The following is a 72,089-nucleotide window of genomic DNA, read 5'->3' as shown; positions in this document are numbered from 1 at the left end:
ATAGGTGTTATGCTTTTTATACTTAATATTTTTTAGTAACATTATCAGTTGTTTGGATTTGGCCTCAGGAAAAATACAGTTATAAAATGGCTATAGGTGTTCTGGGTGTCCTATGCAAAATGTCAGTGATATAAGAAACAGAGGCAATTCTTAGTCTCATAATTCCTTTTCAGGAGCGAGAAAATCTTTCTCAGATTTAACTCATTGACCAGAATTTGGTTACATAACCTTCTCTATACCAATCAATAACAAAGATAATATTACCATGATATATTTGGCAGTTATGATCTGTCACATGAGCTAAGAAAAAAACTAATTTCCTTTTGATCCATATAAAGAGAGTGCATCCTTTCATTGAACCAGTTTTCTGATTGGAATAAAGACACGTAAATGGATGCCGCGTAGGCAGACAACCATGTCCACATGAGGGCTGCAGGCAGAATTACTGAAGCAGTGGAGACTGGTGGTGAGCAAACCTTAGTTTTAATTCATACTCCCAAATCACCTCCTAATCTGCATCTGATTTCCTCACTTGAGAGTTTAGAATGATGACCTCATTCACTAGTTCTAATGAATCAAAATCACCTAGGAGGCCTATAATAATATTATAATGCAGATTGCTAGGTATGACCCTCAGATTTTCTGATTCAGTAAATCTAGGTGTTGCTTAAAAATTTGCATTTTTGACCCTTTCAAAAGTGATTCTGAAGCTGCTGGTCTGAGAATTGTCTCCTGAGAACCACTGACCTTAGGTGATGATCTTCCTGGAGGCTCATATTGGTATCCCTTGACACACTGCCTGACAGAAGTGACTGAAGATAGTTAAGTGTAAAATGTTTTAAGTTTTAAATACATTTCCTCTAACATTTAATAAGTCTTAGCTTTTCTCTAGGTCTAGATCCCAAAGAAAGGCCATGCCAAAGAATGCTCAAACTACCACACAATTGCACTCATCTCATAGGCTAGTAAAGTAATGCTCAAAATTCTCCAAGCCAGGCTTCAGCAATATGTGAACCACGAACTTCCAGATGTTCAAGCTGGTTTTAGAAAAGGCAGAGGAACCAGAGATCAAATTGCAGACATCCTCTGGATCATTGAAACAGCAAGAGAGTTCCAGAAAAACATCCGTTTCTGCTTTATTGGCTATGCCAAAGCCTTTGACTGTGTGGATCACAATAGACTGTGGAAAATTCTGAAAGAAATGGGAATACCAGACCACCTGACCTGCCTCTTAAGAAACCTTATATGCAGGTCAGGAAGCAACAGTTAGAACTGGACATGGAACAACAGACTGGTTCCAAATAGGAAAAGGAGTACGTCAAGGCTGCATATTGTCACCTTGCTTATTTAACTTCTATTCAGAGTACATCACGAGAAACGCTGGGCTGGAAGAAGCACAAGCTGGAATCAAGATTGCTGGGAGAAAGATCAATAACCTCAGATATGCAGATGACACCACCCTTATGGCAGAAAGTGAAGAGGAACTAAAAAGCCTCTTGATGAAGGTGAAAGAGGAGAGTGAAAAAGTTGGCTTAAAACTCAACATTCAGAAAATGAAGATCATGGCACCTGGTCCCATCACTTCATGAGAAATAGATGGGGAAACAGTGGAAACAGTGTCGGACTTTATTTTTTTGAGCTCCAAAAATCACTGCAGATGGTGATTGCAGCCATGAAATTAAAAGACACTAACTCCTTGGAAGGAAAGTTATGACCAACCTAGAGAGCATATTTAACTAAGTGAGCATATTTGTCATTGCCAACAAAGGTCCATCTAGTCAAGACTATGGTTTTTCCAGTAGTCATTTATGGATGTGAAATTTGGACTGTGAAGAAAGCTGAGTGCCGAAAAATTGATGCTTTTGAACTGTGATGTTGGAGAAGACTCTTGAGAGTCCCTTGGACTGCAAGGAGATCCAACCAGTCCATCCTAAAGGAGATCAGTCCTGGGTGTTCTTTGGAAGGAGTGATGCTAAAGCTGAAACTCCAGTACTTTGGCCACCTCATGTGAAGTGTTGACTCACTGGAAAAGACTCTGATTCTGGGAGGGATTGGGGGCAGGAGGAGAAGGGGACGACAGAGGATGAGATGGCTGGATGGCATCACCAACTCGATGGCTGTGAGTTTGAGTGAACTCTGGGAGTTGGTGATGGACAGGGAGGCCTGGCGTACTGCAATTCATGGGGTTGCAAAGAGTCAGACACGACTGAGCAACTGGAATGAACTGAACTGAACTGAGGTCTAGATTTATCACAATTGCAAAATCTATTCTTCATTCCAATTAAGAATATACTGTTGCCAATACTCCCTGAATGCACATATATTAGAAAAATAATGTTAATTAATTCTTTGGTTTGATATCTCTGTTCATCTACCTGTATGCATTATGCAAGTGTCTTGCAACAATATGTTTGAAATGTTTTTTAATGTTTTGGAAATCACTTAATACTAACAAAATTCTCTACCTGAGTTATTCCAGTGCTCCTGTGTGGTGATCAACATGTAGCCAAAATCCCATAATGATGCCCCAGGCTTCATACTGTGGGGAATCATTTTCTAAGCCTATTTGACTACAGAACACATTTAAACACTGGCAGACTATCAAGCAAAGCTCATGAGATGTAATGTCCATTTGGATTAAAATGGACAGCAAAAGTGATCTCACAGATGAATTATTTGCTATAAGAAATAACTGAACCCTGATTTATATGCTTTTTAAGAAACATTATAAACAACAAATTAGAACAATTAAGTCATTGTCATTATGAATAAAAAGGATAAAATAAAGTGAAATAATTTACTGTGTATATTAATATGAAACATAACACAGAAAACATTTTAATGAGGTCTTTGTTTTTGAGTCACTGTTTCCTTTTATACTGAATGTTATGAATAATTTTATTGCATTAAGTTTTTATTCTGAATGGAATTTTGGTATGATTTCTTTCAATTTTAATGTTGTTTGACAATTTTGTTTGCACAATAACTACGTATGTTTAATACTGGCAGCATTGGACAGAAGTACAAATATCAAACATTTCCATCGTCACAAAATCGTCAATTGAAGAGCACTTATAGTCTATGATGTGTAATTCAGTATCTGTCTTCTAGCTTGTTACAGTTCTTATGATAGTCTATGATGTGTAATTTAGTATCTCTCTTCTACTTTATTACAGTTCTTAGTATTTTTTTCTTTTACATACTTAGGAATTCATAACAGTGTTCATCCCCTCATAGGTGCTCCATATTTGGAATCTCATTATATTTTCTCAACTGCAATTGAATATGATCTATCCTTCAGATTATAATTACTCAGTAAATACTCAGATTTTTTTGTTTGTTTCTTCCTCTTGAAGAAAAAGTTAGAGAAGCTCTAATTTCCATATGTCAAGAAATATTTCCATTTCATATAGAAGAAAAATATGCTCAATTAATTAAATTGCAATCTTATTCTTATCTAATTAATGCAATATTGTATAAAGTTGATCTTCTTTTGCTCCAACAAGATTAGGTATATCCTTTTGAAAAGTTATTGCCTCCTTAAATGCTCCTGGTCAATGTTATCATGGTGGATTGTCTTACGCACTTAGGGAGACAGTGGTAATATGCTGCTGCTGCTGCTGCTGCTAAGTTATTTCAGTACTGTTCGACTCTGTGCGACCCCATAGACAGCAGCCCACCAGGCTCCTCTGTCCCTGGGATTCTCCAAGCAAGAACACTGGAGTGGGTTGCCATTTCGTTCTCCACTGCATGCAAGTGAAAAGTGAAAGGGAAGTCACTCAGTCATGTCCGACTCTTAGCAACCCCATGGACTGCAGCCTACCAGGCCCCTCTGTCCATGGGATTTTCCAGGCAAGAGTACTGGAGTGGGGTGCCATTGTCTTCTCCAGTAATTTGCTAAATTTCATAAAATGCCAGGTAAAACAGTGAAGCTTGCTTTTGTATGTATGCTACTCTGCTATGAAAATATAAGGTGGACCTCAAGGGAAATAATAAATCCCATGTGATACTGATAGTCTGAAAGCTACTTTCATTCTACTGCTTCTTCTATCTTATGCTCAACTTCCAAGACATTGTAAAAGATAGAAAAAAAATTGGTTTGGGTGGCATGTTAAGAGAAAAATGGAGATTTCATATTACAGTGAGACACAATGAGTATCTAATGAGTATAATAGCGTGATTTTTTGGTAAATATCCATTCTAGAAAAGTAATTCATTTTAATTTGGGCAATACTATTAAAGCAGAATTTTCTAAGTATGAGTATTATAAGGAAAACTTGCTGATGAAAAATACTCAAAATGACAAACTGAGGTGAGAAAGTGATATGTTCACCTCTAGCATGATTTAATGTTTGGCTTAGAGGTTTTCAACATAATGGAAAAATATTTACAATTCAAGCAGGTAACTATGCAAAGTGATGTGAAGTTTTGAAAAGATCAAGTACTTACTCTATTCTCACTTATACTACAAGGTTTACCTATATAAATAATTTTTCCCTTTCCTTGTTAATCTTCCCACTAGCTTGCATTCTAGAAATAGCCGCCTTAAATAGCCCTCCTTTAATGGTAATAGCTGAACTTTAGTCAATTTTAAAGAGAATTTTCAACCAAATTCAGAAAACTGACTATATACCACCACACCGCATAAAAAAGTGCCTTAGATAAAGGTCCTGAGATTTTATATTAACTGTTATGTGGAAGGTACAGGGAAACTGTACCTTCCCTGTACAAAAGGTACGGGGTAACTTTGCTATCACTGGTGATTTTTTCCTGTGAATGACAGAGAAGTATCCACATACTTATTGCTTATATCTGTTCATTAAGACACTGCTAGTTTAACCACATATGGTATTCTCCATAATTTATCATAATATGTAGCAATGTTACCTTCAGGCAACTGATATCATGAGAAACAATTAAATAAAATACTATGGTGCTATCTGTGTCTGTAGGAAACAACTCAGGAATTAAAATATCTGTCCTACCCAGAGGGGCAGCCAGAATCTGCCTCTCCATCCTTATGTCTGAATTTATAGGATTTTTTTTCTTTAAATTGTAAATTTCACTTGCAATGGGATAGATGTGAATGCAATGACCTAGCCCTCTACTCATCAATAAAGATTTTTCTGCATCTTTCTCTTTCTGAAACATTATTCCTGTGGTTTGTATTTCCATACGAATCAATCCTGTAAGGTTCTGGAACCAAGACAGACACAGCAGGAACTTTTCTATCCTTCTGTGCTTCCATTTTTGAAACTGACATTAAGTAACACTACCTGGAATAATGAGGGAAAGCGGCATTGGCTTTTGAAGCCCAGAAAAGTGGCAATGATAGAGGAAAAGTCAAAATATAATGATCACAAGTGAATTAAAAGAATTAAAATAAATAACATTAATTATGAATAGTGACCAGTGACTTGAAGATTCTGTGTAATGTTTGTTGGAGGCTGCTGTTTTAATCAAAAAAGAGGAAGATTTTTACCAGTCACTTTGGATTTCAACTTCATAGTATTTACTGGATGAAATTTGCCAGCCATCATTCTCATGCGAATGTTCTAATATTATTATTTTTTTCTGGGACTTTTCTCCTGAAACAACCTGTGCAGAATCCTCTGACTTGTGCATATCTGCAGAATTTAAGTTAAATTCCTCCTGCACCTCAAATCATTTTCTATTTTAATGGTCATTTGGGAGCTATTACTACCTCCCTTAAGTCCACCAGTGTTGAAGTTTCTCTTAGCCTGTTATCCTGCATAGCAATAAGCATCACAGGAATATTGAAGCATGAGAACTATGATTTGAGAAATTCAGCTCAGGCCTGAAATCTGGGCCAGTGCATTTAATTGAGACCACATTTAAATTTCTTTGATATTTCTTTATAGAAAAGTATAATGCCTCAAAGGGGAAACAAATTTTCATCTTAGTTACATTAGCTTTGTTAAATAAGCAAATAACCACTTACCTGTAAGCAAAAGAAACGGACATAAAATTTAAGTCACTGCCTTCCAGAATAAGCAATTGCTATTCTATAGAATTATTTTCAATCAGCAATTAGTCATGCTGAGTAAATATTTCATAAAGAAGTTATAAGAAACAATTCAGCTTTCTTTAAAAAGTAATTGACTATTGTCTGTTTGTAGCTCTTGAAACATTTTCCTTGGCTTCCTTTAATTGGTCAGGATAGGTCAAGACAAGATCAGCACAAATCCCACCATTTTCCTGTTTTCTGAATTGTGAATGTGCATGGCCTATAATGGGCTTCCTTGGTGGCTCAGATGGTAAAGATTCTGCCTGTAATGCAGGAGACCCAGGTTCAGTCCCTGAGTCAGGAAGATCCCCTGGAGAAGGGAATGGCTACCCACTCCAGTATTCTTGCCTGGAGAATTCCATGGACAGAGGAGCCTGGGAGGCTATAGTCCATGGGGTCACAAAAGCATTGGACATGGTTGAGCAACTAACACACACATGACCTATAATAGAATTATAATAGTCATAAAGTTCAATGTGAATTCTGTATCTGAATTTGCTGAGCCTAGTGTTTTCAACATGTAGGGAATTAAAGTGTCTTTTTCTTCTCTCTTTGAAAATGCAGTTTTCATAGTAATATGTGCAGACACACATGTAAACTACACCATAGGAGAAACAGATTCACAGTCTTAGTCTGACAGAAGCATCTTTGTTTCAACAGTCTGAAATATACCGAAGGAGGGGAAAGGTGGGTCATGATACAACGTGACTACAATGAGACAGATGAATATAAAGTAGGTGCATGGTACTCATCTGGGTTGTTCTAAAAAAAATACTGATTTTTATACTTTCTTACAGATTTTATGACAGGCTTGTTCAGTTTCCATAGTATGCATTGGAGAGTTAAGAATAACACATCCATTCATTTGACAAATCATTTATTTCTTTAATGTCCAACTTGTTCAAAAAGTACTTGTGATAATAAAACTAAATTCAATGAAAAAGTTTTTGAAAGATTAAAAAATGGAAAGGTAAGGATCAATGAGTTAACATAAAAATAGACTGAAATTAGTTGCCTTATTTGCAATCCTTTTCTCCCATTCTGAAAGTTGTCTTTTCATCTTTTTTATAGTTTCCTTTGCTGTGCAAAAGCTTTTAAGTTTAATTATATCCTGTTTGTTTATTTTTGTTTTTATTTCCATTACTCTGGGAAGTGAGTCAAAGAGGATCTTACTGTGACTCATGTCAAAGAGTGTTCTGCCTATGTCTTCCTCTAAGAGTTCATAGTGTCTGACCTTACAGTTAGATATTTAATCCATTTTGAGTTTATTTTTGTGTATAGTGTTAGGAAGTGTCCTAATTTCTTTCTTTTACATGTATCTGTCCAGTTTTCCCAGCACCACTTAATGAAGAATTTGCTTTTTATTCACTGTATATATTTTGCCTCCTTTGTCAAAGGTAAGATCCCATGTAGGTGTGTTGGTTTATCTCTGAGCTTTCTGTTTTGTTCCATTGATTTATTTGTTCCATTGATTTCTGTTTTTGTGCCACTACCATACTGTCTCAATGACTATAGCTTTGTGGTATAGTCTGAAGTCAGGAAGGTTGATTCTAGCAACTCATGCAGTTCAATGTCAGCAAAACAATCAACTCAATTAAAAAAAAAATGGGTGGAAGACCTAAACAGACATTTCTCCAAAGAAGACATAAGATGTCCAATAAACACATGAATAAAAATGTTCAACATCATCATTACTAGAGAAATGCAAATCAAAACTACAATGGGGTATCAGCTTGACACTGGTCAGAATTGCCATCATCAAAAAAATCTACAAACAATTAATGCTGGAGAGGATGTGGAGAAAAGGGAACCCTCTTGAATTGGTGTGAATATAAATTGATACAGCCACAATGGAGAGCAATGTGGAGATTCCTTAAAATACTAGGACTAAAACAACTATATGGCACAACAGTATTACTATTGGGCATGTACTCTGAGAAAACTATAATTCAAAAAGACATATATACCCCAGTGTTCATTGCAGCACTATTTATAATAGCCAGGACATGGAGGCAACCTAGATGTCCATCAACAGATGAGCAGATAAAGATATGGTATATATATACATTGGAATATTACTCAGCCATAAAAAGGAATGAATGAGACTTAGTTGCACTGAGATGGATGAACCTAGAGCCTGTCATACAGAGTGAAGTCAGAAAAAGAAAAACAAATATTGTATATTAGGGCATATATATGAAATCTAGAAAAATGGTACTCATGAGCCTATTTGGAGTGCAAGAATAGAGACACAGCTGTAGAGAATGGACTTGTGGACACTAAGGAGGAAAGAGAGGGTGAGATGAATTGAGAGAGTTGCACTGACACATATAAACTTCCATGTGTAAAACAGGTAGCTACTGGGAAGCTGCTATTTAACACAGGGAACCCAGCCTGACACTCTGTGATGACCTAGAGGGGTGGGATGACGGGGTGTTGGGGGAAGGCTCAAGAGGGAATGGATATGTATGTACACTTATTGCTGATTCACGTTGTTGTATGGCAGAAGCAAACACAACATTGTAAAGCAACTATCCTCCAATAAAAATAAATAATAATTAATTTTAAAAAAGAGAGATCCAGTATTAAATGTTAGAGCTTCCCAGATGGCTCAGTGGTAGAGAATCTGCCTGCCAATGCTGGAGATGCAAGAGACACTGGTTGGACCCCTGGGTTGGGAAGATCCCCAAGAATAGAAAATGGCAAACTTCTCCAGTATTCTTGCCTGGAAAATTCCAGGGATGGAGGAGCCTGGTGGGTTGCAAAAAGTAGGACACAACTGAACAACTGACCACACAAACACACATTAAATGTTTTCAAATTCTATCTTCAAAGTACAAACTGACTGACCCTGGAGTGTGCAAAAATATTTTCTACTCACTGTCACACAACAGGATTTACTGCAACAGTTGTTGTATAATATCATACTGGGGTAGGATTCTGGCCAGTAAATCAAAGTTAATTTTGAAACAAAGAGAAAAATAGAGGAAGATACAATAAAGGCTCTAAGAATTAAAAAAAAAAAAGATAGACTAAGGTAATATCTAAAATGGTCATTATGACTAATGGGTCACTAATTTGTCTCTGAGATTTTTGGTAGTAAATGAAAAAGGAGAAATATAAATCAAACATTCTTATCAACTATACATTAAAAAAATATCAGAGAATTACCAAAGATAAAGTATAACCATGTTGTAAAGACTGAGATCTGAGAAAAATTTATCACATGGATCATAATAAAAACAGTCCCTATGAAATAATAAGTGATGCCTTTGTTGGGCGTACTTCCTTACAACAAATATAATGAATTACATCAGGCTATAACCCACTAGGGTCCTAGGCTGAGGGTGTCATGCCTAAAACACAACTTATTGAAATAAGTTCTTTTTCAGCAAAAAAGAAAAGGAGGAGAAGAAATTGTTCACAAATTGCCATCTGCATATCTTCTTCTATACACTTTGAAAGGATTCAAGCATGCACATGCATGCTCCACACATATAATTCATTGTGAAATTAAAATGCATAATCATACAGGAAATCTGCTTAGGAAAAAAATATATGTAAAGATCCCTATCTATAGTAACAGTATTCTGCCCATTTTTATCTTACAACATAATACAGCATGACCAAGAATAACACATAATAATTATAGGAGATGCAATTATCCAGATGTTATTGTCAGAAGAGCAGAGAAATTTAACACCCAATGGAGCCTATGAAAGGCTACCCTCCATTGTTTTCTACTACTCTATCTAGTTTTAACCTATACAATGAGGATTTTAGAATTTTTGTGGTTAGTTGATGGGTGCTTTGGGAAATTTACCACATCTTCCAAGTCAATATAGGCGTGCTTTCTACAGTTTTCAAAAATGTCTTCTTGAGCACATTCCCTTCATTGTTTGTGGATTTTTTTTTTTTTTTTTTTCAGTGCCACAATTCACTGTATTTTTCCTGGGAACAACGAGGGGGAGGGAAAAGGAGCAACACATGTGTTACAAAATGATGGCAAATGGTAAAGGAAGTCCCCATCACAGCACAATCAACCATCACACAAATTCCCCAGTGATAGGCTCACCAAAGCACATGGGGACTCAGTCTCCTGCAGTCAGGAAAGAGGGGAGGGGATAAGACAAAGAACAGATAGGTACACATTTTTCCTACCCTTCTTCCTCATAAATTCAAGATTTTGAACACAGTTTTGATTTCTAGCAGTAAATATGGAGCTGTATTCATCTGTCTTCTGTTAAACTATCTTGTGATATTTTGACATAAGTTTATTAACCTGAATAAAAGTTCCTGAGTGACGTGTCTATATACTTCTTTTCCTTCTTTGAGCTTCTGACCCCAGTTTCTGTATGAAAGGCCTGCTCATTGCTTCTCTCTACCCTAGGGTTTGAAATTTAAGTAGGTGTGGTCTACCCAGTGTATTTGGCTTGAATCATCCAGAAATACACATGATCCAGAAGGTTGAGAACAAGGGGTGGAGTGTTTCTAGATTTTTCAGAGTTGTTACTCAAATTGCTTAAATGTTGCGGAGACATCCCACAGGTTAAATGTGTAGTGCGTAGGTGTGTGGGCTTTTGGGGAGGTATGAAAGAAGGAGTGTGATATAAGTCAGTTTTTTAGAATCTAGATTTGGTCCAAAATAGAAAATAGAAGAAGGGAAAGGCAAAAGATAGGATGGCTTAAGGTCCTCACTTTGAGACGAAGGATATCCAAACTTATATTTCAATTTCTTTTTCCTGGTACAGAACTTTTTGTCAAAGATGTTTTGGCTATTTTTCTCTTGGTTACAGAAAGAAGTTTGTAAACAATACATCCACAAAAGAACATGGAGAAAAACCAACACATTATATTTATACAAGCTAGGTCACTTGGCAATCAACAAATCAGTGACTTGTGGAGTCCTTACACACCCCAGGAAGTACAACAACTAGATGGGTATAGCAATTAGGGGAGGCAAGAACCCTGGATCAGACACCCAGCACCCAATGTGTCCTTTTACACTCACCTCATCTTGACACACTGAAGTAGGCCTGTGATGATCTCATAGCACATAAACAAAACCCTTTTTCTCCTTTAGCTACCATACCACTATTAATCACTGATTCTGGGTAAGGCACTAGCTTCAGGCACCACAAAAAAGCTCTCATGTACGAGTTGGTCTGGAAACCAAGGAAGTAAAGCTTAGAATTTTTAAAGGCTAATTTTTAGTCATTGCTTTATATATACATCCCTGGACAGCACAAGATGGGTACCAAGATATTGTTCTTAAAACCCATCCATACAGATTCACATTTTTTACCAAAATACATTCAGCCTGTTGTACATGGTATGTCCAGCAGCTCAATCCAGTGAAGGGTGGATCTGGTATGTAGAGTGAGTCCGATGCTTTGGAATTAGACTTCTGGAACAGTGTTCAGATTATTTTAATCAGCCTAAGCCCTCAGATACCTGTGTAAAGTGAAGTGGAAGCAGGTATTCATATATTCAAAACAAAAATATTCAGAATAATTTTTGACTCACTGTTTAAATGGTCCATCCAAACTTACTTTGACATCAAGCATTTTGGTAATTACTTGGTTCCCCATCTTAGTTTATATGTGTAGAAATAGCTTTGACAAATATTATTTTTTGAAATTTTATAACATTCTTGTAGCAAAATTAGACTCTATACAAGGTTTTTGGGATTAGAATGGAACTCTGTAACTGATTTTCTGAGAAAGGATCTTCTTAAAGGGTCTTGCATGTTAACAGAACATCCCAACAGAACCTTGGACTAAATTGTGAGAGGACAGAAAATGATGGCAATTGCATTGAGAAGAGTTGGAGTAACAACCCCCATGCAACCTCCTTATACTTTAGTGGAAGTGAAGTATCATTAAACTTTAATACTTAAGAGAGAAAAATGCAAAGTTGGGTGGGGGGAGGATAGCAAGTGGATTGATGAAAGGAGTAAAAAATTTGGCATTTACCAGGAAACTGAGGTGAGACAATGTTTTGATTTCTGATCTTAAGTAAAAAGCATACCTGGTGCTTTTTCTCTACAAGGCCAGTATATTTTAAAATGTTACTTTCAGAAGTTATTCTCTTACTCAGTGCCTTGAATTGACAGAATTTTTATTTACTACTTTTGAAATATACAATTGTAAAATGAAATTTCCTCTTTACTCCTCAAAGTAAATATCTGCAAGCTTGACATCACTTTTAGGAAAGAAATATTGGGTTAAGCGAATTAAGATGCTCACTGAACTGATGCAAAACAAGGGGAAGAGTTAGGAAAGGTAAAGCAGCAGGAAGGAAAAACTAGGCAATAAGATCCCTTTGATTTTGATGTGAATGAATTGATCCCTCGTTCTAATAGTTTAAAATTAAAGCATTAAGAGCTGAAAGACTCTTCTTGTTCTATTCTTTAGGCAGCTATGCCTTCAAAAAATGTTAGAATTAAATAATAAGTTTTCCAAGCAGCATATGTAAACTATCTTCGCAAATATGTCTGTACTTAGAGATTTTGATCATGCAACCTGGAAGAACAGATTACTTCCAACAACACAAGAGAAGACTCTACACGTGGACATCACCAGATGGTCAATATTGAAATTAGATTGATTACATTCTTTGCAGCCAAAGATGGAGAAGCTCTATACAGTCAGCAAACACACGACAGGGAGCTGACTGTGGCTCTGATCATGAACTCCTTATTGACAAATTCAGACTGAAATTGAAGAAAATAGGGAAAACCACTAGATCATTCAGGTATGACCTAAATCAAATCCCTTATGATTATACAGTGGAAGTGACAAATATATTCAAAGGATTAGAACTGACAGACAGAGTGCCTGAAGAACTATGGACAGAGGTTCATGACATTGTACAGGAGGCAGTGATCAAGACCATCCACAAGAAAAAGAAATGCAAAAAGAGAAAATGGTTGTCTGAGGAGGCCTTACAAATAGCTGAGAAAAGAAGATAAGCTAAAGGCAAAGAAGAAAAGGAAAATATACCCATTTGAATGTAGAGTTCCAAATAATTGCAAGGAGAGATAAGAAAGCCTTCCTCAGTGATCAGGGCAAATAAATAGAGGAAAACAATAGAATGGGAAAGACTGGAGATCTCTTCAAGGAAATTAGAGATACCAAGGGGAAATTTCATGCAGAGATGGGCACAATAAAGGACAGAAATGATATGGATCTAACAGCAGCAGAAGATATTAAGAAGAGGTGGCAAGAATACACAGAAGAACTATTCAAAAAAGGTCTACATGACCCAGGTAACCACGATCACTCACCTAGAGCCAGACATCCTGGAATGCGAAATCAAGTGGGCCTTAGGAAGCTTCACTACAAACAAAGCTAGTGTAGGTGATGGAATTCCAGTTGAGCTATTTCAAATACTAAAAGATGATGCTGTGAAAGTGCTGCACTCAATATGCCAGCAAATTTGGAAAACTCAGCAGTGGCCACAGGACTGGAAAAGGTCAGTTTCCATTCCAATCCCAAAGAAAGGCAATGCCAAAGAATGCTCAAACTACCGCACAATTGCACTTATCTCATACACTGGCAAAGTAATGCTCAAAATTCTCCAGACAGAATTCAAAAGTACATGAACTGTGAAATTCCAGATGTTCAAGATGGATTTAGAAAAGGCAGAGGAACCAGAGATAAAATTGCCAACATCTGTTGGATCATCAAAGAAACATGAGAGTTCCAGAAGAACATCTACTTCTGCTTTATTGACTACTCCAAAGCCTTTGACTGTGTACATCACAACAAACTGTGGAATATTCTTAAAGAGATGGGAATACCAGACCACCTGGCCTGCCTTCTAAGAAATCTGTATGCAGGTCAGGAAGCAACAGTGAGAACTGGACATGGAATGACAGCCTGGTTCCAAATCGGGAAAGGAGTACGTCAAGGCTGTTATATTGTCACCGTGCTTAATTAACTTATATGAAGAGTGCATCATGTGAAATACCAGGCTGGATGAACCACAAGCTGGAATCAAGATTTCTGGGAAAAATATCAATAACCTCAGATATGCCGATTACACCACCCTTCTGACAGAAAACGAAGAAGAACTAAAGAGCCTCTTGATGAAAGTAAAAGAGGAGAGTGAAAATTTGGCTTAAAACTCAACGTTCAGAAAACTAAGGTCATGGCTTCTGGTCCCATCACTTCACGGTAAATAGATGGGGAAACAATGGAAAGAGTAAGAGTATTTCTGGGGGCTCCAAAATCACTGCTGATGGTGACTGCAGCCATGAAATTAAAAGACACTTGCTCCTTGGAAGAAAAGTTATGACCAACCTAGACAGCATATTAAAAAGCACCGACATTACCTTGCCAACATAGGTCTCTGTAGTCAAAGTTATGGTTTTTCCAGTAGTCATGTATGGATGTGAGAGTTGGACTATAAAGACAGCTGAGCAACAAAGAACTGATGCTTTTGAACTGTGGTGTGGAGAGGACTCTTGAGAGCCCCTTGGACAGCACCGAGATCCAACCAGTCCATCCTAGAGGAAATCAGTCCTGAATATTCATTGAAAGGACTGATACTGAAGCTGAAACTCCAATACTTTGGCCACCTGATGTGAAGAACTGACTCCTTGGAAAAGACCCTGATGTTGTTAAAGACTGAAGGCAGGAAGAGAAGGGGATGACAGGGGATGAGATGGTTGTATGACATCACCGACTCGATGGACATGAGTTTGAGCAAGCTCCAGGTGTTGGTGATGGACAGGGAAACCTGGCGTACTGCAGTCCATGGGGTTGCAAAGAGTCAGACATGACTGAGTGACTGAACTGAACTGAACTGAACCTGAAAGAGTCAAAGCAACTTCTTCACATGTTTAACCTACTTCGAGAAAATTGCTTGGTTGGTAGGACACTTCATCTTAGAATATTTTAGCTGAAAACTCATTTTGACCCTGCCCAGGTAAGACCAAGTAGAAATATTTCACAAGATACATTATTTAACTAAGATTGCAATTGCCAAAAGATAAAACCTTAAATTTATTAAATTGTGCAATATGATGTTGTTTGAATAAAGTTCTGACATTGTAGGAAATTCTCTGAAAGCTCGGAGTTGCATAGTGAAAGGTTTGTAAAGGAAGAACTAAAAGCATTTTTCACTAATTCATACAGAGTCTCAAACAATGGTTTTGTTAATAACTTGATGCATCTTAAAAGCAACCGTTTGGAGACCAAACAGAGAAATGTAAAATAATAATCATTGCCTAGATTTCAAAATTTTTGAATTTTATTCACTCGAGAGGATATTGTCTGCCTGAAAGTTCTGTTGAAGTAAATGGAAAAAAGAAAGATACCTACACAGCCATTTGGAGCTTATACATCACGGTTGGCAGCATGGATGATACTGATTTCAGAAGAAGAAATTGATAAAATGCACATTTTTTAAAATAAGATTTTAATTCAAATTCCATCATAAGTGGATTTCATAGAACTGGCAGGTTAAAAAAAAAATAACATGTATTCCTTGGTTTGCACCCTCATGGTAAGGTCTTTGCTCATTTTTTTAATTTATATTTAATATGTGTTAATTTTTATGCTTTTAATTATTGCTTAAAGAGAAACCATTTTAATAGTTATACCTCTGAGCAGTCAAGATCTTAGTTTTACAACCAGTCTTTGTATTACAAAAAGATGAGTGACGTGCAGGTAAATACACATTTAGATTGCATTAAACCCAAGTTTTATTTTTAAGGAATAAAACAGTTCTTGAACAGCTGCACATCTCTCAGTTGGCATTGAATTTTGTTATTGATTTTTCCAAGGCACATGGTCTCCCTCAGCCTTCCTCTTTCACCAGCTTGTGCTCTGGAAACATGGCTACTCAAGCTCCAGGGTGAGTGCATGGGAGTCTGAGGACCCAGGTGGCATCTAGGCACCACAGACAACACACACACAAGCGGCACCTGGGTCCTTCAGTTGCCGAGCTCTCCTTTTCCTTTCCCCTATTTGAGTGACCAGAGGACTTGGCAGCCCTTGCCCTCTGTAGCCCTTTTGGATTGTTCTTTGGCAGGAAACATCTGTGGCTGGGTCTGGCTCCTGCTGGCTCTGATACTGGCTATTCTATAACCAGAGCTGTTCTAAAGTTATCAGATTGGGCTAATGCTAAGTCATCAAAGGAAAAGAAATATAAGTTGATGCTTAAATTTTACTTTAAATCAGTCCCACTTGTTTTAGATATGACTTCACTAAAAGGCATGGAAGTCGTCCTTCTTCAACTGTCATCTTTCCTGTTGCTATTTATTATGTATCTTCCAAACCATTCTACTATAGTCCACGCACAGTGCTAGGCACTTAGGGATATTATTCCTGATCCTCGTAGAAAACATTCAAGTTAGGCAAATGTCTTCCCATTTTGCATAAATGGCAGTAGTTGAGTTCTTATTCAAGGAGACAATGAACAGAGTTGGGTCTAAAACACAGGACTCTTTAACTTCATTAGCCCATGCTACTTCTGACTATTCATGAAGAGCCATATTGCTACGACAGCATGGCTCTGTCTACCAACTCTCAGCCAAAGAAGTACTTGGTGTTCCCAGTAGCAAAAACACTGAAAACCACTGTTAACTGGGTCCTAGAATTTTAGTACAGAGAAGGCAATGACACCCCACTCCAGTACTCTTGCCTGGAGAATCCCATGGACAGAGGAGCCTGGCGGGCTGCAGTCCATCGGGTCACTAAGAATCGGACATGACTGAGTGAATTCACTTTCACTTTTCACTTTCATGCATTGCAGAAGGAAATGGCAACCCATTCCAGTGTTCTTGCCTTGAGCATCCCAGGGACGGGGGAGCCTGGTGTCTATGGGGTTGCACAGAGTCGGACACGACTGAAGCAACTTAGCAGCAGCAGCAGCAGCATTTTAATAAGTGTTATTCTCTCATTTCTTTACAATAGATTGGTTCTGCTGCCATACCCAGGAAAGCATACATTTTTCATTTTCCCATTTCTGTGTTATATATTCCATTTACCTCCTTCCTGTTCTTTTTTGCCACTGTTACCATACATTTTACATCTCCATATTTTGGAAGCACCACAAAATATTATCCTCTTTCAGCAAATAGCTTTTTTAAAAAATCAAAAAGAATGGTCACATACTGTAAATTAATACAAAATATGAATACCAGTTTAATATATTTATGTAATATAATTAGCATATTTGATAGTTTTATTTATATATATATATATATATATATATATATATAAAACGCTCAGGACTTTTGAGTCTTCCTAAACGGTCTAGAGTCTACTGTTTTTATCACTTTCCTTTAGTCTAGAGAAATTTTTGTTAGTATTTGTTTTTGTGAAGTCACTCAGTCGTATCCAACTCTTTGCAACCCCATGGTATGTAGCCTGCCAGGCTTCTCCATCCATGGGATTTTCCAGGCAATAATACTGGAATGGGTTGCCATTTCCTTCTCCAGGAGATCTTCCTGATCAAGGTGTTGAACCCAGGTCTCCTGTATTGCAGGTATTCTTTACCATTTGAGCCACCATGGAATCCCTTTGTTTTTGTGTGGGTTATGCCAATTAAAAACCAAATCTCTTAAATTTTACTCAGCTGAATATCATCATTTTGCCTTTATCTCTGATAAAAGAAATTTCTGGTTGTGGAATTTCAGGTAGATATATTTGTCTTTTAGCACTTTCAGTTCAATTCGGTTCAGTCACTCAGTCGTGTCTGACTCTTTGCGACCCCATGAATCGCAGCACGCCAGGCCTCCCTGTCCGTCACCAACTCCCGCAGTTTACCCAAACTCATGTCCATCAAGTCGGTAATGCCATCCAGCCATCTCATCCTCTGTCGTCCCCTTCTCCTCCTGCCCCCAATCCCTCCTAGCATCAGGGTCTTTTCCAATGAGTCAACTCTTCTCATGAGGTGGCCAAAGTATTGGAGTTTCAGCTTCAGTATCAGTCCTTCCAAAGAACACTCAGGACTGATCTCCTTTAGGATGGACTGGTTGGATCTCCTTGATTGCTAAACTTTCGCTTTCTGGCATCCATTGTGTCTGATGAAAAATCATCCATTGTTCACATATTGTCCTGCGTATAGTGTATTACTTTTCTTAAGATTTCATGATGTCCTATCTTCGTTTCTCAAAAGTATGACTATGGCATGATTAGGTGTAGTTATTTCATGTTATTTTTATTGTTACTTTTTACTTATATTTTGAAAAAAAAATTACCAAGTGGCTCATTGACTTTTTAAATCTCTACCTGCTATGTTTCCCAACATCATTCATTCTGTCTTTCTTGTTCTGTCTGCCTCATGCCACATTTCTTGGCATCATTTACCTTTACACGGTTTCCTCTCACTCACCATATATCCTGGCCTTGCATTCCTTGCCTTTTATACCTCTCAGTCATGCTCCCTGTTTGGCAGATTACACCCCCATACCATTATGTTATCTGAGCACCCTTTGATTATAAATATTAGACAGATATGCTAAGTCACTTCAGTTGTGACTTAGCAACTCACTTCAGTTGTGTCCGACTCTGTGCGACCCCATAGACGGCAGCCCACCAGGCTCCTCCATCCACGGGATTTTCCAGGCAAGAGTACTGGAGTGGGGTGTAGACAGAGTAGTTGTCCTAATTGTGAACATTAGTGATAGATGTGGCCACATGTGTTTCTGAGAGCAAGTGGTTTTCCTCTCAGACACTTTGAAGACCCACAGATAATTGCTTTATTAACTTGGCTTTTGTTGAACATTTTTTTTTCTTTGTTTACTTAATGTCTTTTTTTTTTTTTTATCAGATAGAAGTACCCTGGAACACAGGGATGAGTAGCTCAGTCTCTTGAGAACCTTACATCCTATTTGGAAAGAAAGACCAGGAGACAAACATTACAATCTAATGTTATAAACTTCCCAGGAGAGTTTAAACAAAGCATTATGATAAGGAACAACTTGCTTGTGACTGAGAATTCCATGTGGGAGTATATCATTTTACAAAGAGATGCCATTTGTGCTGTCTTGAAAAACTGAGTTGGAGTTCAACAGATGGAGAAGTGGGGGAGGATTTCAGAGGCAAAAGAAACAGAATGTTAAAAGATATAAAGACCTGAAAAATAATGTTATTTGACAAAGTTCATTTGCTGAAAGGATCCTGGCATGACTTCATGGGGCTTGAAAAGAGGCAGGAGATAGGCTAGGAAACAGGAAATAGTACAGTGGTTTGTATGGCATGCTAAAGCAATTGTAGTTACTTCTTGTAGTAGAAAGATAATGTACACTTCCAATTATGTCCATGTCTTAATTGCCTAAACCTATGAATATATCACCTAACGTGGCAAACAAGACTATTTAGATGTGGTTAATTTAAGAACCTTGAGATGGAAATATCCTGGATTAACCAGGTGACAAGGAACGCATTCTGAAGAAGGAGATGGCAACCCACTCCAGTGTTCTTGCCTGGAGAATCCCAGGGACGGGGGAGCCTGGTGGGCTGCTGTCTATGGGGTCGCACAGAGTTGGACATGACTGAAGCGACTTAGCAGCAGTAGCAGCAGCAAGGAACACATTCTCCCTTAAAACCCAATATATAACAATAAATGTGTGTTTTTTTTTAAAGTAACTAAACTTGTGATAATTTACCAATGCACTCCTCTATGTAGTATGCAGCAGTTTAATGGAGGCTTTAAGTGACATCGCATTGGTCAGTGGAAATATGAGTGATAGCTTGACTTGGAATTAGAGGTAAAGAACAGCAGTGGAGAGACTCATTAGAAGGTAATTTTCATAGCCCTGTTGAGAAATGAAATGGGATAAACACAATATTGGAGGTATTGGAAGGGGGTCATGGTTCGCATCTTTCCAGAGGGAGATGTTTATGTCAGCGATGATACAATTGTCAAATAAGCACAATATTCTATGACAGTATAAAAATTACACTTTTTCAAGAATACCTTGAATGCTTTAGTTTAGATCAATTAAGATGTTATAAGCATAAAAGAAAAAAATGATAGAAAAAAGAAAAACTATGTATATGTACACACATATGTATTTGATACACAACTGTAGTTAACTCTTGATGTCAGTACGTTCTTAGTCCCATATCTCCTGATTCATAGACTTCATCTTTTCAGTATTCTTCTTGACTTAATCATAGTGTCCTGTTGGAAAAATACATTTCTCTTGTATCCTCTAATCCCCTTTTTTATTTAAAATTCTGGGCCAATGATCATTAGTTGGTGGTAAAATCAATTTTTATAATGAAATAGAACATAATAAAAATATAAAAATATTTCACATGTAGAAAATACATGTTGTTTCATGAAACTTACCATTTGATACCTATATATAAGTATGTATATATATATGTGTATTAGTGCTTGATCACATGGAAAATGGTTTCTATACAATTATACACATAAAATCGCTGGAACATACTAGTGACATGTCTGTATTTCATCAGAATTTAAACATACTACACCTATAATTTAGGGTCCACCTAAGGCCCTAGTCCTAGAGCCAGGAAAGAAGTAAGTATTTGAGAAAATTTTGTCAGCAGAGTGAAAATGAGTCTAGTTAACAATACGTTGATGGAAGTAAAAGAATAAACGCTAAGAAATTATAATATCATGCAGAAGAGCATTTGGTACCATTAATTTGTTGCATGCATTTTAAGAGCTGCAGATATTTTTGTTTGTTTTATTGGTGTTTTCAAAGTGAGACCTTTAATATCTGGGACCCACATAATACAAATTGAGTACAGAAGTATTTGTGCCAGGAAACAAGGAAGTGCTCCAAAGCAAATGCAACTATGTTGAATGGAATTGATGTGAAGGGGTTTCACAAGCTGATTTGCAACAATTTTAGCATCAGAAATGCAATAATTAATTATAATATACTACATATTTAAATATTTACAATCCATAATGGCATTTAAAGAGAGAGAGAGGACATATGGGGTCTGGATGAAGAGAAAAACTTCTTTAAGATGAATTACAGCTAATAAATGTAGAAGGAAATATAAAGAGCACGTCATTTTTCAATACCCAATGTAAAAAGTTGGATCAGATACGGCCCATTAACCAGTGATTAGACTGTTGGCTGAGATATTGTTGAGGAATAATATTTTTTAATTGATGTGTAATTGACAAGATATTATTTTAGTTTCAGATGTATAGCACAGTGATTTGATATTGGTATAGATTGTATACTATCTACAGTAACTGAAAAATAATGGCTATAATCCCCTGTGCTGTACAATATATTATATTCTTGTTGTTTATTTGTCTTATACATAGTAGTTTATATCTCCTAATCCCAAACTACTATCCTACCCTTTCCTTCTTCCCTCTCTAGATACTATTTGTTTTCTTTTTTTTTTAATTAAATTTTTTGGAGTATAGTTGCTTTAAAATGTTGTGTTTGTTTCTGCTGTACAGCAAAGTGAATCAGCTATATGTGAATATATATATATCCTCTCTGTTTTGGATTTCCTTCCCATTTAACTCACCACAGAGCATTGAATAGAGTTCCCTGTGCTATATGATAGGTTTTTATTAGTTATCCATTTTATGCCATGGTAGTGTATAATTTGTTTTCTATGTCTGTGAGTCTGTTTTTGTTTTATTATATACATTCATTTGTATTGTTTCTATATTCCACGTATAAGTGATAACATAGGGTGTTTGTCTTTCTTTGTCTAACATTTCACTAAGCAAAGTACCTTTTAGGTCCATACACATTGTTTCAAATGGCAGATTTTCATTCTTTTTTGGCTGAGATATTCCATTTTATACACCACATTTCCTTTATTCATTCATCTGTCAATGCGTACTTTGGTTGCTCTCATATCATGGTATTGTAAATAATGCTGCTATGGACACTGGTTTGCATACATCTTTTCCAGTTAGTATTTTTGCTTTTTTTGGATATATATCCAGGACTGGAATTGCTGGATCATATGATAGCTTTCTTTATTTTTTTTGAAGGACCTATATATTGTTTTCCATCGTGGCTGTACTGATCTACATTCACACCCGCAGTGTACAAGGATTTCCTTTTATCCACATCTTCTCCAACATTTGCTATTTTTAAACTTCTTTTTTTGACCATGCAGTGCAGCATGTGGGGTCTTAGTTCCCTGACCATCAACCCACCCCTCTTACAATGGAAGCATGGAGTCAACCTCTGAACCACCAGGGGAGTCCCTATTTGTAGACTTTTTGATGTTCATCATTCTGGCAGATGTGAGGTGATATCTCATGGTTGTTTTGATTTTCATTTCTCTAATATTAGTGATAGGTATTTTTCCATGTTTCCCTTAGCCATCTGTATGTCTTCTTTGGAAAAATGTCTATTCAGGTCTTTGACTCATTTTTTAAAATCAGTTTTTTTTTTTTTTAATATATTGAGTAGTATGAGATATTTATATATTTTGGGTATTAACCACTTATTCAGTAGCCTGTATTTTCATTTTGTCAATGATTTTCTTTTCTGTGCAAAATATTTCAAGTCTAATTAGGACCTATTTATTTATTTATACTTTGATTTATTTTGTTTTAGGAGAAAAACCCCAAAATTTTTGCTATGATTTATATCAAAGTGTGTTATGTCTATGTTCTCTTCTAGAAGTTATGGTTTCAGGCCTTCCATTTAGATATTTAATCCACTTTGAGATTGTTTTTGTATTTATTGTGTATTAATATCCTAATCTTATTCTTTAAATGCAGCTGTCCAGCTTTCCCAACACCTCTTACTGAGAGACTTGTTTTTTTTGCGGTATATTCTTGCCCTCTTTGTTGTAGACTAAATGACAATAGGTGCATGAGTTTATTTATGAGTGAACTCCCTATTATTCTACTCTGTTGATCTATTTTTGTGTCTGTCTTTGTGTTAGTACCAAGCTGTTTTGGTTACTGTAACTTTGTAATATAGTGTGAAGTCAGGGATACCTCCAGCTTTGTTCTTTTTTTATCAAGAATGCTTTAGCAATTTGAGGTGTTTAGTGATTCCATATAAATATTTGAATTATGTTTCCCAGTTCTGTGAAAAATGTCATGGGTATTTGGTAAGGATTGCATTAAATTTGTAGATTTTGAGTAGTAAGGACATTTTACCAATATTATTTCTTCCAATGCCAGAATGTCTTTCCATTTCTTTGTATATATCATTTTCAATTGAGAAATGATATATTTACCCTATGCCAAAGTATCACCCCACATCTAACAGATTAAAAATGCTTACCTGACTCTTGCAACAGAGATCTGGTGCTTAACAGCTTAACCAAATAAAAAGTCTTGTCATCACTTGTATGTAGCACTTATGAAATACATGATATGACTAGAAATTATTCTAGCCAAAAATGTTTAGTGTGAACCAAATATTTTTAGATCTAATTTTCAGTTTACAGAAAATTCAGGAGAGAGGAATGTATTGAGAGGAAACAATAAGCCAAATTCAAAGTGCAGAACATTCCACAAGAAAACTAGCTTGGATTCTTTAAAGTCAATATCACTAAAAATATTCTAGATTTAAAGAAACTGCTAAGTCACTTCAGTTGTGTCCAACTCTGTGTGACCCCATAGATGGCAGCCCACCAGGCTCCCCTGTCCCTGGGATTCTCCAGGCAAGAACACTGGAGTGGGTTGCCATTTCCTTCATGAACATAATGATTGAAGGCATTCATTATGTGAATCTTGATTTGGATTATAGATTTAAAAACCAAAATATTTAGCACTCCTTGCCCTTTGCCATGAGGGGATACAACGAGAAGTTGGTATTTGCAACCCAGAAGAAACTTCTCACCAGAACTCAACCACGTTGCCACCCTGATCTCAGAATTCTAGCCTGTAGAAGTATGAGAAATAAAGTTCCCTTGTTTATGGGTCAAAAAAGAACAAAGTCCCAAACAAAACACTTATAAAAGGCATTTTGGAGACTATTTAGGAAGATAGAATATGGAATTGATGGTAGATAGTATGGAGTTATTGCTGATTTTCTAGGTATGAAAATAATACATGTATGTAAGAGAATACACTCAAAAGCTGATACGTTAATCTTTGGCAGTGATATTTTGTCTCTGGATCTCACTTCCAAATAGTTCAGCCTAAATAAAATAGATTAATTCTTGAATTATAGAGAAGGGTATCGGAGAAGGCAATGGCACCCCACTCCAGTACTCTTGCCTGGAAAATCCCATGGATGGAGGAGCCTGGTAGGCTGCAGTCCATAGGGTCGCAAAGAGTCGGACACCACTGAGTGACTTCACTTTCACTTTTCACTTTCATGCATTGGAGAAGGAAATGACAACCCACTCCAGTGTTCTTGCCTGGAGAATCCCAGAGACGGGGGAGTCGGGTGGGCTGCCGTCTATGGGGTTGCACAGAGTTGGACACGACTGGAGTGACTTAGCAGTAGCAGCAGTGAAGAATATGAGGTTTTCCTTTTTAAAGTATTTTTAAAAAAATTTTTATAGATTTGACTATTTTGTAGTTAAAAGGTATTAAGCCTAAGTTTTCACCTTAAATATATATCTTTCAACTCTGAAGTGCTTACTAAAGCTTTTTAAAAAAAATACCTTTCATGATTTATTCTGTCGATGATATTCAGCTGCCATTTTTTTTTCAATTTTTATTGATATATGCTTCACATATCACAATGCCATCTTTTAAAAGTGAACAATTAGTGGTTCTTGGTGTATTTCCAAGTTTGTGTGACAATCACAACTATAGTAAGTCTCCTGCATGCAAGTCTTCAAGTTGTGAACTTTCAAAGATGCAAACGTGATTTCACGTGTCCAGTTACTTAAGTTCGTTCATGTGTCTCAGTGCATTGTCACGTGTGCACATCCTGTATAAGTGGCTATGCCTTAGTGTACTTTGCTGTACAATACTGTGTGCTGTACAGTAGTACAGTATCTTCAAGTCAGGATGTCCAGAAGCTATCAGCAGCGGTGGTACACCTGGACCTGCTAAGAAGAGATTCATACATCAGTGGATCATTTTTTCAAGAGGGTGGATAGAGTTGAATCCATCAAAGAATCAGAATCTGTGCCATCAATGACAGACATGAGCAAAATTGCAGGTCACCTGTCATTTCCTTTGCTGACGAGCCTTCATCCCTACCATCTCCCACCTCCTTGCCCTCCTACAGTCAGTAACTCTTCTTGCCTGTATACTCGATGCCAGCCCCTGTGTGCCAGCTATTGTACTGGACTACAGTACTTTTCAAGGTACTGAAAGTTTTAAAATGTTTTCTTGATTTTTTTCATGTTTTTTTAATGCATCATTTGTGTGAGAAGTATTTTAAGCTTATTACAGTATAGTACTAGATACCTGATTGTGTTAATTGGGTATCTAGACTAACCTTGTGGGACTTATGAACAAATTGGACTTAAGAATATACTCTCAGAACAGAACTCATTTGTATGTGGGAAGTTTACCATATCTAATTCTAGAATACTAAAGAAACTCCATGTTCTTTAGCATTTACTATTTGTACCTCCACATAGAAACCTGTAATCTACTTTATGGTTCTACAGATTTTCTACTCTGGAAATTTCAAATCATTGGAATAATACATGTAGGTGGCCTCTTTTGTCTGACTTTATAAATTTGGTGTTATGCTTTCAAGGGTAATTGCATTATAATATTTCAGTACTTCATTCTTTTTTATGGCTGAATAACATGTCATTGTAGGACTTATCACATTTTATTTATCTACTCATCAGTTATTGGACATTTGAGTTGTTTACACATTTTGGCTGTTACGAATAATGAAGCTAGAGTCATTTTGTATAAGGTTTAATGTTTTCTGTTTTCTTGGGTATATATCTAAGAGTGGAATTGTTGGGTTATATGGTAATTATTTAACATTTTTAGATTTAAATGCCTGAAATGTGTTAGGCAAATTTTAAATAATTGTTTAACTGCTCAAACTTTTTTCCAAAAGAAATATATCATTTTACATTCCCACCAGCAATATATGAGGATTCCAATTTCTTTACTTCTTCACCAAAACTTGTTATGGTTCATCAGATGGTGACTGCAGCCATGAAATTAAAAGACGCTTACTCCTTGGAAGGAAAGTTATGACCAACCTAGATAGCATATTCAAAAGCAGAGACATTCGTCTAGTCAGGGCTATGGTTTTTCCTGTGGTCATGTATGGATGTGAGAGTTGGACTGTGAAGAAGGCTGAGCGCCGAAGAATTGATGCTTTTGAACTGTGGTATTGGAGAAGACTCTTGAGAGTCCCTTGGACTGCAAGGAGATCCAAGCAGTCCATTCTGAAGGAGATCAGCCCTGGAATTTCTTTGGAAGGAATGATGCTAAAGCTGAAACTCCAATACTTTGGCCACCTCATGTGAAGAGTTGACTCATTGGAAAAGACTCTGATGCTGGGAGGGGTTGGGGGCAAGAGGAGAAGGGGACAACAGAGGATGAGATGGCTGGATGGCATCACCTATCACTGACTCGATGGACGTGAGTCTGGGTGAACTCCGGGAGTTGGTGATGGACAGGGAGGCCTGGTGTGCTGATTCATGGGGTCTCAAAGAGTCAGACACAACTGAGCGACTGATCTGATCTGATCTGATCTGATTATGTGATTTTGTTTTCTGAAAATAGTGCTAGTGCATGGGTGATGATACTTCAAGGCTTGTCAGAAAGTATTTTACTTTTTCTCAACACAGGTGGATCTTTTGTTTGTTTTGTTTTTTAAATTTTAAATTAATTTATTTATTTTAATTGGAGGCTAATTATTTTACAATAGTGTAGTAATTTTTGCCATACTTTGACATGAATCAGCCATGGGTGTACATGTGTTCCCCATCCTGAACCTGCCTCCTATCTCCCTCAGGGTCATCCTGAACCCCCCTCCCTCCCAATGCACCAGCCTTGAGCACCCTGTCTCATGCATCAAACCTGGACTGGCAGTCTATTTCACATGTGATAATATACATGTTTCAATGCTATTCTCTCAAATCATCCCACCCTTGCTTTCTCCCACAGAGTCCAAAAGTCTGTTCTTTACATTTGTGTCTCTTTTGCTGTCTCACATATAGGGTCATCATTACCATCTTTCTAAATTCCATATATATGCGTTAATATACTGTATTGGTGTTTTCCTGTCTGACTTACTTCACTCTGTATAATAGGCTCCAGTTTCACCCACCTCATTAGAACTGATTCAAATGCATTCTTTTTAATAGCTGAGTAATATTCCACTGTGTATATGTACCACAGCTTTCCTATCCATTCATCTGCTGATGGACATCTATGTTGCCAAGTGGATCTATATATAAGATTGTTCAAAATAATTTTTGATCAGAATTTTTAAAGCACCATCTTCTAATCTTCAACAAGGATATAAAAGTAGGATGAGTCTGATCACCTTTCTGATAGTGTTGAGTATATGTGAGTTTGTATGTGTATGCACATGCATGTGTGTGTGTACACATGCATATTTGTTTCTCTTTAGAAGCTTTCAGAATATTCTCTTTATATTTGCAATTTTAGAATTATACAAGGTTGTGTCTTACTATGAGTCACCCTATATTTATCTTTCTTAGCCCTCAATAGGCTTTGTCCATTTTAAAACCTTCCATTTAAAAATTAAAGCTCAGGAGAATATTGTTCTATCAATTTTGTTTGTTTCTTCCATCCCATTGTGACTCTTCTATGAACTCCTATTAGATAAAACCTGAAGTTCAAAATCTCATGTATGTGTGTCTATTTTTTCCTGATCGTTTCTTTATGTTTGTTTTTTAAATACAATTTAGGAGTAAGTTTTTCAGTTTTTCTTTCTGATTATAGGTTAATCTTTAGACTAACAATTTCTTTTTCTAACTTTCAGATGACTCTATTACTCAACATGTGTATTTTTAAGATCAAATATTATTTCTTCTTGTTTTCATAACAAATTTTATGTACTTGATGAAGATAAAAGTGTCTTATTAGAAATATGTTCTAATTTCTACTTAATGAATTATAGATTTTTCCTCTAGGCTAAATTTTTTTTGTTTGTTCATCTTTTGCATCCTTGCTATGAGATTCCTGAACTATTTGGTCCTCTGAAGTTCTTGTTTCATAGGTTGATAATTATGCTCAGCTGAAATGGAATTCCTGTGTAGTAGTGTGATTCTATGTGCAGGGCGTTCACAGACAGGTCTCTTTTTAAATTTCATGAACATGGAGCTGACAGGCAAAGGAATCAAAGTAAAGAGAAATATAAACTGACTCCTGGGCATAACTTCCTTTTTTCTCAAGTTTTTAAACAAAGTTCTAAACTAAGCTGGGAGTTGGATGGTCTAGCATGGCCTCAGTGAGGATGACTCCTCTCTTCTCTATGGGATCTCACATCCTTCAGAAGGATTTTCTGAGATTATTCTCATGGAGGACGCAGTATTTTTAGAGTGAAAGCAGAGGCACATATGACTCTTTGAGACCTAGCACTCTGCCTTTTCTAGCATATTCTTTTCGTCAAAGTAAATCTCAAGACCAGACACTATTAAAGAGTAAAGATTTAAACTTGATAAGAGCAGTGAAACATATGAAAATGTTAATTGCTCAGTCGCATCTGACTATTTGTGACCCTGTGGACTGGAGCCCACCAGGCTACCCATTCATGGGATTCTCTATGCAAGAATACTACAGTGGGTAGCCGTTCCCTTCTTGAGGGCATCTTCCCAACCCAGGGATTGAACCCAGGTCTCCTGCATTACAGGCAGATTCTTTACTGTCTGAGCCACCAGGGAATGAGGTTGTATTACAAGGGATATAAATAAAAGGAAGAATGAAAACTTGGGCCATTTTAATCAATCTACCACAGCATCTTCCCGAAGTTCCTCAAATTTCTCTTCCTACTCTTGTCGCTGTGCTAATTCTTTACCTATTTCCCCTCACCTGCAAGCCCTCTCTTTAATTTTTTTTTCTTATGTTGGAGATGAGATTCTGCAACTAAATATTTTATGCATGTTATAGTCAGCTGGCTTCCAGAGGTTGTGCAAATGGGAAGCAAAGGAAGGAGAGAGTGGAAGGCAGAGGAAAGGAAGAAAAGCTTGCCTTTTGTTTTCAGCTCTGGGCATTTTCCCTCCACCAGGGACAATGGACAGCTATAGGCTCTTTGTTATTTCTTTGCCACTCCCAACATTCCCTGTTCCCTCAGAAGTGTCAGTAGTGAGCAGCAAGTCATATACCTCTTAGTGAAATGGAGTTTTAGCAGAATGGTACTCATCTCCATGTAACAATCATGGAGGGACTAGGGGATATATCTTCTCCAATCTCCTAGGTTTTATTAACTTTATCATTTCTTCTCCTTTATATTTCTGCCCTAGGAATTTTAACTGCTTCCTGGAGTTACTGATATCTATTTTAGCTCAGAAATGGTTTAGCTCTTTCTGCTTTCCAACACCTGTATAACAAATGTTATTTTTTCTGTTAAAATATCTCATATGGTTCCCATATCTTGACACACTCTAAAATATAAAGTCTCTCTCTTCTTTTCCAGAATTTTGGTTTCATTTTTAATATTTTTTTCAGTAATTTTTATAAGATTTTCAAAGGGGAAATAGCTGAAAATGCTCAGAGCCCTGTATTAGTATTATTTCAGCAACAGTATTTAACTTGAGAACTACTTTCTTAATAAATGCTTAAGTGTACAATCCAGCAATCCCACTTCTGGGTATATATACAAAATTATTAAAATCAGGCTCTTGAAAAGATAGATCTTTGTACTCTCATGTTGATCACAGGATTCTCCACAAAAACTAAAACATGGAAGCAACCTAAGTAAGTGTCCACTGGGAGATGGATGCATGTTGGAAGCAATATTGGTATACACAACCAATGGAATATTATTCAGCCTTAAAAAGGAAGGGAATTATGACCTATGCTGCAAAATGGACGATACTCGAGGACATTATGCTAAGTGAAATGAGCCAGTCACACAAAGACAAATACTGTTTGATTCTGCTTATAAGAGATAATTAGAATAGCCAAAACTTATAGAGACAAACATTTGAATGGTGGTTGTTAAGATCTGAGGAGGCTTTTGTGGCAGCCCCCGCCACAGACCTCAAGAGAACCTAACACACACTGGAACTCAAAGAATACATTTTTATAAATGCTGATTCAAATGAAAAATAGAATATTTGGCAGTTTGCAATATTTTGTAATTTCTTGCATAATCCTTAAGTAAGGCCAAGAAAAGAAGAGGGACTTTGAGGTATTGGATGAAAATGAGAGGTTGACATTGACCTCAGAAAGTATAAAATTATAAAAGTCTGTGAAAATCCAAAAAGTAGGTGATTATAAACACAGCATGGTGAATACTAAAATTGTGGTAAATACATCTCTCTGACTATTTTAGAATAAAGAAGACCAGAGAGACTGTGTGTTTGTTTGTTTGTTTTGTATACCAAGGTCATTTAGCACTGGCAGTAGTGAGTGTGTACCTGCAATGACCCAGACTCTCACATTCACTTGCCTCCTCTCTATAAGTCAACTCAAATTAGAAAAATTTCCACCTAAATGTAAAAATGCCCAGAAGGAAACCATTGATTAACCAATGGATAAATGTAGTCGAACCATTCGCTACCTTAAACTTATAAAAGCCCCAAGGTCATACTGGACTCAGTCTGTTAGAACGGTAAATTTGTATTGCTAATCTCATTCTGACATCTGCACAATTCTAGTCTCACCATCTTAATGGCAAATGATACATGCTGCTAATAACCTAAAGACTGATGTCATGCATGAATGCCCTGGAGAGCAATGCATCGTCTCATTTTCAACGGTTATAGAACAGAAAGCAGTTTTCAAAGCTATTTTTTCCTTGCAATAATATACATTTTTTTTTATTATTATCGTGTTACTGTTTCCTACCATGAGTAGTCATCCCTATGGAGTTAGTGATTTACTATATGGAAAGGGGAAAGGAAACAATAATTATTCATTTTTTTAAGTCCTAGATTAAGACCTCCAATGCAAGTGCCTATTGAGTTATAACTTAATACTGTGATAATTCTCCAATGGCTAAAGTAAGTCATATGCAGAAATTAAAGATGCCATTTGAAAACATGCCTATTATTGCTCCCAACCTGCTTTGATACATCCCTTATTAACACTGCTTTGAAGCAAAAAAAGGGGTCTACTTTGAAGTGACTGGTTTAAAAAGAGTCAGTGCTCTAAATTAAAACATTATTTTGTAGTCTGATCTGCCTCAATAAATCTCTCAGTATGAAAATTTATTAGATGGAATTCCTCCTCCTCTTTTAAAAAGTTTCCAATGAAATACCAAGTGAGATATGTTATGCTTATTGACTGGATAAACTATTGTTTAATTCCTGTGGCCACTGCAAAGTTTTCAAGTATAGAATTGATGGTTTGATAATGAATAGAAGTAATACAAAGTTAGGAATGGAGACTTTTGTTAAATATATACCATAAGGTGTGTATTACTGCAAAAAATGATATAAAAAGATGTACGTCCCAACATACATCTCTAAGCTATTTTGTTGCAAGTAGGAATGATTGACATTTTCCTATTTTGGCAAACAGGCTAGACATATTGTTTTAAAAACTGAATAAAACAGCAAAACTTATTCACATGGATTTCTTGTTACAATATGCTCTTGCATTATTGAGATACAACTTAAATTCAACAGAATATATTTTACATATACTATTTTATGAATTTTGACAAATATATATTCATGGTTAACATACACCCTTATCAAGATATAGAAGATTTCTTCATTTCACAATGTTCCCTCATGCCATATGCAGTCAGTTCCTGCCCCTCCTTCTTATTTCAGAAGTGTTTTATTTAAGCTTATTTGCTTGAAAGGGGCAGAAGTCCAGTTGAGGCAGATCAAATAAAAAGAAGATTTTGGAAAATAATACCTGTTGAAGGATAGGGAATATGGAATCTTGGGAACATCTAAATGGCTGGGAAGTTTCTTTTCTTTGAATTCACTCATGCATATTACTCTCAAAATACTTCTTACATATATGAAATTATTTACAACCCAATGTATCATAGGATCATTAGCAGTACTTATTATATCTTGTTAGTATTTAGCAGAGTACAGAACCTGCTGTCTGGTAAACACTTTAAATTTGTTAAAGTGAATCGATAAATTTGGTTTTTTCTGTATTTTTTTTTTTTTTTGGTCTGTTAAAATCCAGTTGATTCTTGATTCATCTCAAAATTACCGTTCTCCGTGGAAAATTAGTTGACTGAATATTCAGTTATGTCTTTCTTATTTTTCACCATATACTGTATATTACTCTTATTACCCTTAAAGCTATCTGTGACTGTTTACATGCCTGTGTCTTCTAATAGACCGTGAGCTCCTTGAAGAAAGTGTTTTTCTTTCTTCTCTTTTTCTCATCTAAGACAAGGTGAGTCAATGCTGATTAAACACATTATTAAGTTCGTCACTCAATATTTGACAAATATTTCTTGACCATTTACTGTATTCAATGTACTCTTTTAGGCATTGTGAATTCAGTGATGAACAAAACAAGCCACTTGACCTCATGTACCTTGCATTTCTGTGTAGGAGTCGAATAATAAACAGAGAGTGTGATATCATGTGAAAATAAGAAGACAATAGAGGTGGATAAAAGGGTGAAGGCATTTATGTAGAGTGATCATGGAGGCCTTTCTAATTGGTGACAGTTGATTAGTGATCTGAGTATAGTTAGAAGTCAAGCTTTTAGATCATTTGTTAATAGAACATTCCATTTTGAGAAAACAACAAGCAGAGGCCAGAGAAAGAAGTGTGTTTGGTGTAGTTTTGAAAATGGAAGAGCGCAGAGATCAGAGAAGGAAACTGAGCCCAGATCTTTTAGACTACAGTAATTAATTTAGATTTTAAAATGCTCAGAGTAAATGAAAAAAGGGATGGACATTATATTCTCATGAGTTTGTGACTATTGCATAATGTGACTATTTTTCAAATGTAACAGATTTAAGATTTTCTAATAAACATTGCCCTCATTAGAGCAGTTCATTTGGAATGAAGGGAAATATTTCAATGGTGTTCTGACTGTTCAAGACATTTTGGAGAATATCTCTTATGTTAATGCCTTCAAGATTCCATGGTAAATTTTTTTAATATCTCAGATTGATGGTAGAATCATGATTTGAAGTTGGATTTGGTTTTTGGAAGCAGACATTAGCCACTGAGGGCCAAGTTTACTGAATAAAATGAGTAAAAATTCAAGCAGCGTGACTGACTCCAAAGAAAGTTCTTTAATATAATGAGGCTAAATGTGAGGTTTGGAAAACTGGCTCAAAAACAAATTTCAAAAGAAAATGGCCCCTCTTAAAAAAAAAAAAAAAAAAAGACTTTTCTTGCTTTGAAGGTGAGAATATTCACTGTGAAATTTGTGGTACATTGGATAAAGCAAAATTTGATGTTATTATATCAAAAGTCACAACTTCTACTGCCAATAACTTCTTTAAAAATTGGATTACTAGGTAGGTGTGTAAGATACAGTGGGAGAGCATGGGATTGTTATTATACTTACTTTAAGTAGAGAAAAAAAAAAAAAAACTGTTTAAATCAACCAGTATCACAAAAGGAAAATTATTTTTTCCCAGCATCTTGACCTACCCTTAGGTGTGAAAAGTGCAATTTTATTTTGGATTTAGTGTGTAGTGATCTTAGGACTAATTAGTGAAGTGAAGTCACTCAGTCGTGTCCGACTCTTTGCGACCCCATGGACTGTAGCCTACCAGGCTCCTCTGTCCATGGGATTTTCCAGGCAATAGTACTGGAGTGGATTGCCATTTCCTTCTCCAGGGGATCTTCCCAACCCAGGGATTGAACCCAGACCCCCTGCATTGTAGACAGATGTTTTACTGTCTGAGCTATGACTTAATTATTAGTGGTCAATTTGCTATATTTTAAGTGTTTATATTAGATCAGAGAAAAGTTGGGAAAAGAGAAAAGTTGGGTTGGATTATGAACACATTAAGTGATCAAGTTGCCTCTAAGAATTTTATCTTTTTTTTTTTCTCTTTGGAGAAGTTATCGGTCCATACTTTCTGAGTAAGAGCTGATTTTTTTCTTGTAAGTCATTTGTCTCTTTATAAACTTAGTTTAAAAAGCAGGAGTAAGGTTCCACATCTAGCATTAACTTTGCTGACAATGTGAACTGCTGGAAACAGCAAGCAGCTAAGGAAAGAGTACTAAAATAGCTTCCACTGTGTGAAAACAGTCTTCACTATCACTCTGAACAGCGATTTCTGTGTTGATGATACTTTTATATTATGAATGAATAGTTTTTAAAATTGCTTCTTGTTACTTAATGTTAAGTGACTCTGAAAACAGAGAAAATGTTTATATTTTATTTTTTCCATTATAAAACACTCAAAACACAAACAAAAATACATCCTTCCTTCAAGTAACCAAATTGGCTCTCAGCCTCTAAATCCATCAGTAAATTCTTGATCATCAGGAATATGGATATACTAGATTATCTAACAATCTAAGGCTGTGTCAAAGCAAGCCTGTTCTATGGGACTAGTAGAGATATTTTTTCATAAATGGAGTGTTTTTACTACCATCTCTCTGTGATTTCCTGTTGTTGTTCAGTCGCTAAGTCATGTCCAACTCTTTGTGACCCCATGAACTGCAGCACACCACGCTTCCCTCTCCTTCAATACCTACCAGAGTTTGCTCAAACTCATGTTCATTGAGTCACTGAAGCCATCCAACCATCTCATTCTCTGTTGTCCCCTTCTTCTCTTGCCAGTGATCTTTCCCATGATCAGGATCTTTTCCAATGAATTTGCTTTTCACATCAGGTGGCCAAATTATTGAAGCTTCAGCATCAGTCTTTCCTATGAATACGTAGGGTTGATTTCCCTTAGGATATACTGATTAATTCCCCTTTTTGTCCAAGAGGCTCTCAAGAGTCTTCTCCAGCACTGCATTTTGAAAAACATCAATTCTTTGGTGCTCAGCCTTGTTTATGGTCCAACTCTCACATCCAAACATGACTACTGGAAAAACCATAGCTTTGACTATGTGGAACTTTGTTGGCAAAGTTATGTCTCTGCTTTTTAATATGCTGTCTAGGTTTGTCATAGCTTTTCTTCCAAGGAGCAAGCATGTTTTAATTTTGTGGTTTCTGGTCACTGTCCACAGTGATTTTGGAACCCAAGAAAATGAAATCTGACACTTTTCCGCTTTTTCCCCATCTATTTGCCATGAAGTGATGGGCCCAGATGCCATGATCTTAGGTTTTTGAATGTTGAGGGTTAAGCCAGCTTTTTCCACTCTCTGCTTTCACCCTCATCTTTAGTTCCTCTTCAGTTTCTTCCATTAGAGTGGTGTCATCTGCATATCTGAGGATATTTCTCTTGGAAATCTGCAATCTTGATTCCAGCTTGTGATTCATCCAGCCTGGCATTTTGCATGATGTACTCTGCATAGAAGTTAAATAAGCAGGTTGACAATATACAGCCTTGACATTCTCCTGTTCCAATTTTGAGCCAATCTTTTGTTCCATGTCAAGTTCTAACTGTTGCTTCTTGACCTGCATATAGGTTTCTCAGGAGGTAGGTAAGCTGGTCTGATATTCCCATCTCTATAAGAATTTTTCACAAGGTGTTGTGATCCATAAAGTCAAAGGCTTTAGCTTAGTCAATGAAGCAGATTTTTTTGGAATTTCTTTGCTTTTTCTGTGATCCAATGAATCTTGGCAATTTGATCTCTGGTTCCTCAGAGATTTCCTGTAGACACTTCTAAACTTTTCTGTACTTTGTTCATTGAAAGGGGTATAAGTGACCAGATATAAATATGCTGATCACTTCTAATAGGTTGTTTGCTTTTTCAAGTCTCAGTTTCTTTTAGCTCTACACTCTCACACAGTAAAGGTCAATACTTTCAAATTTTTCATATATATGAGATCTCAGCTAGAATGTATTTATACATCCTTGGTAGGAATGTGAAGTAATTAGCATTGCCCTTATGCCATTCTCTTCCTTGATGCACACATGGAATTTAACTTCGCACTGCCATTCTCCTTGGCTCCAGTAGAATGAATGTTATAAGAGTTCTTAATCCTTACTATAGGGCATGCTACTAAGTGTGATCTTGGCAATCACTGAATAATTTGACATATTTGGAAGAAGAAGCTAATTGCACATATGAAACCAAGCCAACTCAATCATATTTTAAAAATACTTCACATATAACCTGCTACATTAAAAATCTGCATTTTACTTTAAAACCCTGCTTTTGAAAATCAATATTAATTTCTGCTCTTAGTGTATCTTAACCTGTGAGGCCCATGAAAAGAAGAATGTGATGCATCTATCAGTCATCTAGTAATCATATATTTATCATCTATTTTTAAAATCTCTTTATTTAGCAGACACTTATTGTGGAGGCACTATGTCTGGTGCTAAGGATGTAAAATTAACATCATTTTCTTCTTGTCTTGGAAAATCTTATATTTTGGTCAAGGAGACTTATGTAAAAATGTTTCTCAACATACAAAGATAAAATTTATATCTTAGTTATGGGCTAGCATAAGAAGGAGTGATCAACTATCTTGAAGAATAAGGAAACATTTCACAAAAGACATGACATTTGAGCTGTCTTCAGACAGTAAAGCATCTGTCTACAATGCAGGAGACCTGGGTTCAATCCCTGTGTTGGGAAGATCTCCTGGAGAAGGAAATGGCAACCCACTCCAGTATTCCTGCCTGGAAAATCCCATAGACGAAGGAGCCCAGTAGGCTACAGTCCAGGAGTTGCAAAGACATGACTGAGCAACTTCACTTTCACTTTTAAGTATGAGTAAGAGATTTCTAGGGTATTCAGGGATATAGGCAAGAGCTGGTAGAAAGAATATGGCCAAATTACAGAGAAAAGATTAGGGTAGTGTACAGAAAAATGGAGCAGAATCTAGACACAGAAGTGGAGCAGTGTTATGGAATGCCTTGTGTGATGATCTAATCCTGACTATAGTAATAAAAATCAGTTATAATTTAATGAGATCCCCAAAGTAAAACAAATTAAACATATTATTTCTCATATTCAAAATAATCCTACAAGATAATTATAAATATGCCCAATATACAAATGAGGAAAATAAGACTCAGTCCATGCCAAAGATTCTAAAGCTTGTGTGAATCAAAAACAAGATTCAATTCTAGTTCTGTTTGATTCCAGAGTCCTTATTTTCAGAATATTCTGGTTCTCATGGATCTTGCAGAAGATGGAAAGTTGTTGTAGGGAAAAAAAGAGTGAATTATGTCATGGAAATGATAACAATATATTAAAGAAATCACTGAGCAAGCTTTTGCAATAATTCAAAGATCTGATAATCTCTTCTGGTGAGCTAATGAAGAGATTAAATATATGAGTAAAGGAGATTGGAAATATGTTAGAGCATTAATGAAAAGTGAAAGGGCTTCCCTTGTGACTCAGCTGGTAAACAATCCACCTGCAATGAAGGAGACCAGGGTTTGATCCCTGGGTTGGGAATATCCCCTGGAGAAGGGAAAGATACCCACACCAGTATTCTGGCCTGGAGAATTCCATGGCTGTGTAGAAAAATGTAGCAGAATCTACACATAGAAGTGGAACAGTGGGTGAGGGAAATTGGAAATATTTTAGAGCATTAATGAAAGTGAAAGTGTAGTCATTCAGTCATGTCAGACTCTTTGCGATCCATGGACTGTTGCCCTCCAGGCTCCTCTATCCACGGAATTCTCTAGGCAAGAATACTGGAGTGGATTGCCATTTTCTTCTCCAGGGGATCTTTCCAACCCAGGGATCAAACCTGGGTTTATCCCATTGCAGGTAGATTCTTTACTGTCTGAGACCAAGGGACTTCAATAGGGCATTAATGGGATTTCATGATTGTCTGGCTATAGAAACTGAGAGAAGGAAAGCCAGGAAGGAATAACTCCAAGGTTTTTAGATTAATCTGTGCCCTAGGTGCCGTATTATTGCTATTAGAGACCCATCTAGATCCTTTGGCATTCACCTCTTCACTCTAAAGTTGCCTTCTGGGATACCAGCAACTCTGTACTCTTTTGTCTGAATATGAGGAAAACATCTTTATCTCACTTTGAGGGAAAGGAGGAAGTGCCAGAGCCCCAAGAAACAGTTCTCAACCAGTATCAATAAATGAATTGGCGGGTTAGTATCCCAGTTTCTTTTGCTTCCTTTTCAACAGTGCCCTGGTGTTTGATACACTGGATCCCAGAGTCTCCTGGTGGAACTGAATTCCAGTTACTGGCACTGGTAACTGGCTGGACAGCAAACCCTTTACTGGCTATTTCTCCTTCTTGCCCATTTTTTCCCACTTTTTTTGATATTTCTTGACATCACTTCTCAAGTAAACTGCTTGCACTTGAATCTCTGTTTCAGTGACTGCCTCTGGTGTTGGTGACTTAGTCACTAAGTCCTGTCTGACTCTTGTGACCCCATGGACTGTAGCCTGCCAGGCTCCTCTGTCCATAGAATTTTCCAGGCAATAATACTGGAGTGGGTTGCCATTTCCTTCTCCAGGGGATCTTCCCAACCCAGAGATCTAACCCTGATTTTCTGCATTGCAGTCAGATTCTTTACTGACTGAGCTGCCAGTGGGTAACCAAAATTAAGACAGGTGTCAGTATCTTCTAAGGGAGGAGAAGACAACTAAGAAGAGGAAGAATCTGAAGTACAGAAAAAGGAGATCAATCTGGCTTTGGTTGACATCTTATTCTCAAATGGAATGCTTAGAATTAGAGAGGAGCAATGCCCATTCCTCTAGGACAGAAAAAGAAGGGGAGTAAAGGGAAGTGGTGTTAAGTGGAACTGTAAATAAAGAGAAAGCACATTTGTGGATTTTCCTTTCTGTGAAAAAGAAACACTTATGTGCCAAATTTGAGATGATAAGAAATTAGATGGGGATTTTTGGAGAAACATGAGTGTACTCTTTCACTATGTAGAGAGAATAATTGGGTGTGATGAGGGAGGGAGGCCAAACTGGTATCAGGAGGATTTTTTAAAATATTAAATTAATCTTTTTTGTTTTACTTTCAATTAGGTTGCCTTTATATTCTAATTTAGCAAAACTTAATGTAATTTAATTTCACAATACTAAAGCATTTCTAATGTAAATTACCTCATTCTCACGGACTTCATTGACTTTCTTTTTAATACAGTATGAATTTATTATTATATTATTATTTAAAATTTTTATAAAAGTATTTTATGTAAGTAACATTGAGTTAAATATTTAAGACTTGAAAATGAATATATCTGCTCTTCCCAGTGGCAATCAGTTACAAATGTTGTAATCATTACTTCTGGATTTTAGCTACATATTTCTAAATGATGAGTATATTTCTACTGGTAGTTTCCCTTAGTTATAGACATTACCTATGTACTTTATGTTGTAAATGAAGATTTTTATTTACTTTACACCTTACCTGGCATTATCACTATGTACTGATGTTTTTTTGTTGTTAAGTCCCTATTAGCTCCTTTCAGTTTTACATTTGTGATAGTGTTGATTACTGTTGAAGTATAATTCTATGCTGTATTTATTTTCTTTTATAACTTTCATTTTTTGAGGTTAATAATTGCTTCAATATTTTATTTGCAAAAACATTTAATACCTGATTAAATCCTCTAGCTTGGCACAGTGTCTCTTTAATAGAAATTTTTTAATTGGTCAAACCTTAACCTGGAGCTATCCTTATTGGAGTCCTCTAGTGGTTCTTCTATGGTCCAGTTGATCTATATATCAGTTGTACAGTTGTCATCCTGGATCTTTATGTGGCTTTTGTCAGTAATTCCTCCTCCTTTCTCCAGTGGTAAGTCCTCTGCTTTCTAGGTCCTATGTCTTATTCTTTCTTGGTTTTTGCTCTTATTGAAGCACTTTTATTTCTCAAAAAACTATCCAAGAATGCATGAATGGGAAGTCTTTTTTGAGACTATGTATAAATCAAAATGCCTTAGTTTTTGCCTCATATTTGATTAACTACCTAGACAGAAAATTCTCTGTTGGTATGATTTTAACACAGCAGTCAAAATATATTGCTTTATTACCTTCTATTTTCTTTACTATTGAAAGGCTCAATATTTGTTTTTCATTTAAATTTTTATTGAAATACAGTTGATATACAATATATTATGTTAATTTGAGAAATTAAATATCACTGATTCTTATAATTTATTTATAACAAGTTGTTTCTCTTTATCAGTGGCATTTTAGTATTTTGATATTTTGTTTTCTTGTGGATTTTTTTTTCTCAATAGCTCTTTGTTTTTCTCTGATGTGCCTGTTTGCATGATGTCCTGTTCTTGTTTTATAGATGCAGTGTTCAATATCTATGCTAGCTCCATGAGTATACTACTGAAAAGTTTTAGACCTATTTTCTGCTTCCTGGGTTGTTTTTTCACTGACCTACTTTTTTTTTTTTTTTTTCCCCAGTAGTGAAGTAGGCCTTTCTTGTCGATCTCTACCTTCATATTAAAAGCTGTTCTCAGTGTCTTGTGTAGTACTTCATTGACATTTCAGAGGAACATAACAAATTCTCTGTGTGTTTTGACAGAGTTTTGGCAATGATTTTCGGGATGACTGACCTAAGAGTTTGAAATCTGACTAGATGGCCAGCTATCTATTTGGGGAATACACAGATGTCAGCATTTTAGGTCTTTTTTTCTGAGGTGATTTCTTTTTTCTGATAGAATCCCCCTGTCTCTTGCCTAAGGAAGTGTTTTGGTGCTCAGAAAGGAAGAGAACCAGATGTTGCATGATTTAGGGTTTAGAATTTCTCTAATTTCTCTCTCTCTCTCTCTCTCTTTTTTTGTACAATACCTCACCATCAGCCACCTCTGTGCCTGGAGTTCCAATGTTCAGAACTGTTCAGTTCACTTTCAAAAAGATTTCTGATCTATAAACCAGAAATGAACATTTCTCCAACTGCATAAGCTTATAGATAGGAACAGAAGGTTATTTGATGATGTTACAGACATTAAAATACCAATTTTTACTCATCTTACTCTTCCTTCTGTTGGTGTGCCACTAGTTTCTGAGTAATATTTTGGAGCAAAGCAATCTCTATCTTGTCACTACCCACATGATTTCAAATATGAAGGTTAAATACGTCTCTCTTCTGTGAGTTTTTCCGTTTGCCTTCTCTTTGTAACATTATATATTATGGTTTGGGTTAGGTATATTTGCTACTTTGCATTCATATTTTTCGTGATATTTCAGTTATTTTCCAGAGAACGAGATAAGGAAAATTCCTCTACAAAGTTATCTTGTCTTAATAATTTTATCTGTTAGTTGTCAATATCATGCAGAGACATGTATATAAACATCAGCATAGCTAACTAAATATATCATGCTTAAACAGAGTTGATGTGATGGACTTAGAAGTTTGGCATTAATAAGAAGAAAAATTCAAGTTTCATTTTTAATGAGATATACTTGATGTGGGAATCAATCTGGGGTGTTAGTAAAGGAATAAAATGATTATCATAGCATTTTTAGAACTTTTTATAGAGACTAGCAAGAAAGAGCTTATAGTGTTTCAGGTGTGAATTCCTCTGTTTACTGGCCATTTCTCTTTGGTTTGGTATTTAAAATTACTTTTTTTTTTCTTAAATCAGGTGCACTAGGAGACCAACATAGTGAAGATGGCATCCAGCATTTTTATTAACACTCATTAGTTGTCAAGTAAATGAGTTCAATTTTATTAATTTCTATCCAAGTGAAATTTGCATATAAAGCTGTTTTCATTTGAATTCAAAGATTGCTTGTTCTATATACTAACTTAAAATGCAAGGTAAAGAAAGAATGTTTTCTTTTCCATTGTCTGTTGTTTTCCTTGAAATTAAAAAAAATATTATGAAACAACTGGCAAAAATAAAGATAAAATTATCTTTCAAATATACATATTAAGAATGTAGTATATGGTTAAATGAATTAAAAAGAGAAAGATACTGACTCAAAAATTATCTAATATGCTTGCACAATGCATATGTTTTGGCTTGTAAAGTTAGAAAAAGCTTTTTTACAAGATTATAGCATACTATAATAATGTAATTACATGTATTTACACTAATTATACACTTACATGTAATTATGCTAATTATGTAAATACATGACATTTTATCAAATATGACTGAAATTCACTCAATAAAAGCAGAACGAACTGGCTGGTAGAACCATGTGCCAATAATGAAGGACGGAAAATGAAAGGTCTTGAATAAATAATCTCTGTGCTGTATTTTCGGAGAAGGCGATGGCACCTCACTCCAGTACTCTTGCCTGGAAAATCCCACGGATGGAGGAGCCTGGTAGGTTGTAGTCCATGGGGTTGCTAAGAGTCGGACACAAGTGAGCGACTTCACTTTCACTTTTCACTTCATGCATTGGAGAAGGAAATGGCAACCCACTCCAGTGTTCTTGCCTGGAGAATCCTGGGGACGGGGGAGCCTGGTGGGCTGCTGTCTATGGGGTCGCACAGAGTCAGACACGACTGAAGTGACTTAGCAGCAGCAGCATGCTGTATTTTTTCTCTAAAACTTCTAATTCTAAAATTTAACAATACAGCACAGAGCCATTGGCAATAGATTTGAAGTTGAGATACTTATTTTTTTGTTTAAGAAGATTTCCTCTTTTTCTCACAGCTTCAGGTTGGAGATTTCATGAAAACAATGATTGTGATTAATTATTTTAAAGAAACTTACATGTAAATATAAATGAAAATGTGAACCAGTTGTTAGTCTAAAGGATTAGCAATGACTAGACCATTATACTTCAACATCTGAACAGACAGAAAGGACTTCTTCTCACACTTCAGTCTTTCCCTGATACCTTGTTCATCCATTCACTTTGTCTCCACGTGAAGGGAGGAGGAACAGGATATAAACAATTGGTGGAAAAAATATTTATATGTTATCCATGTTTCTGAATAATATCCCTGCCATTTTTTTTCAAAATTTGGAGATTAAAACAATGATGAAGATGAGGAAAAGTCCTTGATTCTATTACAGATAGCTCAGTATATTCAGAACCTTTCTCTGTTCCCAGAGTTGTTATCCTCTGAGGATACTGGCAGTGAAGAAACTTCATCAGAAACCAAGTTCAGAGTCGTGGTCATTCAGGTTAGGGACAAACATTTTAGGCCCTTGTACTATAATCTGATGTCTTTTTATTTGACCAACCATTAATAAGCATTTACTATGTGAAAAGTAGAAGCTCTCCCATCAAAGATCTCCCAGGATAATACTGATGGAAACAAAAAAAAATCAACAGATACAATTATAAGAATAAATAGCTCAGTCAGTCAGTCAGTTCAGTCACTCAGTTGTGTCCAACTCTTTGCAACCCCATGAATCGCAGCACGCCAGGCCTCCCTGTCCATCACCAACTCCCAGAGTTTACTCAAACTCATGCCCATTGAGTCGGTGATGCCTTCCAGCCATCTCATCCTCTGTTGTCCCCTTCACTTCCTGTCCCCAATCCCTCCCAGCATCAGAGTCTTTTCCAATTTGTCAACTCTTCGCATGAGGTGACCAAAGTATTGGATTTTCAGCTTTAGCATCAGTCCTTCCAAAGAACATCCAGGACTTTAGAATGGACTGGTTGGATCTCCTTGCAGTCCAAGGGACTCTCAAGAGTCTTCTCCAACACCACAGTTCAAAAGCATCAATTCTTCAGCACTCAGCCTTCTTCACAGTCCAACTTTCACATCCATACATGACCCCTGGAAAAATTATAGCCTTAAATAGACTGACCTTTGTTGGCAAAGTAATGTCTGTGCTTTTGAATATGCTATCTAGGTTGGTCATAACTTTCCTTCCAAGGAGTAAGCGTCTTTTAATTTCATGGCTGCAGTCACCATCTGCAGTGATTTTGGAGCCCCCAAAAATTAAGTCTGACACTGTTTCCACTGTTTCCCCATCTATTTCCCATGAAATGGTGGGACAGGATGCCATGATCTTTGTTTTCTGAATGTTGAGCTTTAAGCCAACTTTTTCACTCTCCTCTTTTACTTTCATCAAGAGGCTTTTTAGTTCCTCTTCACTTTCTGCCATAAGGGTGGTGTCATCTGCATATCTGAGGTGATTGATATTTCTCCTGGCAATCTTGATTCCAGCTTGTGCTTCTTCCAGCCCAGCATTTCTCATGATGTACTCTGCATAGAAGTTAAACAAGCAGGTTGACAATATACAGCCTTGACGTACTCCTTTTCCTATTTGGAACCAGTCTGTTGTTCCATGTCCAGTTCTAACTGTTGTTTCCTGACCTGCATACAAATTTCTAAAGTGGCAGGTCGGGTGGTCTGGTATTCCCATTTCTTTCTGATTTTTCTTCAGTTTATTGTGATCCACACAGTCAAAGGCTTTGGCATAGTCAATAAAGCAGAAATAGATGTTTTCTGGAACTCTCTTCCTTTTTCCATGATCCAGTGGATGTTGGCAATTTGATCTCTGGTTCTTCTGCCTTTTCTAAATCCAGCTTGAACATCTGCAAGTTCATGGTTCATGTATTGTTGAAGCCTGGCTTGGAGAATTTTGAGCATTACTTTGCTAGCGTGTGAGATGAGTGCAATTGTGTGGTAGTTTGAACATTGTTCGGCACTGCCTTTCTTTGGGATTGGAATGAAAACTGACCTTTTCCAGTCCGCATTACCATTTGTGAAAGCTTATCTGTGCTCCAGTCGTTTTCAGTCTGATATATAATCTCCTGTAAGGGGGAGGGGAATTTCAACTACTCTGAATAGATTTATTATTATTTTTTATTGGTGGCTGTTGTTGTTATTACATATATATATATATACATATATATATATATATATATATATAATATTTACTTAGAAACTTGTTCCAGAACTGAGAAAATTTTGGTGCTTTGAACTAATTGTGTTGATGGCAGAACATTTATTTTATAGACAAATGCAAATGTAGGAGCTAGCAGGCTGGTTGAGAAATGATAAGTTTTGTGAGAGCACCTTGATTACTGCATAAGCTATTTGAATACCTAATTATGGGCATTTGAATCTGTTGACCTTCTTTTAAAATTTATTTATTTAAGCCCCAAAATTGAACCCAAAAATAAAGGCTTGGGTTTCTGTCTCCCTGAGAAAAATCTGGTAAGGTTATATACATTTTATATGCTTCACTTTAAGCTTTAAGAAGGCTATGGAAACTGATTCATACTTCAGTACAAGCAGGTGTTAAAAATAGCAGCATCAATGTGTGTTTAATCAGTATGTTTAAGAACTATTCTAATATCTGTTCATCAGATATTTGGAACAGCAGTTTGATAATCAAAATGCTAATCTGCACATACCATTTGTAATCTAGTTGTGCCTGTAATAAATAAATCTTGAGGGCTAATATGTATTCCTTATGTTGCTGTTATTTGGATAGAAAGAAAAGAGCCTCTAAATTCTCTTATAAAATCAAAGAACCCATCTTCTTCTTGTTTGTATTCCTTTCTCATAAATCCTACCAAGCAGATGTGTGCACTTGTTGTCAGCTGTATTTGTCACTGTACGGGCTGTCTCTTCCAGCTTGTCAGCATGTTGTTAGGCATGATTCATTGTGTGCTGTCGGTCCTGTAGTTTCTATACAAAGAAGCAAATCTGACTTCCAGGCCCGAATAAAGAAGTCATCAGGGTGGTAATCAGTGATGTACAGAACTTATCTAGTCCAGTGGAGCTTGACGCCTTCTAGATAACCCTTTGGTGAGTCAGTGCTCCAAGTTTGAACAATGTCGAATGAAAAGGAAAAAAAAATAGGCATTGAAGTATTTCTCAGATTAAAAAATAAAGTAAAATAAATGCATTGATATTTGGGGTATTCTTTAATAGAATGGTTATTCTTCTTAAATGTTCTTTATTAGTAGAATTGAATCTCCTGGGGCTATCAGAATGCTGAACTATTGCCCAATTACCACATCATAAAACTGCTCACAGAAGATGATGCATAGGACTGGAATAAATTGAGATTTCAAACTTTGTGTCACTTCATAAATCTAGCTCAAGCTGAACTCATCAACATAATCTAGTTCACCTAATGAGGATGATTTATACTAGAGCAAAATCACATTGGCTCCAGAAGTGGTGACAAAGGATGGGGTAGAAAGACACTGGTCGGGTGAGGGGCATCAAAAACATAAAGCACACCAAAATCTCATTAATGCAGAAATGATCTCATTATGGACTTTTAGGCATTGGCTGCTTGGTTAGAAAATTTCAGTTATTCACTTGAAGGTTTTGAGTTGTTTTTTCTTATTCTCCAAAACATCTAAAACCTTGTAATAATAAAATATTTTTACAACCTAAGAGAATGTGATATAAGATCATTCTTCTTACTGTGATTTTAGCTAAAAGTGAAACATCAGTGATTGGTCATAGGAATCTGACATTAGTGTTCTTGCCTGGAAAAATTTCTGCTAATTTAAAGAAATAATTATTCTAAAAATAAAACTAATTCATGAAGAATAATTACCATTTGCAAGAATACCCTTTCTATGTACATTATATATGTGTATGTCACTTTTAATTCATAAATTTTTATCTTATTAGTTCCCAAATAATAATTATTTTTTTACTGTTTGTGCCAGACATTATTTACTTATTAAAGATATAGTAAAAATTAAGATAGACATGATTTCTTCCCTCAGTAAACTTACATAGGATGAAGGGAAACATTTACATATTTATTATTTGATGTAATTTATTCATTTTATATATTTTGCTCTGCATATTATATGGAACATGAATACATATCACATTATTTCTAGTTTAAATATGTTTATTTTACTGAAGACCCATAGTGGTTATCTATGCAATAGCACTTAAGACATATCATATTCATGTACTGTGAATGTCCAACAGAATACAGTGAATTGTATGAAATGAGTTTGTATAATAATATCAGTGCCATCAGATCTCAAGTTGCCTTCTTTCCATCGTGATATCAGAGTCTTCAAAGCCTATGTTACATCCATATTTTGAATGTAGGGAAAGCAACTCTATGATTAAGTATAGATTTTATTTTTATTTTATGGAGGTCTATTATAATGACAGAAAGTCATTTTTGAATATGGCAAAGACTACATGGCAAGATTATTTAATATTTTTTGACAGTCAGCTTTTTCACTGAACACCCCCCTGATGTTTATTGCCAGTCAACAAACTGCAATCCTTCAGTATCTTGTGATCTGTTTTCTCTCATCACTTTGTACTGTCACCATAATGAGTCGAGTGAGGGTCTAAAACTACATCTAGTCTAACAGAAGCTTGAGTCTCATCCATCGATAAAACAGTGAATGATATTGAGGCTTAACTATAAATACCTTCACTGATGAGGAGTCCTTATCTTTCATAGGAGCCCATTTCCACCTCTGGACAGAGCTAAAAATTTCTTTATTGTATTCAGATGAAATCTCTCTTCTTGTAGCTTCCATCCATTTCCCCCAGATCTGTCCATTGAGGCCTCTTTGAATAGGTATAAACCATTTTCTTCTGAAGAATCCAATTTAGAAAGCCACATGTTCTTCTCTTTCACAGCACTTATTATAACTAGCAACTAACTAATTACATATGAAGTCATTGACTAAAAGGCTCTCTCCTAAAATCTTCTGTCTTTTTTCTCAGCACTTTTACAATGAAAGCTCTTAATAAATATTTGTTGAATGAAGGTGTGTGAATGATGACATTCATAATCTATCTTGTCTTGTGTATTAGGTAGGGTAAACCAGAAGCAGTAACTATAATGAAAATGTGTTGCCAATGACTTATTAAGGGAAAAATAGTAAGAGTGAGGGAAGTTGAACAAGGGGATGGGGAGCCAATTAAGAATGAGATCTCAGGCAAGGTCTTCTAAAAGGGGCAGCTTCAGCATGACCCTGCAGGGCATGTCTACAATGTAAGTTATACTAAGAGTTGTGCATCCTGAAGCAAAAAGAGCTGGCCTTGCATGTGTCAGTAATTAGTTAAGGGCCAAGACACCTAGGAGACAGTGGAAAGAAAAGTGAAAGTGAAGTCGCTTCTGACTCAATTGTGTCCGACTCTTTGCGACTTCATAGTATGTAGACCACCAGGCTCCTCCATCCATGGGATTTTCTAGGCAAGAATACTGGAGTGCGTTGCCATTTCCTTCCCCAGGGGATCTTCCTGACCCAGGGATCAAACCCAGGTGTCTCGCATTACAGGCAGACTCTTTACTGTCTGAGCTACGGTACAGTGGAGTCCCAGGCAACTGCAGCCTTCTAAGCTTCAGGAGTAAAGAGCAAGCAGGTTTCATAGCTTCAGGGACACCTGCTGAAGAAAAGCTACAGGTATTGAGTATTAAAAGCAAAAACACACAGAAGGTGAGAGGTGGGAGTAAATGCAAGAAAGAGAAAATTGATCCCAGGGAAATCTAGGTGGACTGTCAATATTATCACAACTGCTGTTGAGTATCATTCGTAAGTTTGACATTCTAGTGCCCTTAACCATTTCGTATTATGTGTTCAATTCACTCTTAACACATCCTCTTCTCCGAGCTTCATTTTGTTACAGTTTAATCTTGATCAAAAAAAAAAAAAAAAAAAACAGAAGTTAGTGTGAATTCTTCATGATCTGATCAAATTCTAGGCAAAATCCTTTTATCCTGAATCTCAAAAATTGCTTCATTCAAATTCAACTATAGGTAAAACTTCAAACTTTATCTTCTTTCTTGAAAGGAAAATGAGACCCATATAGAATTCTGGGATGAAAAAACTCAAGATGAGGCCTCTAAACAAAACTGAACAGAAATTAAGTATATGGAAATACAGTGTGAGAAACTTTGTAACAAAAATCCTGGGCTGCTGGGGAATAGGACTCAGAAGAAAGAAAAACTGGGAAAAAAAGACTTGGTCTGAGAAGCCATTTCAACTCCCATGATTACAAGTTCCTATAAATGAAGTTTCAATCTACTGATTTCAAAACAGTCTGTGGCAAATTTGAAAGTAAATCCAGAAATTGAAACCAAACAAAGCAACTACCAGTGAAAACTTGACAGTTCTAATTTCCTGCTTTAGGGAGAAAAAAAAAAACAAAAAAGAGTTTAAAATGCCTGGCAGTTCCAAATGAAGTGCTATTGTTTCTAATATGGTACTTCAGATAATACAGACTGGGCTTCAATTCTACCTAAAACTTTCTCAATTCCTTCTGTATCACACTTCAGACTGTGAAGCCAGATTCTTCAAGGGACTAAAGAACACCAACTGATAAGGCAACCGTTGCGGGGGACTTGAAGTGAGTGTAGAAGTAAGGATTTAAGGCTTCTTGTTCCCAACATCAGATCTGCCTTTCTTGATGTATTTCTGGATTTTAGTTTAGGGGTCTGACTGAGACTTGAAAAAAAGATAGAAAGATGTGAAAAATAATGAAAGTAGCTCTCTAAACTTTTTATTCTCCCCTAAGGGGGAAAATTGTTTCAAGATTATTCAATATTGAGAGCAGAAGAGTCAGAGGAATGATTATTTTGTTTTGCTTTTTCCTTTTCTGTGACACTGTGAGTCCAATGGAGACATATTCTGAACTAAGAAAACAGAGGCCTACTGAAGATAAATGGAAAATTTACCCCAGATATGCATACTTAGTGAAGCAATGCACTGCTACAAGATTCTTCTCCAAGTAGCAATGCATGTTCATGGCTACATTCAGTTGTTAAATTTTTGCGGAAAAAAATAAACAAATTTTCCACTAGGAACCATTATTTAGTTTTTGTCATTAAAAATAATATCAAGATGTTTCCCTGTGAATGTGTGTGTATACACACACATAAATTTTTATCTCTTGTTAAGCCACTTTATGCTGCAATCCATGGGGTCGCTAAGAGTCGGGCACGACTGAGTGACTTCACTTTCACTTTTCCCTTTCATGCATTGGAGAAGGAAATGGCAACCCACTCCAGTGTTCTTGCCTGGAGAATCCCAGGGACAGGGGAGCCTGATGGGCTGCCGTCTCTGGGGTCGCACAGAGTCGGACAAGACTGAAGCGACTCAGCAGCAGCAGCAGCAGCAGCAGCAAGCCACTTTATATTAATTCTTATTTGACATAGTTGTGAGAATTTTACATATATTAATTCATTAAATAGCATATTCAAAAGCAGAGACATTACTTTGCCAACAAAGGTTCGTCTAGTCCAGGCTATTGTTTTTCCTGTGGTCATGTATGGATGTGAGAGTTGGACTGTGAAGAAGGCTGAGCGCTGAAGAATTGATGCTTTTGAACTGTGGTGTTGGAGAAGACTCTTGAGAGTCCCTTGGACTGCAAGGAGATCCAACCAGTCCATTCTGAAGGAGATCAGCCCTGGGATTTCTTTGGAGGGAACGATGCTAAAGCTGAAACTCCAGTACTTTGGCCACCTCATGCGAAGAGTTGACTCATTGGAAAAGACTCATATGCTGGGAGGGATTGGGGACAGGAGGAGAAGGGGACGACAGAGGATGAGATGGCTGGATGGCATCACTGACTCGATGGATGTGAGTCTGGGTGAACTCCTGGAGTTGGTGATGGACAGGGAGGCCTGGCATGCTGCGATTCATGGGGTCACAAAGAGTCAGATACAACTGAGCGACTGATCTGATTTGATCTGATTAAGTGTTTATATAAAATATTCAAAGAGTGGTTAAGCAACTGACCCATGGTCACACTTTTAGTAAGTGTTGAAGCTGGGACTTGGACTTGAAACTTCTGGCTCTAGAGTCATGCTATTCTATCTCTCCATATAATATTATATTAATTATCATGCTATTATACTCTCTATATTGTATTTTAAAATGTCCCCAATAAATCCACTACATTATCAGTCATATCAAACCAGCAATGAATACGGAGAGTAATTACTCCTTTACTTGCCTCTTCTTTTGCCCAAAATGACAAGTATTTTCAGTTTTTTTATCCAGACTCAAAAATACGTTGCAAATGAGAAATATGTGAACATATTGCAGAAACCAATTTTTAAAGATTCAAAAAAAGACCCTGTAGTTGATTTACCTTAAAGTTCTCATCTTACTAGGAGCTGAGAGGTAAGTGTAATGGGTGAAGGCAATCACAAAGCACAAATTTCCAAAATAAAAAGTCATGGAGATATAATGTACATCATGGTGCCTATAGCTAATAATGCTACAAAGTTGTTTCACTAAGTGACTGTGACCCTATGGACAGTAGCTGACCAGGCTCCTCTGTCCATGGGATTCTCCAGGCGAGAATACTGGAATGAGTTGCCATGCCCTCCTCCAGGGGATCTTCCTGTTAATAATACTGTATTGCATATTTAAAAGATCCTAAGAGAGTAGTAGATCTTAAAATTATCATCACAAGAAAAAGTTGTAACCACATATGGTGATAGTATTAACTAGATTGTTGCAGTGATCATTTAACAAAATATACAAATATTGTATCATTACATTGTACACCTGCAGATAACTTAATGCTATATGTCAGTTATACCTTACATGCACATAAATGTTTTCATTTTATAGGTCAGCAAGATAGGGGTCCAGAAAAATGAAATGGTAGTTTATTATTTACAGGACAGACTCTAAGAACTGTGTCTCTTGGCTCCCAAATGGCTGCTGTGTTTTACTTCTCAAAAACATGTCAGACCACAAAGAGAAACACAAAAAAGAATAAACAATTCAAATTATAATCTGATCCCTAAAAGTTTGCTTTTTAAATTACCATCTTTATTCTTAAATATCACTGTCTACTTTGAACTGTGTATTCTTCATCATTCCCAACTCAGAAATTGAGTCAGTAATCTAGTCTCTCACATACTTGTTTATAAGCCATATTTGATGCACTTTATAAATAAGTTTAGGTATGTGGTACGGAGCATCTACATCCAGATAGTGTATGTAGTGGCCTCTGAAACCTAAAAGGTCCAACTGAGAAAAAATGGAAAAGCTGGAAGAAATTATTAAAAAGAATAATGGCACCAAAGGGCTGTTCAAGTAATGAGGACCAGAGATTTTTCCAGAGCAGAAGATTACTACTAGAAGTCATGGGGTGGGGAAACCACAAAATATTGATGGACTCATAGGGCTGGAGTGACAGAATTGGTGACTTGAGAGGGCTCAAAAAAACAGCAGTGTTTTGCCTTGATGCATTTGCCAGATTTTGAAGCTGCAGAGTAGAAGACAGAGTGCTGGGAAGGCAATGCCACCATAATGAAAAAAATTCCACAGAATGGGAGGGAATACTTGCAATTCATATAGTTTACAAGGTACTTGTACCAAACTACATATTAAACTTCTGCCAATCAAGAAATAAAAGACAGACAAAGCAAAAGTTAAAAAAATCTCACAAGAAAAAGAACACACAAAGACAAGTAAAATAAAACCACAATTTTATCCAGTGCTCCTATACTTCAACAGAATGACTAAAATGGAGGAAAATATAGAGAGTTAGCAAGAATATGAAGTCACTGGGATACTTATCTATTGCCATATGGAGTTTAAATTGGTACAACGTGGTGGAAAGATTGGCATTATCTTCTAAATCTTTTTAAATGACTGTGTTTATTTTCTAAAAATTCACTGACCTGTGCACTTTTATTTTATGCCGTTTTCAGTCTGTATTATATTTCAGTGAAAGCATTGCAAAATATGAAGTGTGTAAACATAGATAAGCCTGCCTTCTCCTATATTATCAGTAATTTAAAATCATTGCTATATTCAATAGTAAATTACTTGAAAACATATTTCTTGGGATCCTCAACCATATTTAAAGTACAAATACTAGTATAACTTGTTGGATTAAAGCTATTTATTTAACCTAAATTAGTCATGATGGTTTATAAAATGTCACATGTATTGATTTTGATTGAAAACAAAGATTGGCCTGTAATTTCTAATTGATGAAAGGCAATTTTACCTAAGATTGCAAATATCCCTTTAAATATCACCTTGGCCAAACATAGTAGATCTTTGGTTTCTCTGGCTCTGATACCCATAGTTACTATCATTAGAAATATTCCCTGAAGGTCAGTGACACATACTGACTTATAATTTTGTCGAGGCAGAGATTTAAACCTTCTTGGCCTGATGTACCAGTCAGTCAAACACCTATTGGTATGTTTGTTATCTCCTTCAGGTTATCCAGATTTGATAGCAAAGGTAGTTTTGTGTGTATTCAAACATTGTCCATAATATGTAAATTATTTACAAACTTTCTCATTACAATATCACAGTTTGTAATGATGTACCTAGTAAATTAGTTGATTAATGCCTCAGTTCAGTTCAGTTCAGTCACTCAGTCGTGTCCAACTCTTTGCGACCCCATGAATCGCAGCATGCCAGGCCTCCCTGTCCAACACCAACTCCAGGAGTTCACTCAGACTCACGTCCATCAAGTCAGTGATGCCATTCAGCCATGTCATCCTCTGTCGTCCCCTTCTCCTCCTGCCCTCAATCCCTCCCGGCATCAGAGTCTTTTCCAATGAATCAACTCTTCGCATGAGGTGGCCAAAGTACTGGACTTTCAGCTTTAGCATCAGTCCTTCCAAAGAAATCCCAGGGCTGATCTCCTTCAGAATGGACTGGTTGGATCTCCTTGCAGTCCAAGGGACTCTCAAGAGTCTTCTCTAACACCACAGTTCAAAAGGATCAATTCTTCGGCACTCAGCCTTCTTCACAGTCCAACTCTCACATCCATACATGACCACAGGAAAAACCATAGCCTTGACTAGACGGACCTTAGTTGACAAAGTAGTGTCTCTGCTTTTGAATATGCTATCTAGGTTGATCATAACTTTTCTTCCAAGGAGTAAGGGTCTTTTAATTTTTAATGGCTGCAGTCATCATCTGCAGTGATTTTGGAGCCCCAAAAAATAAAGTCTGACACTGTTTCCCCATCTATTTCCGATGAAGTGATGGGACCAGATACCATGATCTTTGTTTTCTGAATGTTGAGCTTTAAGCCAACTTTTTCATTAATGCCTACTTCCCCATTAACTTCCATGAAGATAGGTATAATGTCTTTTATTTTTAACTGGCAATTTTACCATTAACAACTAGCAGAATGGTTGGTTGATTGATTAATGAATGGGTAAATTATAAGCTAAATATCAATTCTCAAATTTGGGGCTACTCAAAGATTTCAGCATTCATTTATTGAAAAACTTAGATATTTCAATAATAGATACCCCCAAATATCTACTTGTTGGTTTGGTAGCATGACAGTGGTAAAGACAGATAGTCACTGACATCTTATGTTCCTCTGAATAGATATCCAGATCATTTCTAAAGAGTTAAAAAAGTGATCTGGGCTAAATCAAATCCTCCAAATTATTCAGTATATATGATGTGTTCAGCATATTTTTGTGCCAGTAATTCAAAAGAAGAACTTCAGTATGTAATATATAACTGTAAGCCTTTAATAAGCTCATACTTAGTTAATACAGAATTAGTATATAGTGTTTCTATCTTATATACATATCCCTGTGACCCTCACTAATGATTCCTGGTTCACCTGAAGGCAGTTGGGTGAGAGGTTCAGGATAACTTGTCTCATTGATTGACATATCAAGAACTGCCTTTTTACTGTGAGTCTTGCTGAACTTCTCATTTTCAAAGTAAAGGGCATGGTACCTGGCCATTTTCCTCTGGAAACTTTTTAAAAATAGAAGTGAAACTCAGGAGCCCCACTTTCAGGAACTCTGGGGATAGGATTCTGTTTTAATAAGACCTCTTGGTGAAAAAAGTACTAATATAAAGAAACTTGGTTCTATGAATTCCTGATCAGATAATGAATATTGTTGTTGTTGTTCAGTTGCTCAGTAGAGTCCAACTGTTTGCAACCCCCTGGACTGCAGCATGCCAAGCTTTCCTTTAGGACCATCTCCCAGAGTTTGCTCAAACTTATGTTTGTTAAGTCGGTGATGCCATCCAATCATCTCATCCTTTGGCACCCTCTTCTACTCCTGTCTTCAATCTTCCCCAGCATCAATGTCTTTTCCAATTAGTTGGCTCTTCTCACCAGGTGGCCAAAGTATTGGAGTTTCAGCTTCAACATCAGTCCTTCCGATGAATATTCAGGACTGATTTCCTTTAGGGTGGACTGGTTGGATCACCTTGCTGTCTAGGAGACTCTCAAGAGTTTTCTCCAACACTGCATTTTGAAAGCATCAATTATTTGGTGCTTAGCTTTCTTTTATTGTCCAACTCTCACATATGTACATGACTACTGGGAAAGCCATAGCTTTGACCATAGAGACCTTTGTAGGCAAAGTAATGCCTCTGCTTTTTTTTAAATATATTTTCTAGGTTTCTCATAACTTTTATTCCAAGGAGCAAGGCTGTAAAGATTTTTTTTTTAATTTTAGCAGTAGCCATTTCATACACATAGTGTGTATTTTTTAGGAGTTTTTATTGCCCTACAAAAGACTTTGCTGATGTGGAATAGAAATAAACTACCATTGTAAAATTCTCTTAATTTGTTCAAGATATGTCCTGTCCTTATTTAAGTCTTGAGGATTGATTTCCTAATGAGTATATAAAATAACCCTTTAGAGGCTAATGATCATATCTCCAACTATGAACCACCTTCATTAAAAATTCCTATGACCAAGCCACACCCTATACCATTCAGAATTTCAGGGACTTGGATCAGACTGGGAAGGGAGAGGTGAAAGGGTGGTATGTTAAAGCTCTCTAGGTTTCAATACAAGACCAAACTGAAACCAAAGAACCAGAGCACTGATTCTCAAAGTGTTGTACTCAGACCAGCAGCATCAATATCACATAGAGCATGTTAGAAATGCAGATTATAGCATCCCACTAAAATTTAAGTTCTCACACCCTAAAGACTTACTAAATCAATATTCTCTAGTAATACCCCATCTCACTAATATCAATAACCTCAGATATGCAGATGACACCACCCTTATGGCAGAAAGCTAAGAAGAACTAAAGAGCCTCTTGATGAAAGTGAAAGAGGAGAGTGAAAAACTTTACTTAAAACTCAACATTCAGAAAACAAAGATCATGGCATTTGGTCCCATCACTTCATTGCAAATAGATGGGGAAATAATGGAAACAGTGAGAGACTTAATTTTTGGGGCTCCAAAATCACTGCAGGTGGTGACTGCAGCCATGAAATTAAAAGACGCTTACTCCTTGGAAGGAAGGTTATGACCAACCTAGATAGCATATTCCAAAGCAGAGACATTACTTTGCCAACAAAGGTCCATCTAGTCAAAGCTATGGTTTTTCTGGTAGTCATGTATGGATGTGAGAGTTGGACCATAAAGAAAGCTAAAGGCTGAAGCATTGATGCTTTTGAACTGTGATGCTGGAGAAGACTCTTGAGAGTCCCTTGGACTGCAAGGAGACCCAACCAGTCCATCCTAAAAGAAATAAGTCTTGAATATTCATTCGAAGGAAGGATGCTGAAGCTGAAACTCCAATACTTTGGCCACCTGCTGTGAAGAACTGACTTATTTGAAAAGACCCTGATGTTGGGAAAGATTGGAGGCAGGAGGAGAAGGGGATGACAGAGGATGAGATGGTTGGATGGCATCACCTACTCAATGGACATGAGTTTGAGTAGACTACAGGAGTCGGTGATGGACAGGGAAGCCTGGTGTGCTGCAGTCCACGGAGTTGCAAAGAGTTGGGTACAACTGAGCGACTGAACTGAACTACTTCCTCTGCAGTGTTTTAATAAATGTTCTAAGTATTCTTGCCTTGAGAACCCCATGAACAGTATGAAAAGGCAAAATTATAGGATATTGAAAGAGAAACTCCCCAGAGAAACTCCCAGTAGGTGCCCAATATGCTACTGGAGATCAGTGGAGAAATAACTCCAGAAAGAATGAAGGGATGGAGCCAAAGCAAAAACAATACCCAGCTGTGGATATGACTGGTGACAGAAGCAAGGTCCGATGCTGTAAAGAGCAATATTGCATAGGAACCTGGAATGTCAGGTCCATGAATCAAGGCAAATTGGAAGTGGTCAAACAAGAGATGGCAAGAGTGAATGTCGACATTCTAGGAATCAGCGAAATGGAATGGGTGAATTTAACTCAGATGACCATTATATCTACTACTGTGGGAGGAATCCCTCAGAAGAAATGGAGTGGCCATCATGGTCAACAAGAGAGTCCGAAATGCAGTACTTGGATGTGATCTCAAAAATGACAGAGTGATCTCTGTTCGTTTCCAAGGCAAACCATTCAATATCACAGTAATCCAAGTCTATGCCCCAACCAGTAACGCTGAAGAAGCTGAAGTTGAACGGTTCTATGAAGACCTACAAGACCTTTTAGAACTAACACCCAAGAAAGATGTCCTTTTCATTATAGGGGACTGAAATGCAAAATTAGGAAGTCAAGAAACACCTGGAGTAACAGGCAAATTTGGCCTTGGAATATGCAATGAAGCAGGGCAAAGAATAATAGAGTTTTGCCAAGAAAATGCACTGGTCATAACAAACACCCTCTTCCAACAACACAAGAGAAGACTCTATACATGGGCATCACCAGATGGTCAACACCGAAATCAGACTGATTATATTCTTTATAATAAATAATATTTATTATTCTTTATAAGCTCTATACAGTCAGCAAAAACAAGACCAGGAGCTGACTGTGGCTCAGACCATGAACTCCTTATTGCCACATTCAGACTTAAATTGAAGAAAGTAGGGAAAACCACTAGACCATTCAGATATGACCTAAATCAAATCCCTTATGATTATACAGTGGAAGTGAGAAATAGATTTAAGGGCCAAGATCTGATAGATAGAGTGCCTGATGAACTATGGAATGAGGTTTGTGACATTGTACAGGAGACAGGGATCAAGACTATCCCCATGGAAAAGAAATGCAAAAAAGCAAAATGGCTGTCTGGGGAGGCCTTACAAATAGCTGTGAAAAGAAGAGAAGTGAAAAGCAAAGGAGAAAAGGAAAGATATAAACATCTGAATGCAGAGTTCCAAAGAATAGCAAGAAGAGATAAGAAAGGCTTCTTCAGTGGTCAATGCAAAGAAATAGAGGAAAACAACAGAATGGGAAAGACTAGAGATCTCTTCAAGAAAATCAGAGATACCAGAGGAACATTTCATGCAAAGATGGGCTCGATAAAGGACAGAAATGGTATGGACCTAACAGAAGCAGAAGATATTAAGAAGACATGGCAAGAATACACAGAAGAACTGTACAAAAAAGATCTTCACGACCCAGATAATCACGATGGTGTGATCACTGACCTAGAGCCAGACATCCTGGAATGTGAAGTCAAGTGGGCCTTAGAAGGCATCACTATGAACAAAGCTAGTGGAGGTGATGGAATTCCAGTTGAACTATTCCAAATGCTGAAAGATGAAATGCTGTGAAAGTGCTGTACTCAATATGCCAGCAAATTTGGAAAACTCAGCAGTGGCCACAGGACTGGGAAAGGTCAGTTTTCATTCCAATCCCAAAGAAAGGCAATGCCAAAGGATGCTCAAACTACCACACAATTGCACTCATCTCACATGCTAGTAAAGTAATGCTCAAAATTCTCCAAGCCAGGCTTCAGCAATATGTGAACTGTGAACTTCCTGATGTTCAAGCTGGTTTTAGAAAAGGCAGAGGAACCAGAGATCAAATTGCCAACATCCGCTGGATCATAGAAAAGGCAAGAGAGTTCCAGAAAAACATCTATTTCTGCTTTATTGACTATGCCAAAGCCTTTGACTGTGTGGATCACAATATACTGTGGAAAATTCTGAAAGAGATGGGAATACCAGACCACCTGATCTGCCTCTTGAGAAATTTGTATGCAGGTCAGGAAGCAACAGTTAGAACTGGACATGGAACAACAGACTGGTTCCAAATAGGAAAAGGAGTTCGTCAAGGCTGTATATTGTCACCCTTTTATTTAACTTATATGCAGAGTACATCATGAGAAACGCTGGACTGGAAGAAACACAAGCTGGAATCAAGATTGCTGGGAGAAATATCAATAACCTCAGATATGCAGATGACACCACCCTTATGGCAGAAAGTGAAGAGGAACTCAAGAGCCTCTTGATGAAAGTGAAAGTGGAGAGTGAAAAAGTTGGCTTAAAGCTCAACATTCAGAAAACGAAGATCATGGCATCCAGTCCCACCACTTCATGGGAAATAGATGAGGAAACAGTGGAAACAGTGTCAGACTTTATTTTTGGGGGCTCCAAAATCACTGCAGATGGTGATTGCAGCCATGAAATTAAAAGATGCTTACTTCTTGGAAGGAAAGTTATGACCAACCTAGATAGCATATTCAAAAGCAGAGACATTACTTTGCCAACAATGCTTCGTCTAGTCAAGGCTATGGTTTTTCCTGTGGTCATGTATGGTTGTGAGAGTTGGCCTCTGAAGAAGGCTGAGCGCTGAAGAATTGATGCTTTTGAACTGTGGTGTTGGAGAAGACTCTTGAGAGTCCCTTGGACTGCAAGGAGATCCAACCAGTCCATTCTGAAGGAGATCAGCCCTGGGATTTCTTTGGAAGGAATGATGCTAAAGCTGAAACTCCAGTACTTTGGCCACCTCATGCGAAGAGTTGATACATTGGAAAAGACCCTGATGCTGGGAGGGATTGATGGCATGAGGAGAAGGGGACGACAGAGGATGAGATGGCTGGATCGCATCACTGACTCGATGGACGTGAGTCTCAGTGAACTCCGGGAGTTGGTGATGGACAGGGAGGCCTGGCGTGCTGACATGCATGGGGTCGCAAGGAGTTGGACACGACTGAGCGACTGATCTGACCTGATCTGAAGTATTATGATGCACTCTGAAGTTTAATAATTACTAAATTATAGTATCTCACACCTTATTGGAAAAATGAATGGTAACCCACTCTAGTATTCTTACCTGGAGAATTCCATGGACAGGGGAGCCTGGTGGGGTACAGTCCATGGGGTCGCAAAGAGTCAGAGATGACTGAGCGACTTTCACTTCATTTCACACCTTATGCTCAGTATGGAATAAACTATGAAATGGTGAAGGTATAACTAAAGACCTTGAACTTTGTAAACTCCTAAGTATTTTCAGGGTAAATAAATATATCTGTATGAAATCTGTACCATTGTCACCATCAGTAATTGACGGTCATTAAAGCACTCACTTCTCATGAAATGCTCGTTGGCTTGAAAGCCTCCTTAGAGATGAAATCTTGAGGAAAGTTCTTTCACTGATCTGAAGTCTCTCTACTATAGAAAAACTAGTTGCTGAAGGAAAACATGCTGCTATTTATAGCCATGCGTATAGTTCATTAACCTTTGGAAATTCATCTCAATTTCAGCATCTGATGTTAGTGAGTTCTTACAACAGGATTAGCCACCATGCTTCTCAGGGGGAACTCAGGACATGTATGAGAGTGTCCATGTAATGGATCTCTACTGTGTTTCAACATCTGTTCACTGGGAGTGCAGAGGGCATACAATGAAGAGTCTGTGAGGTTAAGTAAGTTTCAACCTTCTTGCATTTGGAAAGCTAGTAGAATTCAGATATAAAATTGTCATAATTTGGAAAATGAGTGTAGATACTTTTCCTACTTGGAAAACTCAAATATCATTACAATAAATAATTTTAAAACTAAAATTCCTATATAACTAATGCTTTGCAAACTAAAAGTTCATAATCTGGTATTTTATCTATTTTATTAACACATTAACATAAGAAACAAATACCTATCAAGCACATATACATATATATGTTTCAGTTCAGTTCAGTCTCCCAGTCGTGTCCGACTCTTTGTGACCCCATGAATCGCAGCACACCAGGCCCCCCTGTCTATCACCAACTCCCAGAGTTCACCCAGACTCAGGTCCATCGAGTCCGTGATGCCATCCAGCCATCTCCTCCTCTGTCGTCCCCTTCTCCTCCTGTCCCCAATCCCTCCCAGCATCAGAGTCTTTTCCAATGAGTCAACTCTTTGCATGAGGTGGCCAAAGTACTGGAGTTTCAGCTTTAGCATCATTCCCTCCAAAGAAATCCCAGGGCTGATCTCCTTCAGAATGGACTGGTTGGATCCCCTTGCAGTCCAAGGGACTCATGTGTGTGCCTGTATGTGTGTATGTATATATTAATATATATGTAGATATGGTATACATACTATATGTATATATGTTATATATGTATACATATTATATATATATGTATGTATATACATATATATATATATATATCCTAAACTGTAGCATATCTATGCAATTTAAGTGGAATTTCTTAGATTAGAGAGATTAATTCCATCCAGCAACTTTAAAGGGAACTGCTTGACTAAGGAGACATTTGCTTTGGGTTTTGAAATGTGATAATGTGGAGAGAGAGCAAAGAGATATGAGAGATACATGGAGAGAATACAATATAGAGTACAGTACAGAATAGTTCAAAAAAAAAAAACAAAACAAAAACCTTTTGGCAATGTATTGATGCCAATATCATTGAAGCATTTAATGTCCAGGTCAAAAACCTTGTACTTTATTCTCTATGCAGAGAAGAACATTTTTTTTCCAATAAGGAATTAATATGTTCAGAAGTACTCTGCAAGAATACTGTTGTGAAAGGATCTTGCAATTAGATTAATGTTATTAATATAATAAGAGGAGAGAAATGGATTCATAGAGATCAGTTAAAGGAATTGAAAGGTTTAAAGGACTTGGACTTGAGTAATAGTTTTGAGTGGTGATAATGAGTTAGATTTTTAACTAGATGAAATGGCTTGAAATGGGAAGCCTGGGTGTTGTTAGGGGCAAGAGTGATGAGTAAGTCTCAGTTATTCTGAAAGCTAAATGGAACAGTAAAAGAAGCAGAGCAAGGGTGAGGTCAGCTTGCGAGGGCATACCGCCAGCAACATGCATGTAATAATTTGAAGTACTGACGGGACAAGTTGAAAGTGGAATGCTGAAATTCAGGGTGGATTCGATTTTTGTTATCTGTTTCAATTTTGTTTTGTTGTTGTCGTTCAGTTGCCCAGTCATGTCCGACTCTTTTTGACCCCATGGACTGCAATATGCCAGGCCTCCCTGTCTCTCATCATCTTCCCAAGTTTGCCCAAGTCCATGTTCATGTGACTTTGTTTACATGATGATAATTGTTGAGTCCTTGGGTTTGCCACACTGAGAAAGGCAGGTTTGAAAGCTCAGTTTTTGAGTGAACGAATTTGAGGCAGCAAATGAGATGGATAAAGCTGATCAAAGAGGTAGAGAAGAAAAAAAGGGGAACCAGGGTCAATGGGACAAAGTAAGAGACAGATTCTAATATCAAGGTGATAGTAAACAAGAAAAAGTTCTGAAGTTACGATCAGGAAGAGTTACAGTACAAAGAGATCATTGGATTTCCGAAGTCAGCGACAGACTGCACCCATGTTTTGCCTGGATCTGTGAAGCCAAAAGACAGTTGACAGAAAATTGACCTATCTATAGGTTAACAAAAAAGGAGTGTAAAATATAATTTTAACAAGTTTGTTGGGAGAAGATTTCTTGAAAATGAAAAAGAATAAATGAAATAATTCTATGAACAAGATTTTGTGAGCTTTTAAAATTTGTTGTTTTTCTTCATTTTATCAATAATGATTATAAAAATTATTTTAATGCTGTGTCATTCAGGAGATATTTATATATTAAGAGATAATATACATTTCACAAAGATCAGAAACATCACAGCAGAATGCAGTAGCTGGTATTAAATGTATTGTGGGTTAGAAAAAAATAAAAATATTATAAAGGGTGTTATTTGGGTCAATTGACAAAATTGTAATAAAATGGTAAATTAGGTAAATATCATGTCAATTTTAACTGTTATTGAAACTGATAAGTATATTGTTGTAATGTAAGGGTAATTTCTTATTCTTAAGAAATACCTCAGAAATAGTTAGGGGTAAGTAAGGGTGGCTCAGTGGTAAAGAATTCACCTGCCATGCAAGAGACTTGGGTTCAACCCCTGGGTCAGGAAGACCAGTTGGAGAAGGAAATAGCAACTTACTCCAGTATTTTTGCCTGGAAAATGTCATGGACAGAGGAAGCCTGGCAGGCTACAGTCCATGGGGTCCCAAAAGAGTTGAACACAACTTAGTGACTAAACAATGACAACAACAAAAGGGCCATGATGTATAGAATTTTACTTCAACATGTCTCTGAAAAAAGTATTTTATATTTTACATATTATTCCATGTATTTATTTCATTTGAGAGAGAAAGAGAGGGAGATTGAGAGCAAATAAATTAAAAGATGCTTGCTCCTTGGAAGAAAAGCTATGACAAACCTAGACCAGTATTAAAAAGCAGAGACATCACTTTGCCAACAAACGTCCGTCTAGTCAAAGCTATGGGTTTTTCCAGTAGTCATGTACAGATATTGAGAGTTGGACCATAAAGAAGGCTGAGCACCAAAGAATTGATGCTTTCAAACTGTGATGCTGGAGAAGACTCTTGAGAGTCCCTTGGACAGCAAGGAGAATGAATCAGTTAATCCTAAAGGAAATCAACCCTGAATATTCATTGGAAGGACTGATGCTGAAGCTGGAGTTCCAATATTTTGGCCACCTGGTTTGAAGAGCCAACTCAATGGAAAAGACCTTGATGCTGGAAAAGATTGAAGGCAGGAGGAGAAGGGGATGGCAGAGGATGAGGTGATTGGATGGCATCACCGATTCAATGGACATGAGTTTGAGCAAACAGGAGACGGTGAAGGACAGGAAAGCCTGGTGTGCTGCAATTCATGGGGTTGCAAAGAGTCGGACATGGCTGAGTGACTGAACTACAAAGTAGAGCAAATGGAGTAAAATATTTATAATAGGTCGTTAGTAAAGGTCTTCTTTGTACTTTTTTATCCTTGCACTTTTGCTGCAAATTGAAATTATTTTGAAATGAAATGATAAAACATACAAAAGAACCCAAATTGTGTGGTTGAAATTCAAGACTCAAAGCTGAAGTGATATAGAAGTGATCTCTTGTGTCCTTAAAACACTTCTTTCAAGCAGTACTGCTAAATGGTTCATTCTTCCTCAAAAAGTCATTTGTTCCTGAAAAATCTCTTGAATAACATATACTCTTAAGTAAAAAATGTCATTATAATTTTTACAATGAAGACAGTTTTTAATGTGTTCTGGAATTTACAAATTGACATCCATTATAATAAGGGACATACATGAGAGCAATTTGGCAATTAATAACAGTTATAGTATTTTAATGAAGTCATTTTTTTCTAATTAATTTTGTTATGTCTGTTTATCAGCTCTCTTAAAACTTGTTATTGTTTATTGCACATAAATTTGATTGACAAGTTAACATAACATAGGATATGATGCCATCTATTACTGCTGCTGCAAAAATTGCAATTCATGAGTTCTCTAAGGTAACTGAATGCAATATATGCAGCTACTCTAGAGTAAGGCAACTGTATTGTGACTCTAGATTCACGGAATTCAATTGCTCCATTAGGTGTGATGAAATTCCCAGTAGGAAGTGCAAGTGATATATGGAACTTCTTGTTAAGTCAGGTTCTTTTTACTCCAGTAGATATGCTGTGGGATCTGACTATATGCATTTATTTTCATGTTCTAATTTACATTAATAGATCCAGTGTATTTTCCAAAAGCAAGATAAAGAAGATATCAATTTACTATGAGTATATATGGACATATCCCATGTTAATTTTGAAAATAAGAAAAATAACAAGGAATGGCATTATCAGGTAAAATATTTTTCTTTTTTATTTGTTCATCTCACTCTCTTATTAATAATGGTTAGAATATATGTTTTCAATTGTTTCTCACAGGTTCTCTCTTACACATTAGCTGTGAGCAACCCAGTTTACTTAAAAATGGGTGAGTGAGGTAAAGTGTGAGAACATTTAGTGTATAGTCTTATAAAACAAATTAACTGCAGTTTATTATAATAAAATCACTAACACTACATAATTTATGTGTTTATATATGAATGAATACTATTGACTCATAGACTCACAATGTAAAGTGGTTAGAATGTAAACTGTACTCTTGTACATTTCTAACAACTCACTGATTCAGAAAGCAAAATATGTTCTTATTGTATAACTGAATGATCTTGCAGCTTTACCTAACAATCAAAGTATTTCTGATTGTAACTTCCCCAATTGGTTTTAATTTTATACTTAAGATTTACTTAAAGTTATTTTACTCACTCATCCACATGTCAAAATCTTACATATTTCATAACAAATTTTACAGACCTGATATAACCCTAAAATTACACTTTCTCATCCAGACTATACGTGTCTAGTTTTGTGAGCCTTTTTTATTTTAAAATATCATCATATCAAAATTCCAGTATGAACCTGGAATATTACTCTGTATATCCATTTGAAAACATGTTATAAATAGAAATAAATACACAAATTTAGGGCAAACTAATTATCAAAAAAAGTGTTTTTCAGGTTAAAACTTTGCTATACTATGTTTTTCCATCTTTCCCACACAAAGTTAAACATTATCAAATCAATCAGGAAATGAAATAAATTGAGGAAAATGAGCATTTCCTCAATTTAACATTTACCAGCATCTTATTTTTTTTTTCAATTTAGAGTAATTATTGTATAAACTATAATAAATTTAATTTAGACATATTTAATTATGAAATATTTCAGATATACAGAAAAGTTCTTAAAAATTTAATGAATACTTGTATAGCTACCATCAAGATTATGTTAAATGTTCTTATGTTCTTCTGAAAATGAAACAACACAGATATAAGAGAAGCCCCCCTTTATAACCTTTTCTAATCCTATTGTTTTTCTTCTCTCTTTTGTTACATGAGGCAATCACTATCCTTCTGTGTTGTTAAACACCTACCACACACACTTAGGTCTATATAAAGTAAAACGATACCTATGTCGTCTTAGCTAATATTTTTAGTTCCCCTCCTATCTTTGGACTGTTAGCAAAGTTTTCTTTCTCATCTTTATTTTTCAGATTCTTTTAAAATGGACATGTGGACACAGGGAGAAAGGAAAACATGGGAGGAATTGGGAGATTGGGATATATACGTTGTGTGTGTGAGTATATATATACATATATATACATATACATACATATATATATATGATTCGTATACACTATTCTGTGGAAAATAGATAGCTAGTGGGAAGAAAGCTGCTATAAAGCACAGTAAGCTCAGTTCAGTGCTCTGTGATGACCTAGAGGGGTGGGATGGGGGTGAGGTGAGAGGGAGGTCCAAGAGGGAGGGGTTATATGTATGCATATGACTGATTCACTTGACTGTACAGCAGAAACTAACACAACATTGTAAAGCAGTTATATTCCAATTAAAAAAATGGAATTTCTTCTCAATTCTGTCACATGCAATATAAACCTTAATAACAGAAAATGATGGTTACCGGTGACTAGGTTCTATCCGTGCCTATGTATCTATATGCCTATTTCTGCATGGAGAGCATTTTGTTGAGTGTATTGAATGGCAGGGAGTGACTCATTTATTTCTGTATCTTTTATTTAACACAGATTAGGTATTTTGAAATGTTGATTGAAAGTGCAATTTATAGTACAACCTTTGCTGTACTAAGAACTGATTTAAGGTCCAGTACTATTTGTCACAGTAAACTGCAAACATAATTTCTTGTATAGTAGAGAAAGACTACAGTCTAATGCTAGAGATAATTCAAAAATTTGATATGGAATGAAAGGAATTTGGTCTTTTCTGTGTTTGTTCAGTAGTGGTGTCTACTTTGGTAACTGGATGTGTGGACTACTCTTTAACAAACAGCAGCAGCTACCACATTTAGACATTAGATTGCATCTGAACGCCTTTGACAATGGATAGCTGACACAAATGTCATATCTGACATTTGTGGCAGATATCCATTTCTCTTCCATTTGATTTGTTCAGTTTTCATAATATACCTCACGTTAAAATTTATTTAAAATATTAATTATAGATCTGGCAAGGCAGGTAGAGAAAAGAATCATGTGTAAAGAAGATGAGTCAGGAGGAGAAAAAGAGGAAATGGATAAGGTAATGTGGACAAAATTTAATAAAAAAGAGGACTGATATTTCTCTGGAAAATTGGTCTGAGCCAGTTTCGTAAAAAGTCTTGTGAAGTTTGCTGGGCTGCCTCTGTCCTTCTTTGGAGGGTAACTATCTTTCATTTTTTATTTAATTGTTCAGAACATAGCAGTGTGATAAAAGTTTTTTATGGAAATTTCTCAAAGCAACACAATCAATCATATTTCCAACTCATGTGCTGTCTTGAGCCCCTGAGCCTCAAAGACTTTTTTTTTCTGGGGAGCTTACTTGTTAAATTAGCACTGATCAAAGGCTAAAACATTTATCATGCTTATTAGTGAATAAACCTAGCAGCAGGTATCCCAAGTGAGGAAGCAAATCCTCATTTCCTGCAAGAATGAATTGGAAATTATCCAAACTGCTTGCAAACATTTTTCAGGAGTGACGAATTGTCAAAAAGAAAGCAGCTGCTAGATGTGGCAGCAACCAGGGTTAAGGGGAAAAAAAGAGCGTCTTTCCAAGGTATCTTCAAACCAGCCCAAGGGGATGTTCTGCAGTTTGATTTACTCTAATTGCCTTTGAAATCCTGCATCAGCTGACCTTACCAATGAGCTCCAAAATAACACTCCAACTAAGGCAATTTTGAAATCGCAGTTTTTTCACCTTTGCTCTTCATACTCCTTGCTGTTGTTATTGTTGTTCATGAAAACACAAACTGACAAGTACCAAATTGATAGACTTTTGTTTCCGTTTATTGCAAAATGATGCCCAGTGCTGGTTGTACAGGGACTACTGTCTTATTAGTATACTTTAATCCATTGTCGTATGTAACAAGGAAAAGCAATATGTACTCCAGATCCTTTTCTCCAATTTTCAACTTTGTTAATGAAAGCTAAAAATATTAAAATCATTGGCACACTCAGCCGTTACATCATATTTTAACAAGTTGTGTGTTGGTTGCTCAGCCATGGACTCCTCTGTCTATAGAATTCTCCAGGCAAGAATACTGGAGTGAGTAGCCATACCCTTCTCCAGGGAATCTTCCAGACCCAGGTATTGAATTGGGTGTCCTGCATTGCAGGCAGATTCTTTACTGTCTGAGTCAGCAAGGAATGAATTGTATGGTACTTGTGAAGATTACCCAAGAATAAGATTGAATCCTTCCTTTATAAATACAGCCAGATTGCATTTAGGAAAGGAGGTAGTACCTTACAATATATTTTTGACAGACAAAAAATCAGATCTAATGTGAATATTTTGGGTCAGGTAAATGCGATGATAACATGGATTGGTATCATACTGTAACTACATGATAGGGAACAATGTGGAATGGTGAGGAGACACTTAAAAAGAAATATAAATAATCAGGTACCATTTACACTTGCTTCATTTAAGTTGCAGTGAAAAGGAAGTTTGTTGGTTCCCACACTTTTTCTTCCAATGAAACAGTCTAACCATCCTTTGACTAATTATAGGCAACCTAGTTTACAAAGGGCATGTACCTCAGTTCTTCATCTGTTTGGAAAAGCCAATTAGAGCCTTCTGTTAATCCTAGAGCCTGTGATCCTTTTTCAGTCTGGATTCAGGCACACTACGTGTCTCTCTTTCCCTGTTTGTTTATAATTGCACTCATAATATTAAAACTAGTTGGAAGCAAAGAGGAAGGAGAAAATAAACTAGTTCTATTCCTGCGCCAGAGAACTCCCTTTCTTTCCCCCTCTAAACAGGATTTCACATTTCACAGCTAAGAAAAATACCCAGACCTATTTCTGTGGTTTTCTTACGAATTAATACATTATCATTTTCCCCAGAGTTTTAGACTAGGGTCATAAAAAAGACTTTCTAGTTAAGATAAAGCTAATTCTACAAGCATAAGCTACTACGCCCTTTGTAGATAGTCTCTTGATCCTGTTAAGTGTCTCTCAGATTTACCCTTTATTTTCTATATCTACTGCTGCCCTTCTAATCTAGATCTTCCTTACTTCACACCTGCATTCCTGTTGTAGCCTTTCTGTTGTTTATTCCATATCTAGTTCCTCCCCTCTGGGATAATATTGCTAAATAATTTTTCATGTAAGATCTAATTTAGGAACACAAGGGGGTTTTCTCTTTCATGCATCTGTAAGTTCATTTTCACCTCTTATGATCTAGGTCACATATGTTTGTCCTCATCATGGGTTCTGTGCTCCAGACTTAAATTATTCCCTCCCTCTCCTCTGAACGTGTCCCTTGACTCATTTAGCAAGTACACACTGAGCACACACTACATGTGTATCTATGCAGTTGTTTACTTACACTGTTAAGTATTTTCTGTTTCCCTTTCAGATCTTCTATATCCCTTAGATCGAGACTCTTACCTAATATGAGGCATCTCCATTTACTGCAGACCGTCATAATTTCTCTCTTCACTAATATTCTTTTGTCTCTCAAGTCAGTACATTTGGCTGAAGCAAATATTTTTAACTGCTTGTTTAGTATATCATTCTCTAAAATTTAAATGAAAACTACGAAATAGTAAGGGTTAAATATAGGCTGAAAATTTTGAGATATTTTGTTGATTGTTTATGTATCTGTTATTATTTTTCACTTTACTAAGTGCCCAGGTGCTCGATAAAGTCATGCTAATTTATTCATCACCAATAATTTATGGCATCACCGACTCAATGGACATAAGTTTGAGTAAACTCCAGGAGTTGGTGATGGACAGGGAGACTTGGCATGCTGCAGTCCATGGGGTCGCAAAGAGTCAGACACAACTGAGCAACTGAACTGAACTGAACTGAATCTATTTTTGAATATGAAGACTATAAAATAGTCCACTGAACATATTATGCTTAGAATCACTCATTAATATGGCTGGAAGAAATATTAAAGTTGTCTAGTCTATATTCTCATCAATGCTTGAATTCTTGAATAACATCTCTGAATAGCCATGCAACTCATCATTTTCAACTACATAAACTATGCAGTTCCAAATCTCCATTAATGGTAATACTGGCATTTTTCTGTCTTCTTCATCCCTATCCTGTTTCTCAGCTGGTACAAAACAAAAGCCAAAGTGGAAGTATTGTTAATTTGACCTCTCAAATCTGGAAATTACCTACCTTTGAGAATTTACATTAACAACAGAAGTACTAAGTACGATAGAATTTTAAATCCTATATTTTGTAAAGCCTGTGACTATACTACTTTTACATGTATTCATTAGACCCAAGCATTTTCTGGTTCTCACAATAATAGCTATAATAAATTAAGGATCGCATTTGAAACATAACAACTATTGTTTTTTCCAATAAAAATGTGACAATGTAAGACAAATAAGGTTTACATTTGTTTCCCATATACACTTAGTGTTCAGCTTTTCTTTGACTATGAAATAAAATTGTAGATTATTAGGTTTGTATATAGCTTAATTTATTCAAAAGTCATTGTTTTGAGTCACTCTAGTTTGCAGATTAAAAATGGAGGCAAGAGCAAGGTAACACAGGACAATATATCCCATGAAACCAGAACAAGGAAAAAAAATCAAATGCATTTACCCTTCCCCCAAGTTTGAGTGTCCACCCTGGGTATTCTCATTGTGCTTAGTGTTTATGCCTGGGAAGTAACTTCTAATAGTATATTTTAATTGTCTGTTGTATATTGGAATAATACATCTTAATGGTTAGAAATCTTCAATATTCCTTTTCATCTGTAACTGGTCAAGCCCTTAGAAGCCATCAATATGTAATTATTCAATTGGTTAATGTCTATTTGAAAATTCTATGATGGTGCAGGAGTATCTTTCCTCAAACAAATGTGTTTCCTTTCCTGAGCTCTTGAGCACTCAAACTTTTGCTATTTCTGCTGCTCAACTTCTCAAGCCCTTGGTTTTAAAGCTGGGAGGTGGAGAGGTCCTTAGCAACTGGATTAACTTTCGTTTTTACAGATATGAAAACTTCGAACAGGAGCTGTTTAGTAATTGAACAAAAGCTAAACAAATTGAGACGCGGTATAGAATGGCTAAGATGCTGTATACTATAGTGGTAATAACAAGGTCTCTACATCAGACTAGCTGTGTTCAAATCCCAGGGTTTCTACTTATGAACTCTGTGTTTCCCAGCACCTCAGTTCCCTGAATATACAATATATATGCTGTCAGCATTAAATAATTTAACACACATACAAGAAACCATTCTAGAATGGTATGTGGTATTTACATAGTAAAATTACATAGTAATCTGATCACTCAGATTACACGTATTAAATGAAGAAGGTTATCCTTGGATAACTGATTTTTCAAGATAAAAGTCAGATAAGATTTACACACTATTGATTTACAATTTTGTTTTATCATTCAAAAGAGATCTATAATATACTTTGAGACATTTCACATGTTATGTATGTATGTATATATTTAAATTTTTCAAAGGAAACTTTGGGAAGCCTTTTTTCTTTCCTATAATAATAAAAATAATCAAATTAATATTTTTTGTTAATAATAACAGTATGTGTCCAAAACATAATAAATATCAAAAATTTAGCAATAAAAACAAGCAGTGGATTTAAAATACAAGATGTGAAATACAGTGAAAATGAGGAAAATACATTGCTTAAATTTAATTAAATCCTTTCTCTGTGTGAAGTTAAGTAAGATGGTTGAGTTTAGTGTGTGGATACAAGCTGAAAGCTGACATACAAGGAAGGAGTGGTGGGAAGGAAGAAAGTCAGTCTCCATGAAAGAAAGGCCATTTCCTGGCTGCTAAGTTGGTCCACTGGCGACCTCTCTAAAGAACTTGTTCTCAATGATTAAATTCCCATTGAAGACGAACTAGCTTTCTGTTGTAAAATCTCTCTCTCACATACACACAATCCTTGGGAATTTTTGCAATCTTGGTTGTGATTTAGCTATTTTAGCAAATACTTTGTTTGCTACACCTTCTGATAACCAAGAGGACCAACACTGGGAGACTCGAATTTTTTTTTTTTTTTTACAATATTCTTATTGAGAAATATTTTCAACCAAATTAATCCTAATGCAGACTTTGAGTTATCAAACACATAGGTCTAAGAGTGAAAAGACCAAAACAGCAGCGATATGCATGTTAAAGCA

This window comes from Bos indicus x Bos taurus, chromosome 8, assembly GCF_003369695.1.
Source record: "Bos indicus x Bos taurus breed Angus x Brahman F1 hybrid chromosome 8, Bos_hybrid_MaternalHap_v2.0, whole genome shotgun sequence".
Classification (NCBI taxonomy): Eukaryota; Metazoa; Chordata; class Mammalia; order Artiodactyla; family Bovidae; genus Bos; species Bos indicus x Bos taurus.
The sequence above is the reverse complement of the archived record's forward strand: the minus strand, read 5'-3'. Positions refer to the sequence as shown.